The 70,538-nt window shown below is 37.1% G+C and overlaps 1 protein-coding gene and 1 pseudogene across 1 annotated transcript; both read right to left on the bottom strand.

Moving 5' to 3' along the window:
• Positions 1 to 20,253: 20,253 nt before the first annotated feature.
• On the bottom strand, positions 20,254 to 22,487 carry LOC134474363 (zinc finger protein 709-like; annotated as a pseudogene).
• LOC134474390 (zinc finger protein 431-like) lies at positions 22,482 to 32,383 on the bottom strand. The gene is made up of 3 exons (XM_063242219.1): positions 32,263 to 32,383; positions 32,003 to 32,063; positions 22,482 to 22,770 (listed from the first exon to the last, which is right to left on the bottom strand). The coding sequence occupies exons 1-3, from the start codon at positions 32,381 to 32,383 to the stop codon at positions 22,497 to 22,499; spliced, it is 456 nt and encodes a 151-aa protein (XP_063098289.1). The 3' UTR covers positions 22,482 to 22,496.
• Positions 32,384 to 70,538: the final 38,155 nt, after the last annotated feature.

Below are 70,538 nucleotides of genomic sequence, written 5' to 3'. Positions count from 1 at the left end.
GAAGACTGAGTCTGCTCAGATCTCTGTTTAGATCCGAAGTCAGAGAGATGGTCCAGTCAGAGGTGCAGGACACCATGGCACTTAGCAGGAACCATGGCTAAAAAAGGCCCAGTCCAGGCTGCCTCATCCATCAGTGAGTTCTAAGGAAAGTGTCACCCCCTCTACACTGTACAGGAGAGAGCTGGAATGGTTGCTGAGCTCCTCCCTAAGCCTGAGGCCCCCTGTCTCACTCAGGGGAGCTCTGTATGAGGTCAGTCTGTTACAGAGCTCAAATTGACTGAATGTTTTCCACCCAGGTGCAAATCTGAACTGTCACATGTGGACTCACCATAGCTATGGAGGAGGACAGGTGTTTACAGGGTGCAGGCCAGGAGATGGAGGCACAGCAGGCAGGTCAGTGTACAAAGCCATAATAAGAGACCAGGCACTCACCAGCTCCAGTTTCCTCCAGCAGTAACCACACCCTGCAAGAGTGTGCATTAAAAACTGAGTAACTGAAAGGAGTTACTCACAAAATTATATATTATGGAGATAGTTTGAAGCTAAAAAAGTAAATGGTAGCATCCATAAATAAAATGAGATGTGACCCTTAAAGGATATGTGATGTCCATTGATGTCCCCAAAGCACACGAATCAGAAGGAAACAGTCTGATGAACAGAGCAATAAGGAGCACAGGCAATGGATAAACATCACAGCTGCTTAATAACAACAACAAAGCTGGGAAACAATAAGTGCACTGGTGAATTTTATCCAGTATGTGATAAAGAATGAATACTGATTGTTTATCAATTCTTCCATCAAGTTGAAGAAAAAAACCACCACCAACTTCTTTTAAGTGACAAGTCATCCTGAGAATGAAGCCAGACAATAATGTGTTAAAAATAAAATAAATGAAAACATTCTGTTGGCTAATATTCCTAAGGAACACACACAAAAGTATTCAGCTAAATGTTTGCCACATTAACTCACTAGCATGTTCAAAATTAACCAAAACTATCAACACTGGGCTCAATCTCAGTGGTGCAAGAATGTTCCCTCTTGCACAAACTATTAGGTGTCGCTTACCACATTCACAGCATAAGGCACAGCTAACCCCTGAAGAGATTTGGGAAAACAGCTTTGAGAAGCTGAAAAGGTCACCATTTTTTCATGATAAAAATCATTCATAAACTATAAGTAGGAGGAATGGACCTCTGTACAGCATGACAAGCTCCATCCTTGACATGGTGCTCAGGGGCTGACAAGCTGCACGCTTAGCTTCTAGGGTCAGGAAGGGGACAAGGCTTGCAAATTTTTTCAACATACAGTACTTGAAGTCCTGGCCATAGAATTTAATCCGGAAAGAGAAAGCAAAGACTTCCAAATCAGAAAGGAAGAATTAATTGTTGTTGCAGTTCTCCTGAGGGTGCAGCATTGTATATAAGAAATTTAAACTCCATTGACAACCTTATAGAACAAATTCACAAATCACTTAAATTGCAGGATACATGAGCAACATGCCCTAATCAATTCATTACTATGTACTACAAACAAATTGTAGCCTCAAATACAAAGAACACAATTCATTTCACAAATAATCAAAAATAACTAATGATTAGGGAAATTGAAGCAAACTCACATCTTCTTGGAATGCAATAAGGAGAAGAGCACTAACAGAAGAAAAACTATACTGTGATGAGAGATAGGAAGAATTCATGTTATAATGTACATGCTACACAGAGCAACCAGGTGTTTCAGTGCCATTCCTGTCAAAGTATCAGTGCCATTTTCCTAGAAACATAAAAAAAAATGAAAATTCACAAAGAAGTACAAAGAGTCATCCTATAGCCATAGAAAGAACATTAAAAGTAGAGGCATCAAAATACTAGTTTCCAGGTACTATAAAGTAACAGTAGTCAAAAGGGGTTTAAACTGGAAGAAAAGGACCACAGACTAAAACAGCTTGCCCAGATGCACACCAAGTGACAAAATCACTAGGAATTTTATTTTGTTTCTTCTTTCCTTTCCTTTTCTTCCCTATTTTTTCATTTTCTTTTTATAGTCAGGGTCTCCCTGTGTCATTGTAGCCTGAGCTGAACTCAGAATATGTTGCAGGCTTGTCTGGAACTCCCAGGAACCCTGCTGCCTCAGCCACTTGAGTACAGGCATTACAGGCATTTTCAGCATTCCTTGCTCAGCCAATAAGTTTTTTTTTTTTATTTAAAGAGAAAAACAAAACTAAACAAAGCAAGACAGTAAAAGGCTAGAAGCAACACAGAATTTCATGAGAAAAACGTACAGTAAGAGTTCACCAGTTAATAGATCACATATTGTCAACTTACAAACAGCTGTCCAGATTACAAAATTAAAGCACACAAAGTGGAGATTAATACAGTGAGATTGCAGTCAGTTCTGTTCAGTGATCCAAGAAAAACTCAGCAATATGGTTCTCTTTCCTACACATTTAAATAAACCTGCAGTTATATCCTTGAGATCACTTTCCTTCCTCTCTTTTTTACACTAACAATCACACATTGTAGTTTCCACTACTTCCACAGTTTTTAAAACTTTTTCTTTGAAGAGGAAAAGAAAAAAATTTGAAAAAAAAGGCCAAAAAACAAAAAACAAAGCAAGATGGACAAAGAAAAACCCAATGTGACAAAGCAAAACAGAGTCATTTAGATTAGAAGGATGGACATAGCATAAAATGAAAAAAAGGGGGGGGGGATTACTGTGTGATCAACAATGGTTACCATTATGCTTCTTGTTATCCTAAAAAGAGTAGCCTATATCAGCTAGTATAAAAGAACTGAACAAAACTGTACATAAGACCAATAAAACCACATTGGAGAGCTTACAGGATTCCAAAGAAGATAATAGTCAAATAATAACGGGCATCATAGAATATCTGCTTGCCTTCCAAATGGTTCCCTATACCCTCAAACTTGATACTATTAAGCAAAACAGAATATAATAAAATCAGTCAGAACTAGATATGGAGAACACTACAGGGGTTCAAATCAGGTTAATAGGGAAACAAAAAATAAATTACTATTATCTATCGCACTATTTTTAATTTAATTTTCCCTTAGTTAAAATATACTAAGAAATAAATTAATTTTTAAAAAAAGGAAAGAAAAAGGGGGGGACTGAGATTTAAAAAAAGAACATATCAATATAACAACACTGGTTAGAATCGAAAAATTTAACCATCATTGTGTTTCACCTCCAGATAGCTTGACATTAATAGTAGTTACCATAGTGATTCTTTCCTTGAAATATTTGAGTCTAACTTCGTATACTATAGCATCAAATTTATCAAGACAGTGTGAGACCATTCAAGAGAATGAAATTGTTGCAGGGAATTTAGAACCAGCTAGCAAAACCAAACATCATTTTCTATATTATCTTTTTGTCTATAAAAAACTTGCTTATACTATTGCCTACATTAAGATATAATAAGGTACCACATGTTAGAACCAATGGAAACAAATGAACAAAAACTTTGGCTTCAAAAAAGGATGATATTAAATCAGCGCTAGCTATTATGCTCTTATTCTCTTCAAAATAGTCATTTGTAGTATCACAGACAATATAATTAAAACACCCAAATTAAAACCATTCCAAGTAATGAGTAGAAACATTATATGGCTTCAAACCAGTGTGACTGGGAATCATGATTACCATGTACTTTCATGTATTCTTATTGTTTCTTACACTAGGGAAACTATTTGGTATTTATACATGTGAGTTTGATTTATTTCACTTATAAGTATGGTCTCGAGCTGCATCCATTTATTTATAAATGTCTCAATGTGATCATTCTTTATAGCTTAGTAGTACTCCATTGTATAAAAATACCACAACTTTTTTATCCATTCCTTAGTTGATGGACACTTCGGTTGTTTCCAAGATCTGGCTATTACAAATTGTGCTCCTATAAACATGGGTGCACATATATCACTGTGGTGTGATGCTTTCAGTTCTTCTGGGAATATGCCTAGGAGTGGAATAGCTGGGTGCTTCCAGTCCCAGCTTTCTGAGAAATCTCCAGACTGAGCTCCACAATGGTTGCACCAGTCTACACTCCCACCAAAAAGTGCAGGAGAGTTCCTTTTTCTCCACAGCCTCTCCAGCATTTGTTATTGGTGGTTTTCTTGATCTTGGCCATTCTTTCAGGAGTGAGATGAAATCTCAGTGTGGTTTTAATTTGCATTTCTCGAATGACTAGTGATGCTGAACATTTTTTCATATATTTATTTGCCATTTGTATTTCTTCATCTGAAAATTGTTTATTCATCTCCGATGCCCATTTTTGGATGGGGTCTTTGAATTTTGGGGGTCTGATTTTTTTAATTCTTTGTATGTTTTAGACAGAAGTCATTTGTCTGAGGGACAGTTCACTAGGATTTTTCCCAGTTTCTGGGTTTTCTTTTTACTATGTTAGAGATTTCTTTTGATGTACAGAAACTTTTTAATAAGATGTGATCCCAGTTATTGACTCTGGGAAGTATTTTCCGTGTGGTTTGAGTCTTGTTCATGAATTCTCTACCTATCCCTATGTCTTCAAGGTTTTTACCCAATTTGTCTTCCATTATATTTAGTGTTTCTGTTTTAATATTTAGATCTTTGATCCATTTAGATTTTATTTTAGTATATGGTTACAAGCATGGGTCTAGTTTTAGTTTTTGGCATATGGAGAGTCAGTTTTTCCAGCACCATTTATTAAAGAGACTGTCATTCTTCCAGTGAACCGGTTTGGCCCCTTTAGCAAAGATGAGGTGGTTGAGTGTGTTTGTAGTTGTGGCTGTATCTTTTAATCTATTCCATTGGTCTTCGGCTCTCTTTTGATTCCAGTACCATGTTGATTTTACTACAGTTGCTTTGTAGTATAACTTCAAATCAGGGATTGTGATGCCTCCTTCCTTGCCTTTGCTGCTTAGAACTGTCCTTGCTATTCTAGGTCTCTTTTGGTTCCAGATGAATTTTAGGATTGATTTCTCGAGATCTATGAGGTATGTTGATGGTATTTTTATTGGGATTGCATTGAATCTGTATAACAGTTTTGGGAGAATGGCCATTTTCATAATATTTATTCTTCCTATCCATGAGCAAGGGATGTCTTTCCATTTCCTGAGATCATTTTCAATTTCATTTTTCAATGTATTGTAATTTCCCTGTATATGTCTTTCACTTCTTACGTGAGAGTAATTCCTAAATATTTCATTTTCTTGGTTGCTAGTGTGAAGGGTGTGGCTTCTCTTATTTCTCTCTCTGTGATTTTGTTGTTAGTATATAAGAATGCTATTGATTTTTGAGTATTGATTTTGTATCCAGCCACATTGCTGAATTTATTTATTATATCTAGGAGTCTTTCAATGGACTTTGAGGGTCTTCTATGTAGAGTATCATATCATCTGCAAATAGTGATAATTTAACTTCTTCTTTTCTGACCTTACACATTTTATTTTTCTTTCATGTCTAATTGTTCGGGCTAGTATTTCCAGTACTATATTAAATAGGAGCGGTGACAGGGGACATCCTTGTCTTGTGCCTGATTTAAAGTAAAGGACTTCAATTTTTGGCCATTTAGTATGATACTGGCTGTTGGTTTGTCATAGATGGCCTTTATTATGTTGAGTTAAAAACCATCTATTGCAATTTTCTGTAACGTTCTTATCATAAATGAATGTTGTACCTTAACAAAAGCTTTTTCTGCATCTATAGAAATGATCATGTGATTCTTACTTTTGACTCTATTGATATGGTGGATTACATTTATTGATTTATGTATATCGAACCATCCTTGCATACCTGGAATGAATCCCACTTGGTCATGGTGTATAATCTTCTTGATGACTTGCTGCATCCTATTTGCCAATATTTTATTGAGGATCTTTGCATCTGTGTTCATTAGGGAGATTGGTCTGTAGTTCTCTTTTTCAGTTGGGTCTTTCTCAGGTTTTGGTAGTAGAGTATTATTTGCTTCCAGGAATGACTTAGGAAGGATTGCTTCCCTTTCAATTTCATTGAAGAGTTTGAGGAGTGTCGGCATTAGGTCCTCTTTGTGTTTCTTGTAGAATTGTGCAGTGAATCCATCCGGGCATGGGCTCTTCTTTGTAGGTAATGACTTAATTACATTTTCGATTTCATGAATAGAAATTGGGTTATTCAGCAGTTTTACTTCTTCTTGACCTAGCTTTGGTACTTCATATGCTTCTAGAAATCTGTCTATTTCTTCTGTGTTATCTAACCTTTGAGATTAGAGGTATTTGATATAGGTTTTGATGATCTTCTGTATTTCTATAGGGTCTGTAGTGATTTCACCTTTTTCAATCCTTATTGCATGAATTTGAGCTTTTTCTTCCCTTTTTAAAATAAGGTTGGCTAGGGGCTTATCAATTTTATTTATTCTTTCAAAGAACCAACTCTTTGATTCATTGATTCTTTGTATTGTTTTCGTAGTTTCTATTGCATTGATTTCTGCTCTGATTTTTATAATTCCCTCTCTTCTTTTGGCTTTGGGCTTGACTTCCTCTTCTTTTTCTAGCTGTTTGAGGTGTAGCATCAAGTTATTTATTTGTATTTGTTCTGTTTCCTGATGTGGGAACTCAGTGCAATAAATTTCCCTCTGAAGACAGCTTTCATTGCATCCCACAGATTCTGGTAAGTTGTATTTGTGTTTTCATTTGTTTGTAGGTATTGTTTAATTTCCTCTGTGATCCACTGATTACTCAAGAGTGTGTTAGTCAGTTTTCATGTGTTTATGGGATTTTTGCAGTATCTTTTATCATTAATTACTAATTTCACAGCTCTATGATCTGGTAACATGCAGGGGATGATTTCAACTCTTTTGCATTTCTTTAAATATGTTCTATGAGTTAATATATGGTCTATTTTAGAGCATGACCCACATACTGGTGAGAAAAATGTGTATTCTGTTGTTGTTGGGCGGAATACTCTGTATATGTCTATCAATTCCATTTGTTCACAGGTGTGATTCAGTTCTTTTATCTCTTTGCTGATTTTCTGTCCTGTTGATCTGTCCATTGGTGTCAATGGTGTGTTAAAATCTCCTGTTATAATTGTATTACTGCTAATTTGGTTTTTCATTTCTGATACTACTTGTTTTATATACCTGGGTGCTTTGGAATTTGGAGCATATATATTTAAGATAGTTTTCTCTTCCTCTTGAAGTTTTCCTGTAACCAGTATGTAGTGACCTGCTTTGTCTCTTCTGATCATTATTGGTTTGAAGTTCACATTGTCTGCAAACAGAATAACTACCCCCACTTTTTTGGGGGTTCCTGTTGCATGAAGTATTGTTTTCCATCCTTTGAGTTTCAGTCTGTGAGTATCCTTTTGGGTTAGATGGGTTTCTTGTAGGCAGCATATGGTTGGATTTTGTTTCTTGATCTATTCTGCCAGTCCATTTCTTTTAATTAGTGCATTGAGAGCATTTACGTTAATGGTTATAAGTGTTATATATTGGCTTATTAGTGACATTAGTGCAGCAAAGTTTAAAAGTATACAGTTTTCTAGCATTTTAATTTATTGTTTCTAAGGAGGACATAGATTTTTTTCCACAACAAAAAGAAAGGTGATATCACAGATGAAGGCCAAACTGTGGACCCCAGTGCATGACCTCACTTCCTTGGCGATAGGTCCAAACAGGCCTCTGAAGGCTCAGGTCACTAGGCAGTTGGCTCAAGACAGTGAGCAGGGAGCAGGTTAGGCTGCTTTCCCAGAACACGAGACCCCAGCCTCAGGATCCCGCATAGGTAGACTATGTGGGAATGGCTGAAAAAATGGTTCTCTCATCCCAGAGCCTTCAGGGTGCTTGCGGGCAAATGCCAAATGACAAGAGCATTAAAGGACATGGCTCACTGTCCCCAGCCTTCTGGCACCCAGAGGCAGGAGAGAGACCAGGACAGGTGTTACTAGACTCAGCTACAAGCCACTCAGACTCACTGAGTCCAGCAGAGTAACATTAAGGCCTGACCACCACTGTGAATCCCCCTACACAATTCTTGCCCTAAGTCAAGTGTGACTGGGTCTGACATGTGCTGAGGGCAGATCTTTGTGGGCTGGTGCAGGTCCTGGGAGGATGCAAGCTTGGGCCACTGTCAGGTTCCCACCCAAGACCGGGCTGGCAGAGCAAAAGGGCAGCACCCCTGTCTAATCCACAGTCTCCAGATTCATCTTCTGTCTTCCTGGGTAGAAATATGGGACAGAGCTGTCTGTCTTACAGAAATATAATATTATCTGTGTTCACAAAAGAAAACCAATGGAGCCTCTAGCTTCTTGCCAGAAGCTGTGCTCTGCCTCAGCAGAGTGGCATATAGGACACCAGTCTAGAGGCAGTCACAAAGCTATGTGTTCCATGGCCTTGCAGCAGACTCTGGGACCCACAACAGGTGCTGGCTCAGGCACAAAGTGTGTGTTCAGAAAGGACTATAGAGACTCTCAGATGACAGAGCGTATCTTCGGGTCAGTGCTACACTGTACTTAACTGTCAGCATTTGCTTGAAACTGTAGGCAGGGTTATTGACCCTCTGATTATCCATGGAAATTTAAAAAATGTTTTCTAAGGAAAGTAGAAAAAGAAACAGTTATGTACAGCTATGTTTCATTGCAGTACACTGACAGCTCTGAACCAAGCAGACAATGTCATGAGGCTGGTGATATGCACATCACCACCTCAATAAGGCCAAAGGTTCTACAAATGCTGGAGGTAAACTATGGAAATTCTTTAACAACATAAACAGTTGAAATAAAATATCCTGAATATTCACTTAATATACCAAATATAAACTAGGCCTGGTGGCTCTTGTGTGGAGCCCAGTACTTGAGATACTAAGGAAGGAGAATTGTTTGAGACCACTCTGGGTTATAATGTGACCTCAAGCCAGCCTGAACTTCATAGGAACATGCATCTGTAAAAAAGATAAATACATCAAATCTAATGAACATAATAGTGTACTAGTGATGGACTTGTGACATTAGCATCACTATCATATTTATACTGACCTGTAGTCTACTGGAAAACCTAAGTCACAGCCGACTTTACAATAAAATATCACACAGTTTATCAAATGGAGTACACTAGTGAGTACTTGTTGTTCGTCATTGGGGTTTGGTGGGGATGGATCAGTGCTTGCTGCTGCTCTCCACAGAAAAATGAATATTGCTGCAGTAACAGGAATCTGCATGAGTCACTGCAATATGTCCTTAACTCTTTGGGGAAGAGAGCCACTAAAGGAAGCACTGCACTAATGAGAATTACTAATTTTAGTCTTTTGAATACTTTAAAAACTGACTTCAGCAGTAGTTGAACTACTTACCTACATTTCCACCAACAAGATTAAATAGTTCCTTTTCTCCTGCAGTCTCATGAATGTTCTTTAGATCTTATGGTGATTAGTTCTCTCTGCAATGAAATGATGTCCCTATTTGCATTTATCTATTGTGCAAAAATGCTCAATAGTTCTTCAAGTATTTCTTGGCAATTTGTACATATGCTGAAAAATGTGCGTTCCTTTCACGTTCCTATTGGTTTTACATGTTAGCTGTCAGGGAGTAATAGGCAAAATTTCTCTCATTCTGTAGTTTATCTCTTCATCCTTTTGGTTTGACTTTTTTGTGGCATCTATGCTTATGCAGGAAGATTAAAATCTTACAAAGTCCTTTTTGCTTGTTTTGTCACCCTATCTTATTTTCTACACAAAACAGCAGCAGTAGTATTTAAAAAATGTTTTTTAATACCTCTACATTCAGAACATGGAATGTCTGGCTCTTTCATGTTTCACTATGCTTTATTCCAATAGAGGCATATTTGAGACTGCTGCACAAATTACCAAAAAAGTACACTTCCTGAGTAAAAGAAAAATCACAATTTGCAGTAGTGATTCTTTTATCCTATTGTATATTCGTATCCTATATTCTTGACCTCAACGCACTTGTTTCCTTAAACTTCAAATGCAGGCATAAAAACAACTGTTTCACACTCTGCTAAATCATCTAGCAATTGCCTCCAAAGTCAGCTTCAAAGCCATGATCATCCCATCTCATTCTCTCTTGATGCTTGAACTAAAGAAATCATCTTTAGCCTAATCTTTATAGCTAACTCCTTACCAATGCAATTATTTAAATTCAAAATGATCAAAAATTGCATATTTTTGTTAGTTTTTATAAAATAACAAGGAATATAAAAGTGACAGTTCTACTGTATTCAATACAAGAATGAATGGGTTAAATTGACAACTGCCCAAATGATGCTCAGGATGGTCACTGCATAAACAAATGTTTCACACGTGATTCTCCAGAATAACTGCTACATGGCCAACCGATAAAAGGACAACTACTGATGTGCAATTGTGAGCATTAAAAATGTTGATGCTGGGGAAGAAAGGGAGGAGATCTAAAGCATTAAGCAACATCTGCAGAACTTGAAGATATATTTTGAGACATGGTCACTCTAATTGTGTAGGTTAGACTCAACTTCCTCTTCCACTAATTTAAGCCTGCTGAAGTGCTAGGATTACAAGCATGCATCAACAGGACCAGCAAGATTTCTTTTCATGGTAAAATGAGAAAGTGGATGTACTCAGGATTTATGTCTTATAGATTCTTATAGATTCTATTATTAGCTGTACTACAAACTCCAAATATTCCCATTGCTGGTAAGCAGAAATATGCTGCAGGGAATCTGGCCACATGCTGTAGTGCATAGAGGCTGACAATGTACTTCACAGTGTCTTTTACTTTGTGAAGTACATAAGGTTTTCAGGTACAAAATAGATATAGTTTTAGTGGTGATTACATAAGAGGTGAGTAATTTACTTTCCCAAGGATAATTGAGACTTGGGCAAGCTATCTTCACTGGATTAGGGGTATTTAATTCAATGTTCAGTTATGTTTTCATGACACCACAGTTTTTAACAACATAATTCCTAAGCAGATTTTGTATTCAACAACACTGCATTAAACACATTACAAATTACATGAATGTTAAAATGGAAGTGAAAACCACAGGCCACAGGAAACCAACTGGGACTTATGGCCCAGTGTATGTGTTTAAAGATAATCAGTACACACCACAAACATCATGCACTGGTCCTTATAAATAAAGTGATATGTCATTATATAAATTCACAATTCAGTAAAACAGAACACAATCTGAATCTAAAATTAGCAAATTTACTTTGTACTGTGTTGACAGCTCAAAATTTAGGTTTCCCTTCATGCCATTACTTCAGTATTTTAGGCAAAAACAGTAATAATTACAAAATATATAATGCATTCACAGCATCAAGGAATAAAATAAAGGCATTTGCATGATACATCCAATAACAAGATTTTCCCCCAAAACAACTCCATATTTAAGAAAAATTGATTTCAATGTATGGTTACTCATAAATCATGCCAAATTTTATAATTTCTGGAGATATTGATATATGTACTGTGATGTGCTATTGGAGACAAGTTATGATTCTGTCAGTATGACACAATTAAAAATTCACAGTAGTATGGTTTACATTTGGTACATGTGGGGAAACCTTATTAGCAAATAAAGATGTAATATAAACATAACAAGTAAAATTCTGATGGTTAGAAAAACAAAGGTTTACTTAAATGACCAATTTTGGCTCCACTGAGAAACAAAATCAGGCAACACAATTTACATGGTATGATATCCAGTGATGTTAGGAAATCAGCAGATGTCTTGTCACAACTTGGAAAACATAACATTCATTAAAGTACAAGTTATGTGAAAAGAACACAACTTTGTCAAAAACACATGCTCCAAGCCTCTACAAATGTATATCTTAATGCCAAATATTGCATCAACTTCAGAAGGATCATTTATGAAAGAGAAAATGAAGCATGTGCATCAAAAGACTAAAACAACACCATGTTAAAATAAAATTCCCCCCAAAAAAGAGACTAGACTAACATCACTCTGAACAGTGAATAATAGTATTGCTCAATTTTATATCATAATGCTACAGAATTAGCATTGGGTTTCTTAGTGTCACTTCTTCAGAGAGAGTCTGTTCATTACATTATGCATTATATTATGTGTTCCAATAAATAGGTTAGAAATTCTTCCCATGTGTGAATCTCTACATCTATGTCTATCCTTTCTGTTTTATGGGGGAAAACAGATCAAAATAAGACAACAAAACAAATTCCTAGAAAATCATGATATGAAAGAGACACATAAGACCACAATATTAGGTGATATACAGTACTTACTATGATTTCTCTTGTTATTTTCAATAGAATTGTCCACATCATCAGGGACTATATAATTAAGCATAACATTATATAACTATTTTTATAAAAACACAACTTTGAAGACATTGTAAGAAGGCAAAGCACTTAATAATCAAACCTGATGTAGAACCCGTGGTTTCCTGCTAGGACCAGCGAGTCAGGCCAAGGCACGAAATCCCATCCCATTCTGGAGGAACTCCCTTCCTCACCTGGGGTCCGGGTGGTTGCTCACTGGGACCAGTGAGTTGGGACCAGCGAGTCAGAACCAGGGACTCGGGCCAAGGCACAGAATTCTTTCCCAGTCTGGGGTAACTCTCTTCCTCACCTCGGGATGAGCCCGCAGATTCCTGCCTGGACCAGCGAGTGGGGCCGAGGAACAGATTCCAATTCCAGTCTGGGGGAACTCCCTACCTTGCCAGCAAGTTCTGCCGAGGCATGGAATCCCATCCCAATCTGGGTGAACTCGCTCCCTCACTTGGAACAACACTTGAAGCTTGAAAATACAGCAAAATGAGAAAATGAAAGATCAAAATGCAATTTCAAACATCCATCCAATCCCAAAAAAGCCTAGGAGCCATGTGCATAGAAGAAAACACATTCCACATAACTGAAATACCTGAAATAACAGTAACTGAAATGAAGAAGCAAATTTGGGAAGCATTAAAGAAACTCAAACTAGAAATAATTTCGTAGGTAAAAAAAGAAATGTTAAAAGAAATGAAGGAGATTCTGAACATATCTAAAGAAGACACTGTTAAAAAATTGGAGGAACTACACAAAAAGATAGAATCCCTGGATGAACTCCATAAGAAACAAACAGAATACATAAAGCAGATGCAAAGTGATATACAGGAAATCAAAAACTATATTGAAAGTTGTAAAAACTGCCTCAATGAATATGAAGATAGAATCTCAGACCTCGAAGACAAGATTGCAGCCAGTAAACAGGAAAGGAAAGATCTTTTAAAAATAACAAGAAATCAAGAAATAACTATTCAACACCTGCAACATGATGCAAAGCAGAACAACATAAGGTTGATAGGCATAAATGAAAAAGAAGGGGACAACATAAAGGATGTCAAGAGGATATTTAGAGAAGTAATAGCTGAAAATTTCCCAAACAAGAGATTGGAAACCAATATCAAGATCAACGAAGCATATAGAACTCCAAATAGCCATAACCAAAATAAAACTACACCCAGACAAATAATAATGACCGTCCCAGAAATTGAGCAAATGAATAGAATATTAAAAGCTGTCAGAGAGAAGAGACAGATCACCTAGAAAGGAAAATGTATCAGAATCACAGCAGACTTCTCAGCACAAACAATAAAGTCAAGAAGAGCATACAGCGAAGTATTTCAGATCCTAAAGGAAAATGATTTCCAACCTAGACTGATGTACCCTGCAAAACTGTCCTTCAAAATCAATGGAGAAATAAGATACTTCTATGACAAAGAAAAGCTGAAAAACTTCATGATCACCAAGCCAACGCTGCAAAGAATACAAAGACAACTTAGATACATTTAGGAGAAAACCACTAAACAAAACAGACAGTTAAAAAGAGCAGAAAGATAAAGATGCAACAGCAGAAAGATAACATGTCAACAATAAATCAATATATAACAGTTCTAACCATTAATGTAAATGGTCTCAATGGACCAATTAGAAGAAACCAACTGGCAGAATGGATTAAGAAACAAAATCCAACCATATGCTGTCTACAAGAAACCCATCTAAACCCAAAAGGATATTCACAGACTGAAAGTCAAAGGATGGAAACAATACTTCATGCAACAGGAACCAAAAAAAGGGGGGATAGCTATTCTGGTTGCAGACAATGTGAACTTCAAGCCAATAATGATCAGAAGGGATAAAGAAGGTCACTAAATACTGGTTAGGGGAAAGCTCCAAGAGGAAGAGAAAACTATCTTAAATTTATATGCACCAAACTCCAGAGCACCCAGTTATATAAAACAAGTACTAACAAAAATGAAAAATCAAATTAGCATTAATACAATTCTAACAGGAGATCTTAACACCCATTGACACCAATGGACACATCAACCAGACAGAAAATGACAAAGAAATAAAAGATCTGAATCGCACCTGTGAACAAATGGACTTAATACACCTATACAGAGTATTTCACCCAACAACAAGAGCATACACATTCTTCTCAGTATTACATGGGTCATTCTGTAAAATAAACCATATATTAATTCACAGAGCACATTTAAATAAATGCAAAGTGTTGAAATTATCCCTTGCATGCTATCAGACCATAGCACTATGACATTATAAATTCATGATAAAAGATACTGCAAAAATCCCACAAACACATGGAAACTGAATAACACTCTTGAGTAATCAGTGAGTCACAGAGGAGATTAACGAAGAAATTAAACAATACCTACATACAAATGGAAACACAAATACAATGTACCAGTATCTGTGTGATGCAATGAAAGCTGTCCTCTGAGGAAAACTTATTGCATGAGTTCCCACATTAGGAAAACAGAACGAATACAAATAAATAACCTGATGTTATACCTCAAACATCTAGGAAAAAAAAGAGCAAGTCAAGCCCAACGCCAAAGGAAGAGAAGAAATTATAAAAATCAGAGCAGAAATCAATGCAATAGAGACTAAAAAAACAATCCAAAAAACCAATGAATCAAAGACCTGGTTCTTTGAAAGAATAAATAAAATTGAAAAGCCCCTGGCCAACCTTATTTAAAAAATGGAAGAAAAAGTTCAAATCCATGAATAAGGAATAAAAGATGTGAAATTACTACAGACCCTATTGAAATACAGAAGATCATCAACACCTATTTTGAAAACCTCTACTCTCAAAGGTTTTATAACACAGAAGAAATAGACAGATTCCTAAAGCATATGAAGTACCAAAGCTAGGTCATGAAGATGTAAAACTACTGAATAATCCAAATTCTATTAATGAAACTGAAAACATAATAAAATCATTACCTGCAAAGGAGAGCCCAGGCCCAGACGGATTCACTGAAGAATTCTACAAAAAATACAAAGAAGACCTAATGCCAGCACTCCTCAAACTCTTCATTGAAATGGAAAGGGAAGCAATCCTTCATAAATTGTTCCTAGAAGCAAATATTACTCTAGTACCAAAACCAGGGGAGGACCCAACTGAAAAAGAGAACTACAGACCAATCTCCCTAATGAACATAGATGCAAAAATCCTCAATAAAATATTGGCAAATAGGATGCAGCAAATCAATGAGAAGATCATATACCATGAAAAAGTGGGATTCATCCCAGGCATGCAGAGATTGTTTAATATATGTAAATCAATAAATGTAATACACCATATCAATAGAGCCAAAAGTTATAGTCACATGATCATTACTATAGATGCAGAAAAACTTTTGATAGGGTCCAACATTCATTTATGATACGAGCCTTGCAGAAAATTGGAATAGATGGTCCTTACCTCAATATTATTAAGGCTGGCAATGACAAAACAACAGCCAGTACGATACTAAATGGTCAAAAACTGAAGGCCTTTACTTTAAAATCAGGCACAAGACAAGGATGTTCCTTATCACAGCTCCTATTTAATATAGTATTGGAAACACTGGGCAGAGCAATTAGAAAAGAGAGAGACATAAAAGGCATAAAGATACGAAAAGAAGAAGCTATATTATCATTATTTGCAGATGACATGATACTTTATATAGAAGATCCCTGAAGCTCCATTGAAAGACTCCTAGATATAATAAAAAAATTCAGTAATGTAGCTGTATACAGAATCAATACTCAAAAATCAATAGCATTCCTATACACTAACAACAAAGTCACAGAGACAGAAATAAGAGAGGCCACACCCTTCACACTAGCAACCAAAAAAATGAAATATTTAGGAATTACTCTCATGAAAGAAGTGAAAGACCTATACAGGGAAAATTATAACACAATGAAAAATGAAATTGAAGATGATCTCAGAAAATGGAAAGACATCCCTTGCTCATGGATAGGAAGAATAAATATTGAGAAAATGGCCATTCTCCCAAAACTGTTATACAGATTCAATGCAATCCCGATAAAAATACCATCAACATACCTCACAGAACTTGAGAAATCACCCCTAAAATTCATCTGGAATGAGAAGAAACCTAGAATAGCAAAGACATTTAGAGGCATCAAAAGCAAGGCAGGAGGCACCACAATCCCTGACTTGAAGCTATACTACAAAGCAACTGTAGTAAAATCAACATGGTACTGGAACCAAAACAGAGCCGAAGATCAGTGGAATAGATGAGAAGATACAACCACCACTACAAACACACTCAACTACATTATCTTTGATAAAGGGGCCAAACATGTTCACTGGAAGAATGACATTCTCTTTAATAAATGGTGGTGAAAAACTGGTGCTCCCTATGCCTATAACTAGACCCATGCCTAGCACCAAGTACTAAAATAAAATCTAAATGGATCAAAGATCTAAATATTAAAACAGAAACACTAAATCTATTGGAAGGCAAATTGGATAAAAACCTTGAAGACATAGGAGTAGGTAGAGAATTGATGAACAGGACTCAAACTGCATGGGAAATTCTTCCCAGAATCAATAATTGGGATCACTTCTTATTAAAAACTTTCTGCACATCATAAGAAATTTCCAGTATAATGAAAAGAAAACCCACAAACTGGGAAAAAGTCTTAGTGAACTGCCCCTCAGACAGAGGACTTCTGTCTAAAACATATAAAGAATTTTAAAAATGAGACCACCAAAATTCAAAGACCCAATCAAAAAATGAGCATCTGAGATGAATAAACCATTTTGAGATGAAGAAATACAAATGACAAAAAAATACATGAAAAAATGTTCACCATCAATGGTCATTAGAGAAATGCAAATTAAAACCACACTGAGATTTCATCTCACTCCTGAAATAATGGCCAAGATCAAGAAAACCACCAACAACAAATGTTGGAGATGCTGTTGGGACAAAGGAACTCTAATGCACTGTTGATGGGAGTGTAGACTGGTAAAACCATTGTGGAGGTCAGTCTAGACATTTCTCAGAAAGCTGGGACTGGAAGCACCTTTTGGCCCAGCCATTGTACTTGCAGGCATATTCACAGAAGAACTGAAAGCACCATTCCACAGCGATATATGTGCACCCATTTGTATAGCAGCACAGTTTGTAATAGCCAGATCTTGGAAACAACCTAAGTGTCCATCAACTGAGGAATGGATAAAAAAGTTATGGTGTTTTTATACAATGGAGTACTACTCAGCTATAAAGAATGATCACATTGACATATGAATAAATGGATGCAGACTGAGACCATACTCATAAGTGAAATAAATCAAACTTACATGTATAAATACCAAATATATTCCATAGTATAAGAAATGATAATACATAGAAGTATGTGGTAATCATGATACCCAATCATATTGGTGTGAATCCATATAACATTTTTACTCATTAAGTGCAATGGTTTTACCCTGGGTTTTTTGATTTTAGTATCCGTGATAGTGTAAATAGCTATTCTGAAGAAAATAACACATCATAAAAGCTAGTGCTGATTTAATATCATCTTCTTTAGAACTCCCATCAAGTTATTGTACATGTTTCCACTGATTTTAACATGTTGTATCTTAATATATTTTAGTGTGATAGTATAAAATTTTTACAGGCAAAGAGATAATATAGAAATCGTTGTTCATTTTCTGTTAATTGGCTCTAAATACCCTGTAATTCTTTCATTCTCTTGAATGGCTTCACACTGTCTTGATGTGATTGATTCTATAGTACACGAAGTTATACTCAAATAATTCAAGGAAAGAGGCACTATGGTGACTACTATTATGTTAGATTACCTGGTGGTGAAACAAAATGATGCTTTAATTGTTCAGTTCTGACCCGTGTTGTTCTATTACAATGTCTCTTTTTTCTCGATCTCAACCCTTTTAAAAAAATTATTCCATTTTTTCTTATTCTTTTTCAATTAAAGGAAAACTAAATTTAAAAATAGCAGGATATATTATAGTAACTTTTTTTGTTTTCCTATTACCCTGATTTGAACCCCAGTATGGCTCTCCCCATCTTGTTCTGCCTGATTTTACTATATTCTATTTTGTTTGATAGTATCAAATTTGAGGGTATAGGCAACCACTTTGTAGGCAATAAGATTTACTATGATGCCTATTATCGTTTGACTATTATCTTCTTTTGAAATTCTGTAAGGTCTCCAGTGTAGATTTTATTGGTCTTGTTCTGTACTGTTTTGATCAGTTCTATTATACCTGATGATATAGGGAACTCTTTTTAAAAATAGCAAGAGGAACAGTGGTAACCATTTTTAATCACCTGATATTCTATTTTTGCTTCAAGTACTTATGCCCATCCTTATGTTCTAACCAACTCTGTTTTGTTAACTCACTTGAGGTTTTATTCTCTTCAAAAAGAGTAATAAGAACTATGGGAGTAAAAAAAACCCAAAAGTGTAATTGTTATTATGAAGAAGAGAGGAAAGGAAGGTGGTCTAAGGGATATAAGTGCCTGTTTGAGTGTGTAGGAAGGAAAAACATATTACTGAGCTTTTGTTGGATCATTGAACAGAACTGTCTGCACTCTTGCTGTAGGAATGTTCACTTTATATGCTTTAATTTTATAATTTGGACAACTGTTTCTAAGAAGACAGTATGTAACCTATTAACTAGTGATTTCTTACTGTATTTTTTTCTTGAAATTCTGTATTATTTGTACCCTTTTACTGCTTTTTTTTAATGTTTTTTTCTCCTTAAATAAAAAAAATAAACCTGGAATTTATATCTTTTATTTATGTACTTTTTTGGTACTGGGGATCAAACTGACAACCTCACACTTGCCAGGCAGGGGCTTAAGCCACTGAGCTAAATCCCCAGCCCCCCAATATATATCTTTGACATCTTATCATCTTCAGAGTAGTTGCCTCTACTCTTGGACTTGATACCAGCAAGCATACCAAATGTGAATAAAATCAGTCAAGGCCAAATAACATTCAAACAAACCAGCTTCAAATAACATCAGTCATAGCAAGACAATGTAAGTAATACAGGGTTTCAGTTTTAGTTAATAGGAAATTAAGGACAATTACCATCATGCTATAACCTGCCACTTTTGCGTTATCTCTCTGTGCCCTCAAATCTAATATGAGTATACAGACCATAACAAAATATAATCAAACTAAACAGAGCAACAGAACTACTGTAGCTTTTAAATCCTGATACACTTTTAACAATGTGCTCTGCCTTCTTTATTTAGGCAATTCCTCACCTTTCTCCTCCTCAGGATACTATTATTCACTGTTCAGAGTGATATTAGTTTAGTCTCTTATGTTCAATTTCAGCATACATAAAAATAAAGATGTCTACTATGAAGAGAATGAGACACATTATGGTAATCATTATCAACTTCTCCAAAATCAGTCTTGAAAATCACAAAAGCCTACATCATCCTGTAATTATTTGATTAGTTCTATAATGTTCAGTATATATTCAATGCATGTGAATATGGGAACAACTATTCTGAAGAAAACTAGAGACAGTAAGATAGAAAATGAACATCTCAGTGGACTTGCTTTGAAACCTGTGTTTCCTTGTTTCCCTATGAACTGTTCTGGTTTGTCATGTTTAATCTTACCATCTTTAAGATAAAAAACAAGTTTGTAGAACATATAAGCATAATAATAAGTTCCTGTTGGATCACTGAGGTGAACCGTTTGCAGTGTCATTATTTGACTATCACTTTGTATGTTTTAATTTTGTAACTTGAACAATTACTTCTAAGATGACAATATGTAACTAATCAACTAGTGATTTCTTATTGTTTATTTTTTAGAACTTCTGTATTATTTCTACATTTTTTGGTTTTTTTCTTTAATAATTATTCACCAAAAATATAAAAATTAAGGTTTAAAGACAAATGTATTAAGTACATGGGCACTATCCATACTTGAAAGTGAAACGCCCATTTCAGTTTACCATGTTTAATTACAAGATGCCATGTTTGACATCTAACTTCTGTGTTGATTATTTCTTCAGGTCTACTTGGAATGTTAAAGTAAACTTAGATGTAAACTGTCTGAAGAGTGCTGCTTTTTCTATGTTTTTAACAAGAAATATGGATTGCCATATTTCTCACACTGTTAATACACATATGATCCAGTGAGCTCTTTCAGATATGTAACAATGATCATGTGTACTAAGAGTATTCCCATAACACATAGGATTTATCTCTTGTGTGAGCTTCTTCATGTATTTCACTTACAATCTGGCTGCTGAAAGTGTCTCCACTTGCTTACGTAGCCAGTAGTTCATCCCCAGTGTGAATTGTTTCATGTGTTTTGCAATGACTGTATGTGGTAAAAGCTTTGCCACATTGTTATATACATAGGGTTTCTCACCAGTGTGGAGTCATTAATGTATTTTACAAAATCCATATGTGGTGAAAGCTTTCCCACATTCTTCACATAAACAGGGTTTCTCAACAGTGTAAATTTTTTTATGTATTGGACAATGAACATTTCTGCGGAAACCTTTCCCACATTCCTTACATATATAAGTTTTCTGCCCAGTGTGAAGTTTTTCACACATTACGCAATATGTTCTTGTGCTCAAAAAATTTTCATGATGCTTATATACACTGGTTTTATCTTAAGTGTGAACTTTCATGTCGCTTACAGTGTCCATGTCGGGTAAAATCTTTCCCACATTGCTTACATACATATGGTTTCTCGCCAGTGTGAATTCTTTCATGTTGCTTACAATGTTCATGTCGGGTAAAACCTTTCCCACATTGCTTACATACATATGGGTTCTCGCCAGTGTGAATTCTTTCATGTTGCTTACAATGTTCATGTCAGGTAAAACCTTTCCCACATTGCTTACATACATAGGGTTTCTCTCCAGTATGAAGCCTTTCATGCTTTTTACAACCTGCCCGTGTGTTAAAAGCTTTCCCACATTGCTGACATACATATGGTTTCTCTCCAGTGTGAATTCTTTCATGTTTCTTACAATGTGCATTTTCGGTAAAACCTTTCCCACATTGCTTACATACATATGGTTTATCGCCAGAGTGAATTCTTTCATGTTGCTTACAATTTCCACATTGGGTAAAACCTTTCCCACATTGCTTACATACATAGGGTTTCTCTCCAGTATGAAGCCTTTCATGTTTTTTACAACCTGCCCGTGTGATAAAGCTTTCCCACATTGCTTACATAAATATGGTTTCTCTCCAGTGTGAATTCTTTCATGTTGCTTACAACTTCTATGTTGGGTAAAAGCTTTCCCACATTGCTTACATACATAGGGTTTCTCTCCAGTATGAAGCCTTTCATGTTTTTTACAACCTGCCCGTGTGTTAAAAGCTTTCCCACATTGCTGACATACATATGGTTTCTCTCCAGTGTGAATTCTTTCATGTTTCTTACAATGTGCATTTTCGGTAAAACCTTTCCCACATTGCTTACATACATATGGTTTATCGCCAGAGTGAATTCTTTCATGTTGCTTACAATTTCCACATTGGGTAAAACCTTTCCCACATTGCTTACATACATAGGGTTTCTCTCCAGTATGAAGCCTTTCATGTTTTTTACAACCTGCCCGTGTGATAAAAGCTTTCCCACATTGCTTACATACATATGGTTTCTCTCCAGTGTGAATTCTTTCATGTTGCTTACAACTTCTATGTTGGGTAAAAGCTTTCCCACATTGCTTACATACATAGGGTTTCTCTCCAGTATGAAGCCTTTCATGTTTTTTACAACCTGCCCGTGTGTTAAAAGCTTTCCCACATTGCTGACATACATATGGTTTCTCTCCAGTGTGAATTCTTTCATGTTTCTTACAATGTGCATTTTCGGTAAAACCTTTCCCACATTGCTTACATACATATGGTTTATCGCCAGTGTGAATTCTTTCATGTTGCTTACAATTTCCACGTTTGGTAAAACCTTTCCCACATTGCTTACATACATAGGGTTTCTCTCCAGTGTGAAAGCTTTCATGATTTTTACAACCTGCTCATGTGATAAAAGCTTTCCCACATTGCTTACATACATATGGTTTCTCTCCAGTGTGAATTCTTTCATGTTGCTTACAACTTCTATGTTGGGTAAAAGCTTTCCCACATTGCTTACATACATATGGTTTCTCGCCAGTGTGAATTCTTTCATGTTGCTTACAATGTTCATGTCAGGTAAAACCTTTCCCACATTGCTTACATACATAGGGTTTCTCTCCAGTGTGAATTCTTTCATGTTGCTTACAATGTCCAGATTTTGTGAACCCTTTTCCACATTGCTGACATGCATAGGATTTCTCTCCACTGCAATATTTTTCATGGATCTGAACTTTGTGGTGTGTTTCTGCTTCTTTCACATTCACATTACCTTCTGCAGTACAAAGGAATACTTCTTTACACTGATTCCAAGATGTATGTCCATAGGATTTCCCTAGCTTGTCATTTCTGTAAAAAAAAAATCACATATAGGATTAATAACCATATTACAAAGTTTTTATTGAAGAGTTGAACAAAACTGTTTGCAGTCTCGCTGTTTGAATCCCCACTTCATATGTTTCAGTTTGTGTTTCATTAACTATTTCTATGAGCAGCATATGTAATCATTGTCTTTAGATTTCTTACTGTTTATTTTCACTTTGAAAGTGGTATTATTTCTACTTATTTTGTTTTTTTTAGTCTTTCCTTACATTAAAGAAAAAAAAGAAAGATTCACAGTGAAATGGGTCTCAGTTTAATGACTGCATTGATGTCAAGTTCTGTTTTTAATGCCTGCTAAGAAATTCTGACCATGAAGCAACAGAATGGCCTTGTAAGATATGTTGAAAACAACCATTCCCAAAAGACTGGCATACATTTAGAAATCTTAAAAATTGGTACTTTGAAATGCAGAATCTTTAGCTTCACTTTGGGCATGGGCACATATGTGTATCACATACAGATTATTCTGATATGTTTCCCCATTCCAATCTCCCTTCTGTCCTTAACCTGTAGTTCCCTTTTCCATATTGTCAGTCTTACTTTTCCCTATCAACTTTCTTTCATTACATTCCACAATTTATATTTTGGTGTCTCATCTAAAAGAAACCCTGTGACCTTTTATGTTTTATAGCTGAGCTATTTCACTGAATTGATGGGTGAAAGACCCATCTATTTCTTATGGCAAATGACATTACATTATTTATTTTTTGACATTATATAACACATTTTTTTCTTTTCTGGGCTGGGAATGAACAACAGGTATTAGCATAAAATCTGTAGCTTTTTAAAAATCTATTTTAAGAGATTTTTGCTGATCATTAAGCTGTGAAGTTTAAACTTGAAATTGCCATTCTGCAAAATCTGATTCCTATTGTGCTGGGTTTACAAGAATGCACAATCACAGAGAGTCTATTAATATTTTCCTTCTCCACAAATCCAGTGATAGATAGATAAGCTTCAAGGCCTGATCTGTTATAACTTAATCTGCTTTGTATGTGAGTAAGCATGTATCAGTATTTTATGCAGATTTGAGATTTTAAAAATATCCAGGACAAGTGTGAGGGGATCAATTTCTAGAGACAACTGCATACTGATATTCAAAATGAGTGCAATAACATTCCACCAGGCTACTAAGAATGTTAATCAGAATGGCTGATTCTCTACAGAATGTCTTGGAAACATGAGCACTCAGTTTTCTTTCAAATTCTATTGCAAACTTAGCAATTGTTTGATAATGAATGTGTTATATTCACATGTAGACATGGGTAGAAAAACTGAAGGCAACTCAAAGTGTATTATTTTCGTATTCATCTATATGCAATGTCATACATTTTCATGATTTAATTCGCTCATATATACACTAGCTTATACATCTTCAGAGAATATTACTGACATTAAATTGAATGGTGTCTCTTTCTTTGGTTGTCATTTTTCTGCTACTCACTAATTACTGAGGAACATTCCTCTCCTTGTGAGTGCGAATTACCTTAAGTAGCTCCAGTAAATTTTGCCTTCTTTTTCAGCTTCCTGGATATCCCCGAGTCCTCCTGAATTGTAGACATAGAAATACCAGGACTCTTTAGAGTAATACATACAAATTAATAGGTTTTGTTTAGATTTATGATATAATGTGTCCAGGTCTGAGCTATTTTTAAAAATATTTTCATATTCTTTTTCATGAAACATCACTAATGAGCAAGAAACAATATTCTGACAGCATGAGGGGCAAAAAGATTTTATCCTTACCTATCAGAGTCATGTTCCTAAAGATTTCGCCCATCACATCTCTGTAGAGCTTCTTTTGGGATGGACTCAGCAAAGTCCACTCCTCACTGCTGAAGTTCACGACCACATCCTCAAAGGTCACCACCTCCTAAAGGATCATACATATATTTCTCAATGGAATGTTGAGACCCCAGGTTTGGGATATCTTAAATTTTCTCCTAGAAATCTGAATCAAAAGCAAAGTGTGGTGGTGCATATCTATAATCCCAGCACTCAAAAGGCTGAGACAGGATGGCATCAGTGTGGTCAGGGCAATTCTAGGCTCCATAGGGTGTTCAAATCCACCTGATATACATACAGAAAGCTTGTCTCAATAAAACAAAACTAAACTAAACAAATACAACCAAACAAAACAGCTGAATGAAGACTGATTTCTTCGAATTTTAATCCATGTCTTGGTCATTAATTTTGTGTATATACACATTTCTGAAGACAGCAAATTTGATGCTAGATTGCAACTCACTGCTAATGTAACAGCCAAATAGGAACACTGATTCTTGTGCTGAATCATGGCAAGATTCCCCTTGCACTGTCTCTAAAGCAGAGCTCACAGTGAGAAGCCTGCAGGACCAGCAACCACAAAGCACAGAGGCAGATAAATATCCCATCAATTGACTGGAAAGTCAAGCAAGCACCTCCCCTCCCCGGTCAGCAGTGGTGGTTTGGCAAATTGCAGCCCTTCCAGGGGGAAAACCAGCAGCAGCTCCTGAGATCCATGCCAACCTGGAATTTAGGACACTGGGAAGCCAGTCAAGCACCACTTCTCCCTGGTAAGTGGTGGCAGTCTGTCAGACTGCAGCCCTTCCAGGGGGAGAACCAGCAGCAGCTCCTGAGATCCATGCTATGTTGAAACTTAGAATGCTGTGAAACCAAACAACCAGCCTGTCTCGCTAGTAAGCAATAGTGAACCTACTGATGCACCACCTAGAATCAAACATCCCACTTCCCTATCCCTCTTCTCCTGTCACCCCCCACCATTAGCAAATGGGAACCAGAAATCTGAGCATCTCCTGGGAAGTTGACCATAGCAAATAAGGGGGACTTCCTTCTACTATTTCTTTTAAGGAAAATGTTTTTATTATTGTTTCACTCTATTCTGATTAATGGTACTGCTCCATTCAATATTCTGTTTGGATAAGTTCTATAACATTCTGTATTTAATGTCACTTTGATATATGTGATTAAAGAACAACTATTACAAAGATAACAAAATATACTGTGATACCTATTACTGTTATCCCAGTAACCCGTTGTGAAGTTGGGTACCAATTTCACTGTGTGATCTTAGTTGGCCTTATGCTGCCTTGTTCTGTTGTATTTTACCAATTTCAATATTCAAAAAAAATCTTATCAATCACTTTGATAGACTACAGATGATGTCTCTTCAAATCTCATTTAAGCCAATGAGTACTTTGTTCTTAATATACTTAAGCAGAATTTTGAAACATTAATTTGCTTTCATAGAACAAAACATAAATAACATCAAATATGGTACATAAATAATAACTCAAGTGTTAGTGGAAAATGGCTGTATTTTTAAAATATGTATATAAAATGAAACCAGGCCCAAGCTGTAAATTATACCTCACTGTCACCAAGTGATCACTTTCAATTCAAATATAAGAAATATATCTTGGGAGGCTGGTGAAGGAGTTCTTCCTTGAATTTGGGGCTATCCTAAGTTACAGAGCTGTCTAAAATAGACAATCCCTGACTGAGACACCGAACAAAGTGAAACTTAAAAAGAGACTGCATAAGATATCTTTGGTTTGTTTTAAAACATTATAGGCACACAATACAGAAAAATTCCAACAACACACAACACTTTCTGAGGAACAATGTGGATATCTTCCATACTACACAGAAAACACTTTCATAGTTGGGTATTTAGCTCAGTGGCATGAACGCCTGCCTGGAAAGCATAGTTCACCAGGTGTTTGGGAAGCCTTTCTCCACTGAGGCACACTACTACAAATCCCTGAATTCTCAGGACCTTTGTCACTACCTGTCCTGAGGATGGAAATATGAGAACATACTATAATTTAAGGAGATCACTATAAATACAAAAAAGCCAAGTTTAAGTTGAGCCATTGTGGCCATGAGGCCACATATTACAGACATTAATAAATTCCAGACATTCCAGATCTGCTACTCTGAGGAAAGTGAGCAGAGACCAAGTTCATTACTGCTCTACAAGCTACAAATCATCATGGTCAGGGTCTTCCCAAGCTCCTTCCAATGCCTAAGATGGTGGAGTTATCAGGCTAGCAATGAATTTGAAAGATGATACTTGAGTCTGCTGCTCTCATAGTGAAGCCAGGGGTTTGGGGACCCCCAAATCACCCTTGCCAATAGCAAGAGGCAAAAGGGACAGTGAATGACCCATGGGCAATGCTGCAGGACCTCAGAAGCTGAAGCTAACTAAATACCTGGGGCTCCAGACACCGGAACTACTCCTAAATACTTGTAACTGGTTTCACCCAATCCACCCTATTTCTGGGCTTCCATCCACAACCTCACTATTCCATGGTTCCAGGATCTCTCAGGTTCTTTGCTAATCAAGCCACAGGACATCGAATGTACTAAATGAGATCCAGCAAGCATTTTGCTACCACTATTGTACTCAGAACAGATAAATCATGCTGAGACAACAGAAGAGACAGAAGTCACATCCAGCAATGGCCCGCCTGATTGGACAGTTCATATAGCCTGCCCCTTCATCACTGATTGCGTCCTGCTCTACTGCTCTCCATCTGAGTCAAGAATAAACAGGGAAAGGAACCCCTCCCTGAAAGCGAGGGTCCCAAATGATAGACTGTATTGCAGAGACTTCTGGAGCTGTCATTCTTCTACAGTGGTGAACTCAGCTCGACAGAGCAGTGTTTGTACTGAAGAGCTTTACCTCAGGCTTTTAATTTTCAAATCCGTTTTATTTCAAGGAAAAAAGAGCGCATCAAGTAAAATTGAATTTCAAAACATGTCAATCAGGGAGCAAAACTGGTATATACATTGCACATTGTCATCCCCAGATCATTCACCCAGACCACAAGACATCTCTAATCAGTTTTCCAAACAGTCTGTTACAGGCACCTGAGTTACTTAAATACTCTTGGCATGAACCAGGGCTAGGTCCTCCAAGGAGCCCATGCAGGAGACCAGATACCTTACAACTATGGGGAAGACTGACACCTCATGCTATGGGCCAAGGCTCAAGACAATGATAAGCAAATTCTTCCATATCCTAAGGATAGATATTCTAAATAGTTCCCTAGCACTCTGAGGAAGTCAGGAGTCACCATTCAAAGAAATGTATCCTTATCCTAAAGAGTGACATTCTAAATAGTTCCTATCATACTGAGGAACTCAGAAGTCACCCTCCCAAACCCCTAAGGGAAGAGTCACAGCTGCCTAAGAATGCCTGCTTTCTATGTGACTCCCTTCCCCCTTTGTTCCCAATTTAATCAGCTTTACCTGAACTTAATAATCCTATTGGGTACCATAGCTCTTTCCCATCTTATACCCATTTACATTGTGAGTTTCTAGTTTTCCCCACCTTAAACTCATTTCACCACATGATTTTACTCTATAAAGTTCCCTGGAAAGGACAATGTTTGGCAACCTGCTCAGGACTCCTTCGCTCTCTGAGGCAGCTTTCTTTCTCTCAATAAGTACATTCTTATCTTAACCTCTGTTGTTCCTAAAATTCATTCTTTGACTTTACAGAAAAAAAAAACCCTCACATTAAACATAGTAGACTGGGAGATTCATTCTGCTATAGCAATATCGATATAAACATTTTTCTTGCTTGAAGTCAGAGAAATCAGTTAAAGTTTGTATCACACAATGTTGATCTCACCTTGCCAGGTATAATTGCATTGAAGGCCTTTATCCCTGCCTTTAAGTGCTGCTTCTTTTTCTGAAAGTCAACTAATCTGTAATTTTGGCTATGGAATCTAAAATGCATTAAGGAAATGACTCAAAATTTCTTATGAATGGTTTATCACCAGCTGTGGAGGCAGTCAGAGAGCAAAAATTCTTTGTTTTGATTTCTTCATTCAAACCAAAGGATGTATTTGAAAGAGTTTTACCCTAGAAACAATTACAGGACCTCATGGTGGTTGTTCAAGGTGGAAGAATGTGAAATCAGGGGTGCTTACTCATATGGTCACTTCCTCTTTTCCCCTTGAATACAACTTCCTCTTTCCTCCCCAGGGTCCTAAAGAAAATTCCCATCAGCTCCTGGCATGACATAAATGTCCCTTCCAAGCACCACATGCAGTCAAAAGTCACATATACGCCATATCCCCCTAGTCAGTTGGAAAAAAAAAAGCTGAAGTTTAAGTTGAGCCATTGTGGCTATGAGGCCCTGCATAGCCTCATAGTCTTGGTGGCTGTGGGCTCCTCTCCATATTCTTTAAGTAAAGGACCACGTTTACATTTCTTATATTCTGCTTCTCTATTGTGCTAATTTATCTCCTCAGTAACCTCAGTAATCTAACCCATTTTAAACCTATCTCACTACATGATTTTATTCTATAAAGTCCTTAGAAAAGACAGAGTCCTTTGCTACTAGCTCAGCACCCCTTCTGTTTCTCTCAGACAGAAACTTTCTGATAGGATTTTTGGTGTAGTAAAGAAGAGAATATTAATTCAAAATGGCCTTTATTCTAAGATGATAGAACCCCAGGACCACTGGGCATCTGGCTTTTTCTTCTGGAAATGTGTGGGAGGCATACATATAGTTTTTGACTTGGGTGGTGCTTAAAGGTGGCATTGGTGATATGCAAGTAGCTGATTGAGATTCTTTTCTGGCCACAGTAGGTTGAATAGGAGAGAGGAAAGTGACTTCAAGGTAAAGTCCACTGATTCCACTTCCCACTTTGAAAATATCCTATTTAGAGAAAAATACTTTCACTTTCTTTCTCTCAATAAATATACTCTGCTCTTCAACTCTGTTGTTCCTAAAATTCATTCTTTCATTTTAGAGAACACAAACTTATACCAGACATATAAGGTCAGGAGTTTCATTCCACTATATCATGGTGTGGCTGCCTGTATTTCTAACTAACTCAGCTGCCTGTAACTTTAAGAATTGTTTACCAATTTGACTTGGAGTAATTGTAGCAAATAAAATGTTCTTAATGGATATAGGGAAGTATACCATTAAATTGAAAAAAATGATTATCACAGTTTTTTGACCCAGCATTAGCCAACATTTTTAACTTTCAAGTATGTGGGAAAACAAAAAATAAAAACAACTCAGAAAATAGCAATCTTATAGGGGACATTACATCATTCACTGTAATTGCCATGTTATCTTCAGGTATTTCTTAGACCACAAAAGAAACATAGAGCCTATTAAATAACACGTATCAGTTTCAATAAATGTGCTCATAGCCCTGCATCTTGAAAACTGTGAATTTTTTTTTGTATGAGGGTTTGCACTCATAACTTTTGGCTCTCCAGGCAGCTGCTTGTGTCACTGAGCTCAATCCCCAGCCCCAACAACTTTAGATACTAAATATAACTATTAACAAGGTTTAATTTGCCATTGACCTATTTAGTTATAGACTTTGTAAACCTACATTTTCACGAATGAAATTATTTTCTTTCTTTGCAATTTATATTACATTTTTTTTTAGGTATGACGTATCAAAGTTACAACCTAGCACTTCCCAGGAAGGCGTTTCTGCCTGCTGAGCTAAAGCCCTGGCCTGTATTAATGAATATTTTTAAATGTATAAACATCATCTTATCCATTCAAATAGTATTGTGATTTCAGCAAAGGATGTCAATATAGACAGAAATTGATATACAATCAGAGAGGAAATGGAACCTCAAGGAGTCAATGCAAAAAACTAAATACAACAATCACTGCTACAGGCACAGCTTTAGAAAGGCAGACCTGAAGGTGAAGATGCAGTGACCATGTCTACATGCTCCTGAACAGAAAAACAACAGCTTGAAATGTACTACAGTTACCACCACCTCCTCCAGGAAGTCCAGATATGCATCAATTACCATACTCAATGACCAGAACAACTGGCCTATTGTTCCCACAAAATGCCTTGGCTCTTTCCACATACCTTTTCTCGCTGACTTGTTCCCCTGATTAATAATATTAGTTAAGCAGCTATAAGCTTATAGGTTGATTGTAGTTTGAGACCCTCACTGTACTCACATTGTGACTTTCCTGCCTAAAAAATTCTGACCAGGAAGTAACAGAATGGCCTTATAAGACATTTTGAAAACAACCATTCCCAAAAGACTGGTACACACTTGGAAATCTTAAAATTTGGTACCTTTTGAAATGCAGAATCTTTAGCTTCACTTTGGGCATGGGTACATATGTGTATCATATATAGAACATTCTGGTATGTTTCCCCATCACAATCTCCCTTCTGTCCTTAACATGTAGGTCCCTTTTCCATATGGTCAGTCTTACTTTTCTCTATTAACTCTCTTTCATTTCATTCCACAATTTATATTTTGGTTTCTCATCTAAAAGAAACCCTATGACATTTTAGGTTTTATATCTGAGCTATTTCACTGAATTGATGGGAGAAAGAACCACCAATTTCTTATTGCAAATGACATTATATTATTTATTTTTTGACATTATATAACACAATTTTTTTTCTTTTCCATGCTTGGAATGAAGAACAGCTATTAGCATGAAATCTATAGCTTTTTAAATCTGATTTAAGAGATTTTCACTGATCATTAAGCTGTGAAGTTTGAACTTGACTTTGCCATTCTGCAAAATCTGATTCCTAGTGTGCTGGATTTACAAGAATGCACAATCACAGAGAGTCTATTAACATTTTCCTTCTCCACAAATCCAGTGATAGATAGCTAAGCTTCTTCAAGGCCTGATCTATTATAACTCGATCTGATTTGTATATGAGCAAGCATGTATCAGTATTTTATGTGCATTTTGAATTTTTAAAAATACATCCAGGACAAGTATGAGGGGATCAATTTCTAGAGACAAATGCACACTGATATTCAGAATGAGTGCACTTAACATTTCACCAGCCTTCTAAGAATTTTACTCAGAATGGCTGATTCTTTAGAGCATGGCTTGGAAACATAAGCACTCTGTTTTATTTCAAATTCTATTGCAATCATAGACATTTTTAGATAATGAATGTGTTGTATTCACATGTATATATGGGTAGAAAAACTAAAGGGAGAATGTCATAACTCAAAGTGTATGCCTTTCATACACATCTATATGCAATGTCATACATTTTCATGATTTAATTCCCTCATCATACATACCCTAGCTTATACGACTTCGGAGAATATTACTGACAATAAATTGAATGGTGCCTCATTTGTTTGGTTGTCATTTTTCTACTGACTCACTAATTACTCATGAACATTCCTTCTCCTTGTGAGTGCGAATTACCTTAAGTATCTCCAATAAATTTTGCATTCTTTTTCAGCTTCTTGGATATCCCCAAGTCCTCCTGAATTGTAGACATAGAAATACCAGCGCTCATTAGAATAATACATACAAATTATTAGATTTTGTTTAGAGTTATGATATAATGTGTCCAGGTCTGAGCTATTTTTAAAAATATTTTCACATTGTTTTTAATGAAACAGCACTAATGAGTGACATAAAACATTCTGACAGCATGAGTGACAAAAGTATTTTGTCCTTACCAATTGCAGTCATGTTCCTAAAGGTTTCGCCCATCACATCTCTGTAGAGGTTCTTTTGGGATGGACTCAGTAAACTCCACTCTTCATTGCTGAACTTCACCACCACATCCTCAAAGGTCATCACCTCCTAAAGGATCATATATATATTTCTCACACAAATGTTGAGACACCAGGTTTGTGATATCTTAAATTCTCTCCTACAAATCTGAATTAAAAGCAACGTGTGGTGGAGCATATCTATAATCCCAGCACTCAAAAGCCTGAGACAGGATGGCTTCCATGAGTTCGGGCAATTCTAGGCTCCATAGGGTGTTCAAATCCAGCTGATATACGTACAGAAAGCTTGTCTCAATAAAACAAAAAAAAAAACTAAACTAATAAAACCAAACAAAACAGCTGAATGAAGACTGATTTCTTCAAATTTAAATCCATGTTTTGCTCATTAATTTTGTATATATACACATTTTTGAAGACAGCAAGTTTGATGATAGATTGCAACTCACTGCTAATGTAACAGTTAAATAAGAGCACTGATTCTTGTGCTGAGTCATGGCAAGATTCCCTGTATACTGTCTCTAAAGCAGAGCTCACAGTGAGAAGCCTGCAGGACCAGCACCCACAAAGCACAGAGGCAGATAAATATCCCATCAATCAACTGGGAAGCCAAGCAAGGACCTCCTTTCCCTGATAAGTGGTGGCAATGTGGCAGACTATGGCCCATCCAGGGGCAAACCATCAGCAGTTCCTGAGATCCATACCGTGCTGGAATTTAGGACACTTGGAAGGCAAGCAAGCACCACTTCTCCCTGATAAGCGGAAGCAGTCTGGCAGAATGCGGCCCTTCCAGAGGGAGAACCAGCAGCAGCTCCTGAGAGCCACACCATGTGGGAACTTAGGATGCTGTGAAACCAAAGAAGCAGCCTGTTTCCCTACTAAGCAATAGTGAACCTACTGATGGAAGGTCTAAAATATAACATCCCCTTTGCCTACCCCTCTTCTCCTGTCACCCCCTGTTAGCAAAGGGAACCAGAAATCTGAGCTTCTCCTGGGAAGCAGACCATAACAAAGCAGACCATAACAAATAAGGGGGACTTCCTTGTACTATCTCTTTGAAGGCAAATATTTTTTTATTACTGTTTTGCTCTATTCTGATTAATGGTATTGCTCTATTCAATATTCTGTTTTGATAAGTACTATAATGTTCTGTATTTCATCTCATTTTAATATACGTGTTTAAAAGAACAACTATTATAAAGATAATAAAATATGCTGTGATACATATTACTGTTATCCCAGTAACCTGTCGTGAAGTAGTGTACCAATTTCACTGTATGATCTTATTCGGCCTTTTTATGCCTTGTTCTGTTGTAATTTACCACTTTCAAAATTTAAAAAAAGAAATAAAAAATCTCATCAATCACTTTGATAGGCTACAGATAATGTCTCTTCAAATCTCATTTAGGCCAGTGAGTATTTTGTTCTTAATATACTTCAGCAGCATTTTGAAACATGAATTTGGTTTCATAGAACAAAACATAAATAACATCCAATATGGTACACAAATAATAACTCAAATGTTAGTGGAAAATACTGTTTTTAAAAAATAAGTATATAAAATGGAACCAGGCCCAAGCTGTAATTTACAGCTCACTGTCACCAAGCGATCACTTTCAATTCAGATATAAGAAATATATCTTGGGAGGCTGGTGAAGGAGTTCTTCCTTAAATTTTGGGCTATCCTAAGTTACAGAGCTGTATAAAATAGAGAAACCCTGACTGTGACACCCCACAGACAAAGTGAAACTTGAAAAGAGAATTCATAAGACACCTTTGGTTTGTTTTTAAGAATTATAGCCATACAATATGGAAAAATTCCAACAATATTGACACTTTCTGAGAAACAATGTGGATATCTGCCATACAACAAAGAAAACACTTGCATAGTTGGGTATTTAGCTCAGTGGCATGAACGCCTGCCTGGAAAGCATAGGTCAGGAGTTTGATCCTTGGTACAAAAAAATCCACATTTTACCTTCATGACACTGGGGCATAATTAGAGATAATCCAAGTTAGATCTCAAGTATGGAACAGAAAATTCATGGGTTGGCAAGGATGTGAAATACTGATTGTTGCCAGAGCTGGTGTTGATCACCTCAAGGAAGCAATCAGAACCCAACTTTAACTTCATACTTACTCTAAGAACTACCTGAATTTCAGTGAAGACCCTCTCTGTTGTATGTCCTGCTATTGGCTTCCTGCATCCTGTCAGTCACTTGCACATCCTTTCCATGCTCCTCTGATCCATCCTCAGCAGGAAACCCTTCATGCCAAACAATTGATATCACTGCAAAATTTCTATTTAGAGCATCTCCTTTACACCACTTAGTAAAGTCCATTGCAGAGCATTTCCATATTTAAACTGTCTATGAACAACCAAACTACTAAATCAGGTCTTAATTCAGATGACACCCCTATTCCTTTCCGTTTAGAACGGTGTGATGTGTATATGTCCCTGCAAATGCCTAAATTTTGGCATTTTTGATGATAATTTAACAGGTAGCCCTTTGTGGAATTCGTCATTAACAAATTTTTACCCTGTCCTTGATAACACTTTCATATTTGCTTCATTGTTCTCAAACTTCAAAACTCTATGGCTGTGCTCACAAACCTAGTCTGTGAGCAGGGGTGCCACATAAACAATTAAGTATGTTCAGAAATTATTTTGCACTGTTCTGTATACTACACAGGAGTTTACCAGGTGTTTGGGAAGCCTTCCTCTACTGAGGCACATTACTGCACATCTCTGAATTCTCAGGACTTTGCCACTACCTGTCATGATGATGGAAATATGAGAACATACTATAAATATAGGAGACCACTATAAATACAAAAAAGCCAAAGTTTAATTTGAGCCATTGTGACTATAAGGCCCTGCATTACAGGCATTAATGAACTTTGGACATTCCAGATCAGCTACTCTGGGGAAAGAGAGCACAGACCTAGCTCATTACTGCTCTACAAGCTACAAAAAGCATCATAGTCAGGGTCTTCCCAAGCTCTTTCCAATGCCTAAGATTGTGGAGTTACCTGGCCAGCAGTGAATTTCAAAGATGATACTTGAATCTGCTGCTGTCATAGTGGAGCCAGGGTTCTGGGGACCCCAAATCACTCTTGCCAACAGCAAGAGGCAAAAGGGACAGTGAATGACCCATGGCCAATGCTTGAGGACCTCAGGAGCTGAAGCTAACTAAATACCTGAGGCTCCAGACACCAGAACTACTCCTAAATACTTGTAACTGGTTTCACCCAATCCACCCTATCTCTGGGCTCCCATCCACAACCTCACCATTCCATGGCTCCAAGATCTCTCAGCTTCTTTGCTAATCAGGCCACAGGACATCAAAAGTACTAAATGAGATCCAAAAAGCATTTTGCTACCAGTATTGTACTCAGAACAGGTAAATCATGATGAGACATCAGAAGAGACAGAAGTCACAGCCAGCAATAGCCGTCGGATTGGACAGTTCATATAGTCTGCCCCTTCATCACTGATTGACTCCTGCTCTACTGCCCTCCTTCTGAGTCAAGAATAAACAGGGAAAGGAACCCCTCCCTGCAACAGAGAATCCAAAATGATAGACTGTAGTGCAGAAGCTTCTTGAGCTGCCATTCTTCTACAGTGGTGAACTCAGCTCAACAGAGGACTGTTTGTACTGAAGAGCTTTACCTCAGGCTTTTAATTTTCAAATCCATTTGATTTCAAGGAAAAAAGAACACATCAACTAAAATTAAACATCAAAACATGTTAATCAGGGGGCAACACTGGTATATACATTGCACAGTGTCATCCCCATGTCATTCACATAGAGCACAAGACATCTGTAATCAATTTTCCAAATAGTACTGTTACAGGGAACCTGAGTTATTTAAATAGTATTCGCAGGAGACAGGGCTAGGTCCCCCAAGGAGCCCATGCAGGAGACCAGATACCTTGCAACTATGGGGAAGACTGACACCTCATGCTATGGGCCAAGGCTGAAGACAAATGAAAAGCAAATACATCCATATCCTAAGGATTGATATTCTAAATAGTTCCCTAGCACTCTGAGGAAGTCAGAAGTCACCATTGAAAGGAATGTTTCCTGTTAAAGACTGACTTTCTACATAGTTCCTGTCATCCTGATGACCTCAGTAGTCACCCTCCCAAACCCCTAAGGGAAGTCACAGCTGCCTAAGAATGCCTGCTTTCTATGTGACTCCCTTCCCTCTTTGTTCCCAATTTAATCAACTTTACCTGAACTTATAATCTTATTGGCTACCTTAGCTCTGTCCCATCTTATGCCCATCTGCATTGTGAGTTCCTAGTTTTCCCCTCCTTAAACTAATTTCACCACATGATTTTACTCTATAAAGATCCCTAGAAAGGACAGTATTTGGCAACCTGCTCAGGACCCCTTCTCTGTCTCAGGCAGCTTTCTTTCTCTCAATAAGTATATTCTTCTGTTAATTTCTGTTGTTCCTAAAATTCAGTCTTTGACTTTACAGAACAAAAACCTCATATCAGACATAGCATACCTGGAGATTGATTTTGCTATAGCAATATCAGTATAAACTTTTCTCTTTCTGGAAGTCAGAGAAATCAGTTGTAGTTTATATTACACAATATTGAACTCACCTTGCCAGGGATACTTGCATTGAAGGCCTTTATCCCTGCCTTTAAGTGCTGCTTCTTTTTTTGAAAGTGAACTGATCTGTAATTTTGGTTATGGTATCGACAATGCATTAAGGAATTGAATCAAAATATTTCTTATGAATGGCTTATCTCCAGCCATGGAGGAAGACAGATAGCAAAAATTCTTTGTTTTGATTTCTTCATTCAATCCAAAGGATGTACTTGAAAGAGTTTTGCCCTAGAAAAATTACCAGACCTCATAGTGGTAGTTCAAGGTGGAAGAAGGTGAACTCAGGGATGCTTACTCACATGGCCACTTCCTCTTTTCTCCTTGATTACAACATCCTCTTTCTTTCCCAGGGGCCTAAAGAAAATTCCCATTAGCTCCTAGCATGACATCAATGTCCCCTCCAAGCACCACATCCAGTCAAAAGTCACATATACCCCGTAACCCCATAGTCAGTCAGAAAAAAATAAAAGCCAAGCCCTTAGTGGCTGTGGGCTTGTCTCCACATTCTTTAAATAAAAGGCCACTTTTACATTCTTATATTCAGCTTTTCTATTGTGCTAAGCTACCTCCTGAGTAATATCAGTAATCTAACCCACTTTAAACCATTTTCACCACATGATTTTATTCTATAAAGTCCCTATAAAAGCAAAGTCCTTTGCTATCTGCTCAGAATCCCTCCTGTTTCTCTCAGACAGAAGCTTTCTGATAGGATTTTTGGTGTAGTAAAGAAGAGAATATAAAGTCAAAATGGCCTTTATTCTAAATATATGGAGAGAACCCCATGACCAATGGGGGTCTCACTTTTTCTTTTGGAAGTGTGTGGGTGGCATACATATAGTTTTTGACTTGGGTGGTGCTTAAAGGTGGCATTGCTGATATGCAAGTAGCTGATTGAGATTCTTTTCTGGCCACAGGTAAGTTGAATAGGGAAAAGGAAAGTGACTTCCAGGTAAAAGTCCCCTGGTTCCACCTCCCACTCCCAAAATATCCTATTTAGAGCAAAATACTTTCACTTTCTCTCTATCACTAAATATATTCTGCTCTTCAACTCTGTTGTTCCTAAAATTCATTCTTGCACTTTAGAGAACACAAACTCATACCAGACAAAGAAGGTCAGGAATTGCATTCCACTTTATCACGGTATGGTTGCCTGTATTTCTAACTAACTCAGCTGTCTGTAACTTTAAGAATTGTTTACCAATTTGACTTGGAGTAATTGTAGCAAATAAATGTTCTTAATGGATATAGGGAAATATATCATTAAATTGAAAAAATGTTTATCACAGTTTTTCTAGCTAGCATCAGCCAACATTTTCAACTTTCAAATATGTGGGAAAACAAAAACTAAAAACAACTCAGAAAATAGCTATCCTTTAGGGGACAGTACATCATTCATTGTAATTGCCATGTTATCTGCAGGTATTTCATAGACCAAAAAAGAAACATTGAGCCTCTTAATTAACAAGCATAAGTTTCAATAAATGTGCTCATAGCACTGCATTGTTGACAACTGTGAATTTTTTTTTTGTATGAGAGATTGAACTCATGACCTTGTACTCTCCAGGCAGCTCCTTGTATCACTGAGCTCAATCCCCAGCCCAAACAACTTTAGATACTAAATATGACTATTAACAATGTTTAATTTGCCATTGACATATTTAATTATAAATTTTGTAAACCTACATTTTCACGAATGAAATTATTTTCTTTCCTTGCAGTTTAAATTACATTTTTTTTTTAGGTACCAAGGATCAAAGTTACAACCTAGCCCTTTCCAGGCAGGCATTTCTGTCTGCTGAGCTAAATCCCTGGCCTGTATTAATATTTTTAAATGTATAAACATCAGTTAATTCACTCAAATACTATTGTGATTTTAGCACAGGATGTCAATGTAGAAAGAAATTGATACACAATGGGAGAGGAACTGGAACTTCAAAGAGTCAATGCAAAAAACTAAATACAACAATCACTGCTACAGGCACAGCTGAAGAAAGCCAGAACTGAAGATGAAGATGCAGTGACCAGGTCTACATGCTCCTGCAGAGAAAACAACAGCTTGAAATGTACTACAGTTACCACAACCTCCTCAAGGAAGTTCAGATAGGCATCAATTACCATACTCAATGAGCAGAACAACTGGACTGTTGTTCCCACAAAATGCCTTGGCTCTTTCCACATAACTTTTCTGGCTTATTTGTTCCCCTGATGAACAATATTAATTAACCAGCTATAAGCTTATAGGTTGATTGTAGTCTGAGACACACACTGTACCCACATTGTGACTTTCCTGTATAAATGACCCCTGACAATAGGTCTGTGGCCAAAACACTGAAGGCCACTCCTGAAAATCCAGGGATATTCTTGTCTCATTTTTTTCTAAGAAAATTTTTTATCTTCTTTTGGTTTGTAACTTCCTCACTTCTCAATGTTGTGAGCCATTAAATTTGGTGCAGTTGCCATCAAACATGGCAGAATTATATTTCTCTTATTTCAATCTAAATATGAAATGTCTGTTAAAGGCCATGTTCCAAAGCCTGGATTTCAAGCTGCTTGTTTGCCTTGAGCTTAACATTTCCATGAGCTTTTATAAGTCCTCCATTTAGTGAACTGCAAATGTATTGGAGGAAGGAGGTCACTGTTGTGCTGTAGCACTATAGGTGTCATTCCTAAATCTGTGTTTGTCACTGCCTCCTGCATACCACTACATGGCCTTTCTTCTTCTGCATCATCATTCAATAATTCCCATTTTGCATAAGTCAACTTTCACTCAGCTCTATTATTGATCTTTTTAAATAGTCTTTCTATCACCTTGGTTGTTTATTATTTTCATTTTAGTTTTTGCTTTAAAGACATAGTCTCACTTTGGAGTTCTGGCCAGCCTTGCACTCACTATGTAGGTTAGGCTGTCTTTGAATACATGGCCATTCTCCTGTTCCAGCCTCTTCATTGCTGGGGAAAAGAGGTGGGCATCATAGCACATGGCATTTGTCTTATTATCCTCTCCTTTAAACTACTATTCTTTCATTTCAGTGGCACTGTCATTTAATCTTGGTGTTTGCTTGTGTCAGTAAAGTTTTCTGAAGCTTGCGTTGAGTTTGTGAACAACAATACAGGAATCCAAGCAACCCAATTGAGAAATGTGGAATTTCATTAGATGGTCTCAGGACTACTTGTACACAGAACCCCCACACCTATTTCAAGATCTAAACAAGAGGCTTTGAACTGGAAAGTTACAGATGTTTTAAAAGATAGAATCACAAAAAGATCCTGTTGGAAATCATTTAGCTAGAATCTTATAATATTTTTTGGATGACAACTGTATTCTGCTTCTTCTGTTGAGCAGGTCAGTTTATTTCTTTGGGTATAGCTCATTTTGCTTTTCTCCTGGGACTTCTACCCTGAGTGATTTTCCATTTTTCAGGGTAAAATACAGGGCACTAGTTAAACGCAATGCTCAAGATGGCATCTATTATGACAAGGTACAACACAGCTAAAATTACAAGCCTCAATATATTCTAGGGTAAAAACACACATATCTATAATCCCAGCACTCAAGAGCCTGACACAGGAGTGCTGCTTTGAGGTTAGGGCAATTCTGCACTCCATAAGGGGTTCAAATCTAGCTGACATCCATAGAGAAAACCTGTCTCAGTAAAACAAAACTAAACTAAACAAATAAAACCAAAGAAAACAGCTGAATGGAGACTGATTTCTTCAAATCTTAATTCCATATCTTGGGGATTCATTTTTTGTATATACACATTTTTGAGACAGCAAATTTGATACTATATTGCAACTCACAGCTAATGTAACAGCCAAATAGGAGCACAGATTCTTGTGCTGAGTCACTGCAAGAGTCTCTGTGCACTGTCTCTAGTGCAGAGCTTATAATGAGAACCTATAGGCCCAGCATCCATAAAGCACAGAGGCAGACAAACATCTCATCAATCACTCTGATGTACTACCAATGATATCTCTTCAAATCTCAATTAGGCCCCTAAGTCCTTTGTTCTTAATATACTTAAGCAGCATTTTGATATTTGAATTTGGTTTCACAGAACAAAACATAAATAACATCAAATATGGTACATAAATAATAACTCAAATGTTCACGGAAAACTGCTGTATGTAAAAAACATATAAACAATGAAACCAAGTGCAAGCTTCCAATTATACCTCAGTGTCAACAAGTGATCACTTTCCACTCAGATAGAAGAAATATATCTTGGGAGGCTGATGCAGGAGAACTTCCTTGAGTTTGGGGCTAGCCTAAGTTACAGAGCTGTCTGAAATAGATAAACCCTGACTGAGATACCCCACAGACAATGTGAAACTTGAAAAGTGACTGCATAAGACACTTTTGGTTTGCTTTAAAAAATTTAGCCATGCAATATAGAAAAATTCCACAATGTTCAACATTTTCTGAGAAAAAAGGTTGATATCATCCATAATATACAGAAAACACTTTCAGAGCTGGGTATTTAACTAGCAGCATGAAAACCTAACTTGCAAGCTTGAGATCATGAGTTCCATCCTTGGTACAAAAAAAATTAAAATTTCATCTTCATTATACTGGGTCATAATTTGAGATAATCAAAACTAGATCTCAAGTGAAGAACACAGAATTCATGGGTTGACAGGGATGTGGAATACTGATTGTTAGCAGAGCTGGTGTTATTCACCTCAAGGAAGAAATCATAATTCAATTTGAACTGCATGCTTACCCTAAGAACTACCTGACTTTCAGTCAAGACCCTCTCTGTTGTATGTCCTGCTATTTGCACACAGTGTCCTGCTGGTCACTTCCACATCCTTTCCATGTTCGTCTGATCCACCCTAAGCAGAAAACCCTTCATGCCTAAACTATTGATATCCCTGCACAATTTCAATTTAGGGCATCTCCTTTACAGGAATTAGTAAAGTCCATTACAGAGCATTTCCATATTTAAACAATGTATATGATCAACCAAGCTATTAAATTAGCTCTTAACTCAGAGATAACACCCATATTCCTTTCCATTCAGAAGGATATCACGCATATATGTTCATGCAAATGACTAAATTTAGGCATTTTTCAGTGAGAATTTAACAGGCACCCCTTTCTGAAATTTGTCCTTAGCAAGCACACTTTACCCTGCCCTTGATGACACTTTTATATCTGCTTTTTTTTCTCAAAATTCAAACCTCTATGGCTGTTCTCACAAACATAGTCTATGAGCACATGTGTCACATGAAGTATGTTCAGAAATTCTTTGCACTATTATTTATCATACACAGGAGTTCACCAGGTGTTTGGAAAGCCTTCCTGCACTGAAGCACATCACTATACATCTCTGAATTCTCTTGATTTGCCAACACCTGTCATGAGGTTGGAAATGCAAGAACATACCAGAAATTTAGGCAATCCCTATAAATACAAAAAAGTACAGGTTTAAGGAGTGCCTTTGTGGATATGAGGCCCTGCATTACATACATTTATAAACTTTAGAACATCAAGATTGCTTATCCCTGGAATGAGAGCAGAGACCAAGCTCAGTAATGCTGCCCCAGCTACAAAATGCATCAGAGTCAGGGGCTTCCCAAGCTGCTTCCTCTGCTCCTTATGATGGAGGTGCCAGGACAGTAGAAAATTTCAAAGATGATACTCCAGTCTGGTGCTATCATAGTTAATTCAGGGTTCTGGGGACACAGAATCATCCTTGTTCCCAACAGGAGAAAAAGGGAAAGTGGACGACCCAAGGCCAATGCTAGAAGAGCTCAGGAGCTGAAGCTAACTAAATACCTGAGTCTACACACACCAGAACTGCTTCTAACCACTTGTAACTGGTTTCTCCCAATTCCACCCTATTTATGGGCTCCCATCCAAGGCCTCACCATTCCGTGGCTAGAAGGTCTCCCAGATTCTTTGCTAATCAGGCCACAGGACTTCGAAACCAGTAAATGAGATCCAGCAAGCATTCTGCTCCCAGTTTTGTAGTCCAAACAGGTAAAAAATGTGTACACACCGGAAAAGACCCAAGAGACCTCCTGCCACAGCTCACCTGATTGGACATTTCATATAGCCCGCCTCTTCATCACTGATTGACTGCTGCACTACTGTCTTCTTTCTGAGTCCAAAATAAACAGGGAAAGGAACTCCTTCCTGCAAGAGAGGATCCCAAATGTTAGAAAGTAGTCAGAGATTTCTGAAGCTGGTTGTCTTCAACAGTGTTGATCTCAACTACACAGAGGAATATGTGTACCAAAGTGCCTTACCTCAGGATTTTCATTTCCAAATCCATTTCATTTCAAGGATAAAAAGAAAAAATAAAACTAAATTTCAAAACGTATGAATTGTGGGGCAACACTGGTATATACGTTGCACACTGTCATCCCAGATCATTCACCCAGAGCACAAGACATCTGTATTCAATTTTCCTAAAAGTACTGTTAGGTGGAGCTGAGTTAGTTAATTATGATTAGCAATGAGACAGGGCTGGGTCCTCTGAGGAGCCCATCCAGAAACCCAGATACCTTGCAACTATGGAGAAGATGGACAACTCCTGCTATGGGCTAAGCCTCAAGACAGAATATCAATAACTTCATCCATATCCTAAGGACTGATATTCTAAATAGTTCCTTAGCACAATGAGGAAGTCAGGAGTCACCATTCAAAGAAATGTATCCTCATAAAGACGGACATTTTAAATAGTTCCTATTATCCTGATGACCTCAGTAGTCATCCTCCCCAACCCCTAAGGGAAGATTCACTGCTGCCTAACAATGCCTGCTTCCTGTGTGACTCCCTTCCCCTTTTGCTATCAATTTAATCATCTTTACCTGAACTATTTATCTTATTGGCTACCATAGCTCTGCCCCATCTTATGCCCATCTGCATTGTGAGTTCCCAGTTTTCCCACCCTTCAACCCATCTCACCACATGATTTTACTTTATAAAAGTCCTTGGAAAAGACAGTCTTTGCCCACCCAGTCAGGACACATTTGCTCTCTTTCTCACACAGCTTTCTTTCTTCCAATAATTATATTATCTTGACTTCTGTTTTTTCTAAAATTCATTTTTTTACTTCAGAGAACACAAACTCATACCACACACAGTAGACCTGGAGTTTCATTACCCTATAGCAATAACAGTGTAAATTTTTCTCTTTCTTGAAGTCAGAGAAATCAGTAAATGATTGTATTCTTAAATGTTGATCTCACCTCTTAAGGGACATTTGCATTTAAAAGCTTTATCCCTGCCTTTTAGTTCTGCTTTTGTTTTCTGAATGTGAACTGATCTGTAGTTTTGTTTATGCTATCTACAGTGCATTAAGGAAATGACTGGAAATTTTCCTTATGAATTGTTTACCACTAACCATGGGAGAAGACACATAGCAAAAATTCTTTATTTTCATTTCTTAATTTAAACTGAAGGATGTCCTTTAAAGAGTTTTGCCCTAGAATAAATTACAGAACATCATGGTGGTAGTTCAGTGTGAAAGGTCAAATCAGGGATGCTTACCCATATGGCTACTTCCTCGCTTTTCCCTGAATACAACTTCCTCATTCCTTTCCCAGGGGCCAAAAAAAATTCCAATCAGCTCCTTACATGATATCAATGTCAGTGCCAGCACCACCAAATTTCAGATAAACCCTATAATCCCATAATCCATCAGAAAATAAGGCAAACCCTTGTTGGCTTTAGGCTCCTCTCCACATTCTTTAAATAGAAAGGACACTGCTACTTTTTCTTATATTCTGTGAAGGGGTTTTGGCCCAGACAGGACTCTGTAGCTGGGAAAGCCTCAACCAGAAGCAGGAAGACCCTATCTCCCCCACCCCTAGGAATTTAGCTGTGAAGCCATCTTCCTGCACCTGGAAATTTACCTATGGTGCCCAATCTATGACCAGTGGGCTACCTGTGCATCACTAATGCTCTCCTTAGGTTCCAACCAAAACCGAGGCTGCTTACACACCCCCATCCCACGTATCCACCAGAAAGATCACCTGACTCCAGTAGTGGGGGGGGGTGCCAGACGTCTCTCTCTATGTTCTCAGAATAAAGGCCTCTTTTTGTTTTATACTTCTCATCTTTTGGAAATAATCCTATCATTGGGTTTCTCTATTGGGCCACAAAATTCTAACAGTACTGGTTCTTGTCTATGTATGAAGCTAATTTACCTCCTCAGTAATTCACATGCTCTATGCCGTGAGTATCCAATTGAAATTAATGCAGTGGGGTTTTGCTTCACTGTATCAGTGTCAATGCAGTGAATTTAATCCTAAAATAAAAATAAATCTTCATACAAGTTTCAAAATAGAATTATTCATCAAAATATATATAGCCAAGGTCCAAGAGGCCTACAGACAGCTTTCAATAATATAATAGAAGCCTTCTAGAAACTGAAAGAATACACAGTTTATCTAATTAAAAGTTGTTCAATCAGCCAATAATGTAGAAATTTTTTCTGAACAATTATAGGTGAACCTTCTCTTTTGTAAGATATAAACTAATGCCATGGCAAAGTCTATCTCTTGCTAAATAATACAATCAAAGCAAGTATTTTACACTTATAATGACTGTTGTATATAATTTTAGATATTGCCACCACTATAATCACTGTGAATTGTATTAATCACTTGAAACTGCAGGAAAAGAAATAAATTTCAGACATTATAAAAGTATAGTCATGTTAATTTGGCTCATGTTAATGGTTGAGGGGAATGAAACTCCTTACCTACTATATATCTGGTATAAGTTTGTGTTCCCTAAAATTGAAGAATGAATTTTAGGAATGATGGAGTTTAAGAGTGGGATATATTTATTGGGAGAAGGAAAGCTTCTGTCTGAGAGACAGGAAAGTTCTGAGTGGTTTGCTAAAGACTCTGTCTTTTTGAGAAACTTGTATAGAGTTAAACCATGGGGTTAGATGGGTCCAGGGGAGGGGAAAAATGGGAATCTGAAAGTTAAGCATAAGGCGGGATAGAAATGTGGTCAACCAATAAGGCTAATTGCTCAGGTAAAATTGATTAAATTGGGAGCAAATTGGGAGAGCAAGTCATAGTAAGTGGGCAGGTTTAAGAGCAGAGACTCTTCTTTTAGAGGGTTGGAATGGGGGCTCTTGAGTTCCTCAGGGTGATCAGAGAACTATTTGGACTGTTGCTCCTTAGCACTTGGTTGTATTTAATTTACCTTTTGTTTTGAGATTTGGCCCACAGCAGGAGGTGATTGTCTCTTCCAGTCCTGCAAGCAATGTGAACTTATTTTCTGGCTCCTTTGAGGGGCAAGCCTTGTTTTTACAGGCAGCTGAGTTAGTTAGAAATATATAGTCAGGGAGACAGGATCAGGTCCTAGATGTAGCCAGCTCAGAAGCCCACATACCTTGCAGCTATGTGAAGACAGATACCTCCTATTATGGGACAGGCCTCAAGAGAAAATACCAAGCAAATGCATCCATGTTCTAATAATTGATTTTCTAAATAGTTCCCTGTCACCCTGCTGAAGTCAGGAGTCATCCTTGCAATCCCATAGAGGAGAGTTACTGCTTTGTAAAATGCCTGATTTCTATGACCTCGCTTCCCCATTTGTCTGCAGTGTAAATGATTTTGCCCGAACTATTAATTATACTGGCTAAACGTAGCTCTGTCCAAAGTTATGCCCATCTGCCTTGTGAGTTCCCAATTTCCCCCACATTAAACCCATCTCACCCCATGATTTTATTCTATAAAGTCCTTAGAAGATACAAAGTCCTTGGCAAGCCACTTATGACCCCTCCTGTTCTCTCAGACAGAAGCTTTCTGATAGGGTTTTCACTGTGGTAAAGGAGAGAATATAAAGCAAAAATGGCCTTTATTCTAAGAAGGTGGATCACATGACCACTAGATGTCTGCCTTTTTCTGCTGGATACATGGTGAGGGGACTTATATCTACTTTTTAAAAAAATTTTATTTAAGGAGAAAAAAAGCAGAGAAAGTGTACAAGTTATATAGATTTACAGAAAAAAAACAGTAGGAAATCACTAGTTAATGGATTACATATTGTCATGTTAGAAATAATTGTTCAAGTCACAAAATTAAAGCTTGTAAAGTGGACATTCCAACAATGATACTGCAAACAATTCTGTTCAATGATCCAATAAAACTCTGTGATATCATTTTCTATCTTATACACTTAAATATACATGCAGTTATATAGTTTAGAGCACTTTCTTTTCCTCTCTTTTGTATAATGACTATTACACCTTTTGGGTTTCATTGCTCCCACGGTTCTAATTACTTTTTTGGAAGAGAGTAAAACCAAATGTGACATAACAGAACAGAATCGGTCAAATCAAAAGGGTGGACATAATAGATAATGTAAAAACATAATACAAGGTAATCAACAATGGTTACCATAATGCCTCCTGCTATCTCTAATAGAATTTCCTATATCATTAGTTATAATAAAATTGAACCAAACAGTAAAGAACAAAACCGACAAAATCAAAACATTGGAGACATTGTAGGTCTTCAAAAGTAGATAAAAGTCAATGAGAATGGGCATTATAATGAATCTCATTATCTTCACAGCTGATGCCTAAACTTTCGAACCTGATACTATCCAGTAAAACAGAATAGGGCAATATCAGTCAAAAACAAGATGTTGAGAGTAATACAGGGCTTTAAATCGAGATAATGGAAAGTCAAAGTGGGTTACTGTAATATATCCTGCTATTTTTATTTATTTTTCCCTTAATTAAAAGGATAAAAATAAAAAAGTAAATAATGGAGTGGAGCTTGAGATAAAAGAGGGCATAACAGCAAAGCAGCACAGATCAAAACAACCATTTAAGCAGAATAGTGTTTCACCATCAGATAATCCTGACATAAAAGTAGTTACCATATTGTCTCTTTCCTTGAAATCCTTGAGTACAACTTCGTATACTGTAGTTTGACTGTGGTGGTGCTTAAAGGTGTCATTGCTGATGTGCCAGTAGCTGATTGGGACTCTTTTCCTGCCACAAGTAAGTTGCCTAAGGGAGAGGTAAGTGACCTCAGGGTAAATGTCACCTGGCCTGCTTCCCACTGTGGTAATATCCTATCTAGAGCAAAAACCTTTCATTTTTTTCTCTCAGTAGTATATTCTGCTCTTTACCTCCTTTGTTCCTAAAATTCATTCTTCTATTTTATAGAACACAAACTCCTACCAGACATAGTAGGTCAGGAGTTTCATTCCATTATATAACTATCTGACTGCCTATATTTCTGACTAACACAGCCTACTGTAACATTAAGAATTATTTATTTATTTCACTTAGCATAATTGTAGCAAATAAAATGTACTTAGTGGATGTAGTGAAATATCCAATAAAATTGAAAAAAAATATTATCACAGTTTCTCTATCATCACCAGTCATTTTCATCTTTCAACCATATGGGGAAAAATAAGAGCAGCTCTTAGCAAATAGCAGTGGTATAGTGCACAGTGTATTATTCACTGTAGTTACCATGTTATTTGTAGGTGTATGACCGGTGTCGCAAAGCAGACTCTAAGGGCTCCGTCCTCATGTAAGAACAAAGGGGTCTTTATTATTCCATGCACACGGGGTCCTCTAAACAGGTGGAAATGGAGAACCTCGAGTTGGGGCAAGGCTGGTGCTTTTAAGGGGGAAAAAAACGCAATGTAAGTGTTTTTTTGTACAGAAGCCAATCACAGCAGTTAGAGCGGGATAGTTGGCAGTCTGTCCATTTGTGGTTGGTTAGCTCATCAGGGATGACCAGCGGGTCAGAGTTAATTAACTGTCTTGTTCTGCACAACTTATCTTTAGGACACCTGGTTTCTGTATGGTTCGAGTTTGACATGTTTCACAACCCTGATTAGCATAATCGGCAGGCTCTATCTCTGAGATCCCTGGCACAGCACAGCCTGAGCATATCACAGCTGCAGATGTTTTCTTTGATCTTCCTGCAGGGCTGAGTTAGGACTGAGTCATGAGGCCCAGTGCTGTTTCTAGCTGAGAAACAGCATCTTGTTTTTAACCTTTAAATTTCCGGTCCTTCATAGGTACTTCATAGACAACAAAAGAAACATTGAGCTTTTTAATGAACAACTATCAATTTCAATAGTTGTGCTCATAGCAATACAGGGTTGATAACTGTAGATTTTTCTTTGGTACCAGGGATTGAACTCCTGACCTTGTGCTTGCCAGGCAGGTGCTTTGACCACTGAGCTCAATATGCAGCCTAACATCTTTAGATTCCAAATATGATTATTACCAATGTTTAATTTGCCATTGACATATTTAATTAAAAATCTTGTTAATCTACATCTTCAATGAAATTATTTTCTTTCATTGCAGTTTAAAACACTTTTTTTTTAGGTACCAGGGATGAAACTCACAACCCAGCACTTCTCAGGCAGGTGCTTCTGCTGGCTGAGTTAAATCCCAGGCACACATCAAATAATATTTCATTAAACGTTTAAATGTTACTTTATCCATTCAAATAGTATTGTTATTTTACTAGAGGAGGTCAAAGTAGAGAGGAATTGATATACAGTCAGAGGGAAAATGGAAACTCAAAGGAGTCAGTGTAAAAACCTAAACACAACCATCCCTGCTAGAGGTACAACTGAAGAAAGCCAGAAGGTGAAGATGCAGTGACCATGTCTACATGCCTCCTGGAGAGAAAAACAACAGCTTGAAATGTACTACAGTTACCACCACCTCATCCAGGAAGTCCAGAGAGGCATCAGTTACCATACTCATTGACAACTGGATTATTGTTCCCACAAAATGCCTTGGAACTTTCAACATACTTTTTCTGGGTGACTTCTTGCAAGGGTTGAATAATATTAGTTAAGCCACCACAAATTTATAGGTTGATTGTAGTTAGAGACCCACAATGTACCCGCATTGTAACTTTCCTGTAAAATGACCCCTGACAATAAGTCTGTGCCTTAAACACTGAAGAACATTCCTGAAAATCCAGGGCTATTCTTCTCTCTTTTCCCAGAAAAATTTCTGAACTTCTTTTGATTTGTGACTTCATTCCTCAATGTTGTGAATCAACCAACTTGGTGCATTTGACATCAAACAGGGCAGCATTATATTTGTCCTATTTCAATTTGAACATGAAATATCTGCTAAAGGCCATGTTCCAAAGCCTTTATGTGAAGTTACTTGCTTGCTGTGAGTTTAAGATTTCCATGAGCTTTTGGACCTCTTCATTCTAGCAAATTGCACATTTATTGGAGGAAGGAGGTCACTGTTGTGCTGTGGCACCAGAGGCACCATTTCTAACTCTGTATTTGTCACTGCTGCCCAGATGCTACTACATGGCCAGCTTTGTTCCACAACATCATTCCATAATTGCCAATTTAGGTCAGCTTTCATTCAGCTCTATTGTTTCTGTTTTCCTTTAATAGTCTTTCTCTCTCTGTTGTTTTTTACATTTTTCATTTTTATTTTTGTTTTTAAAGACATAGTCTCACCTTGTAGTTTGGCTGGCCTTTCACTCTCACTGTGTAGGTTAGATTGTCTTGCACACATGACCATTCTCCTGTTTCTGCCTCTTTAATGCTGTGGAAAAGATTGGGCATCATAACACATGGTGTTTGTGATTTTTTCCCTCGTTTTCACTATTATTGTTTCATTTCAGGGGCACTGACATTTAATCCTGATGTTTGCTTGTGTCAGTAAATCTTTCTACATCTTGAGGTGAGTTTGTGAACAACAGTATAGGAATTCAAGCATCCAAAGTATAAATTTGGAATTTAAATAGCTGCACCACTTATATAGAGACCACCCTCCCCATTTCAGAATCAAAACAAGTGGGCCTGAACTGGAAAGTTAAGCATTTTTAAAAGACAGAATCACAAAAGACATCCTTTTTGGAAACAATCTAGCTAGAATCTTAAATGAATTTTTATTTGACACCTGTATCCTGCTTCTTTTTTTAGCAGGTTACTTTTTTTCTTTGGGTACAGCTCCTTTTGCTTTTCTCATGGAACTTATATCATGAGTGATTTTTAGTTTTCCTGGGTCAAATACAGAGCACGAGATAAATGCAGGGCACAAGATGGCATCTTTTGTGCCAAGCTACAAAACTGCTGAGCTACAGTGCCAAGCCTCAATATTTTCAAGGGTACAAAGTACATAGTTTGAATATTTCAAAATTTGTGATATTCATTCTTATAATAAAGAATTATCTATAGTCAGGACAAGCTAAGCCCACCAGGTCTCTCAGTGCTTTCCACTGGTCTTTTCCTCATCATCATTAAATAAAATACTATCTGAGCTCTTAATACTAACGCTCACATTTGATTCATATTCCTACCTGTGACATCTCCTGTTTCTGCTGGTAGTCTGGTCTGGCATCACCAGCCCATAAGAGATAGAAACATATCTTGTGATTCCCTACACCCCAATGATATTATGTGTTAAATTAAACAGTTTTCCTTAAAGGGAATAGCAGTTGATGAATACATGTGTATCTCATGACTGTTTCTTCATGTTTCAAAAAACACCAGTAATTCTTTCAAGTGTTAGGTTCACACCTGTAATCCCAGGACTTAAGAGGCTGAAGTAGGACAATCAGTTTGAATTTACTGGACTAAGAAATGAGTCCACAGTCAGCCTGAACTGCATAGGGAAATCCTGCCTCAAACAGAGAAAAATATCATATTATTTTTGATATCCTTGGGAAGAAGAACTCAACAGTTTGAAACTCTTAGGATCATACATATTAGGTTTCATCTGGTGAGTATAAGAGACCAGTAAAACTACTTTCAAGGTTATGGAGAAAACTCAAAAAATCTTGTTGCAAACTGTCATATAGATGTAATGCATTGCCCACCAAAATACCATTAGGATAGCTCACAATTGTAGAGAAAATGTTTCTGAAATTCATTTGGAAACAGAAATGTCCTAGATCGCCAAATAATTGCTGGGCAACAAAGGCAAGTCTGGAAGCATCACAATTCCTGACCTGCTATAATACTAGGAAGCTACTATCAGAAAATCAGCATTGTTCTGGCAGAAAAACAGACCTGAGGATCATCCAAAAAGACTAGGAAAAGCAAATAGAACTACAAATACATTCTGCTACCTTGTCTTTGACAAAAGAGCCAAATAGTTTCAGTGGAAGACAAATAGCCTCTTCCATAAATTGTGCTGAAGAAAATGACTTTCCTCATACTTAAGACTTAAACTGGACACGTCTATCACCATGAAATAAATATAAGTCAAAGTAAATGAAAGATCTAAATATTAAAACAGAAACACTAATGAGACTTCGTGAACAAAATACACATTTTAAAGAATCAACCACTGGGACCCCATCTTATTAAAAATATTTGTACATCAAAAGAAATTACTGACAGAGTGAAAACACAATGCACAGAATGGGCAAGGGATATTTTTCTATTTTCTGATAATCTCTTTAATATCCTTTTCTAATGTACTATAAATTTCCATATGTAAGTCCTTTACTTTCTTTGTTAGGTTCTTTCCAAGTATTTCATTTTCTTGGAGGCTATTGCAAAGGGTCTGGTTTGTGTAACTTCTCTCTTGGTGAGTTTGTTGATTGTATACAGAAATGCTATTGATTTTTGATTGTCAACTTTGTCTCCAGGTACATTATTGAATTTGGTTATTAATTCTAGGACAGTTTTGGTGGAGTTTTTGGCATCTTCTATTTAGAATGTCATATCATCTGTAAACAATGATAATTTAACTAATTTCTATTATATACTTATTCTTATTTCTCTCTTTGTCTAAATGTTTCCAGAGCTATATTGAATAGGAGTGGTCATAGTAGTCATCCATGTCCTTTTCATAACTGTAGAATGAAAGTTTTCAGTTATTCTACATTTAGTATGATGCTGGATTTTCATTGTCATTGTCTGATTTTTGTTGTTGTTGTTGTTTTCTTTTTATCAGTACTGGTGATCCTACTCATGACCACACAATTGCAAGGCAGGTGTTTATTTCACTGAGCTAAATCCCCAACCCTGTCATTTTTTGATTTTATCAGCTTGAGATAAAGGTCATCTGTTGTTATTTAGTGTAGGGTTTTTATCACAAATCAGTGCTTGACTTTATCAAAAGCTTATTGTGCATTTATTGAGATGATCACCATGTGACTTTTGCTTTGCCTGAGTTGATATGACATTTAAATTTGTTGATTTGCATGTACTGAAACATCCCTGCCTTCCTGGGATGAATCCAAGTTGTTCAGGTTTTAAAATCTTCTTGATGATTTGCTACATTCACTTTGCTAGTATCTTGTTAAGGATTTTGCATCTATGTTTATTAGGAAAACTGTCCTATAGTTTTCTTTTTCTGGTTGGGTCTTTCTCTTGTGTTAGTATCAGGGTAATACTTGCCTCCAGGAATGTGTTAGGGAGAACAGCTTTTCTTTCAAAATCATTAAACAGCAGTGGCCTTAAATTTTTTTCTACATTTATTATAGAATTCAGCAGTAAATCCATCAGGAACTAGACATTTTTATGTTGGTCATTTGCTTTTCTGTTGACATTGTTTTTCTTTTTTTTAATGTGCTCGTGAGACAGGCTCTCATTATTCAGGTCAGGCTGGCCTTGAGCTCACTTTGTAGCCTTGTTTAGTCTCAAACACAACAATCCTTGTACCTCAGCCTCCAAAGTTCTGGGATTAGAGCAGTGCACCACCATGCCCAGCAGCTGATACATTTTTAATTAGATCTTCATTCTCATTAACTAATACTTTGTTTTCTAGAATTTTTTATCTTCTTGAATCAGATTTGGCATTTCATATGTATCAAGGAATCAGTGCATTTCTATATTTTCTAACCTATGAAAGTATAAGCTTTTCAAGTAGATATTGATGCTCTTCTGAATTTTCACAGGATCTGTAGTTATTTTATTCTTCTGATTCATCAATGCATGGTTTTCAGTCTTTATTTTTTTCTTTTATGATATGATTGTCTGAGGGTTTATGAATTTTGTTTATTCTTTCAGTGGACCACCTCTTTGATTCATTAATTCTTTGAATTGTTTTCTTTGCATGAATTTCTTGCCTGGTCTTATAATTTCCTCCCTTGTGTGGGATTTGTGTTTGTCTTGCCATTCTTCTTCTGGAAGATTGAGATGCATCATTTCATTATTTGTTTGTGTTCTTTCTATTTCCTGATGTGAGATTTGACTACTATAAATTTCCCTATTTGGACTGCTTTTATTGAATCCCATAAGGTACAGATTTTGCATCTATATTCTTGTTAGGTTGTAGGTATTTTTAAGTTTCTTCCTTTATTTCACCTGTCACCCATTGGTTGTTTAGGAGTGTTTTATTTAATTTCCATATACTTATGAAGTTTTTGTAACTTCTTTTACCATTATTTCCCAATTTAAATACATGCTTAAGAATACTAGCCTTAGGCTGAAAACTCAATCAAGTAATACAAGGATTAAGATGTTTTTATATCTCTATTGCTATTAACTCCGCATGTCCTCTAAGCCAGTCAGATGGTTGGTGGTGGGAGGAGGTGATTGTGGTGCTCCTCTCCCAGCCAATGCAGTGGTTAGCTCACAGGAAGTGTAAGTTATTTTCTTGTTTTTCTTCTGAGAACAAGAACAGCTTCCACAGAATCACAACATGGACACATTGGCTAGTTTCCCCTACTATTCCCCACATGACTTCCACCAGCTCACAGGAAGGGCAGATTAGCTGTCTATTTTTCTCTCAGGCCTGGAATGGCACAGGATTGTTAATTTTGTCATCAGCATGACTTAGTGGAGACATATCATAAAACATGCATATTTATATGTGTGTGGTACAGAAAATAATTCATATGTAGGTCATTGATTGGAGTGGAAATGTGTTGAGGAAAGTTGTGTCATGTAAGAGTATATGGCATTGGTGAACCAAAAAAATACAATGGAATAGAACAGCGTCTGTATACTTAAATTGTCTTAAACAGGTTTGATACCTGGTCCTGTCATCATCCAACAATACCATATTTCAGTGCTGAGTCTTTAAAACAAATACATTTTATGATTCATGTTTGGGTCTTTTCCTAGAAACCAAGACACCAAAATGGTGTACCAAAAAGGCTCTAAGAAATGAGAAACACAGCATGTTCTTCAGGGTTGCAGGATGAGAGAGATCCTTGGCAGATTTCATCACTCTGCTAGCCAGCTGGCCAACTCAGGCTGGCAGGAGTTGAGTGGACAGTGGAGGAAACCTGATCAGGATCTTGGGAGAGGTTTAAGACCCCCTCAGAGCAACAGATGATGGTAACTGTAGAGAACTATCCCACAGAAAGTGTCTAGGTGGCCACAGCTGTGGCCTATCATGCCCCCTGAGGCATCTCTTCATTCTCAGTTCAATCATGCCTGTGCCACATCACAGCCCTGTTTGAGTATTCAGCTTCAATGGCTCCAACATATTCCTCATTTTTGTTTGGTTGATACACAGATGGGTCACCAGCAGAAGATGGAGAGGCTGTGTTAGCGCTCCCACCACTGCACAGTCCATATGTTCATAATGGTAGTCAGTTACCAGCATAGCCAGCAATTGTAAGAGGATGTGGGTGATCCGAGATTCATGCACAGACAATATTTTACGTTGCACTGTACCTCCAGAGGCCAGACTTTTCTGCAGAAGGTTCAAGACCAAGCTAACATAAGGACTGCACTAAGGACAATTGGTTCATTACTTCCTATCAAGGCCAGTTAGGTCTACTCAAGAACAATCTTATAACCACGCATAGCTCCTCATATATCTTCTGTCAGTGTCAGCTACCTGCAAGAGTTAGGGTCATTGCTTAATCACATTGATTTCTGGGAAAGCTTAGGAGATTTTTCTGGTGACTCATGACTCTCTTTAGGCACACCTTGTATGAAAGTTCACATTCCCCTGTGGTCTCATCATCTTCCTGATCAGAATACTAGGTACTCACTGAGTATCTTTTGATAGGGCAAGCAGGGCAAGCAGAATTTCTTTTACATCTTGGGTTTCCTCTAAGCTTTAAGCGCTGGGGCCAAAATATTGGCTATCCATTTAGCCCATCTGTGTCTCTCATTTTTGGTCTCTAAACCTTAGCTGTTGGACATCCAGAAGAAAAGATTGATAACAACACAGTATATTAGAGGAAGTAAGCTTATTTGAGAGTATAATGAGCTTGTTCAATGATTACTTGTCCAGTGGCATTACAGGGGATACAAATTACATGAGAAACGTTCCATGTGGAACAAAAGGAAGCCAAAGCCTGTGAGGTATACGCTGGACCATTGACAGTTTTAAGGAAGGAAGATACACCCATGACTGCAAATGTAGTCAGGAGATGTTGAACTACATGTTGAGCAGATGCACCGTGCAGTGGTGAAGCCCAAATAAAACCATAAATTTTATCAACAGAAACATGAAGAAATGAAAAAGAAATCAAGAAACAGTGTGTGACATATTTACCACGGGTCATTGGAACAGAGGCCATGAGAGTTGATAGCATTACAGGGAAAATGGTGAGGCATGGCAACACAATGGAAACCTGTGGAAATAAAAGTTTTAGCTTCAGAAATTGGAGTGTGAAACAATTTATTCAAGAAACAAGCTTATTGTTGAAAAAAGGCATGGCTTTGTTTAGTGTTATCAAAAAGAGGGTAGACTACAGAGTAAGCCCAAGGCCAGACTGAACTGCATAGGGAGAACCTGGCTCAAAAAGGCCAAAAAAAAAAAGAGTGGGGGCTGTAGAGTATATGCAATCCTTGATCAGAAATAGCATTATCTTGTAAAAAGCCAGGTAGGTGTAAATGACTACATATATGTAAAGGAAAAAGAGCAGCATTGTGAGGGCAAAGAAGAATCTGTAAATGTAAAAAAAGACACTAAGTGTGAGTCCATTGCCACAGAAGAGATAAAAACAGAAGATAACTTAGATGAAAACAGAAGAAAACTAGCTCACTTCTTAAAATCCGTGCCCCAGTGCTGGAACACCTGTTCACCTCCAGCACTCCATGCCCTCAGGACATTTCCCAGATGTTCTGTGCACCTTGAGCACTCCTGTATGGGCATTTTTGCTTTCTGTTTACATGTATGAACAATCACAAGCTCAGCAACTTTCAGCACCTTCTTACAAGCTGACTGGACAAACAGGCAACTGATATGTGGACAGACTGACAAATATAAAATCAGAGTAAACTTGAGCATATCATTAATCAAGCCAAATTATAATACCATCTTACAAATTTAGAATTTACAACTACAAATAAACCTGTTGGATTTGTTATACACCGACTAGCAAAGATCTGGTATAAAAGGATCTAAGGCTTGATTCAGGGAGAGGTGAAATATTGGAATTATGTTGAGTAGCCTGTGGTACCAACTCATTCCATGCAGAGAAAACACAACAAGCAGAAATCCACACAAGGCAATAACATAGAAGCATCCCATCTTACCCAGTTCAGTAGGGGCACCTGACCCTGCCTATGTGGCTCTTCGGGTGTTTTATATAACATAAAATGCTTTGTTAGAGGTATACCCTCGTGAAAATGTATTTGAATCATAGAAGAAGAAAGCCTTGGAGGGAAAGACAAGTAACTGAAAGTAAATAGCACCATGGACAGAATAGTAAAACTTGTGCAGGAAGAGCATTTTTCTCCTTTAATTGTTTCAAGAGAAGAGATTTGAGTGAATAAGGGGCTTGTTCAATGATAGTGTGGCCACTGGGATTAGAGGGGATACAAGTGACATAACAAATTTGCTATGTGGAACAACAGGAAACAAAAGGCTGTGAGGTGTAGGCTGGACCATTGTCAGTTTAAGAAAGGAAGATACACCCTTGACAGCTAATGCAGCCAGGAGATGTTGAGTTACATGCTGGGCAGATTCACCAAGCAGTGTTGAAGCACAAATAAAAACAGAAAATGTATCAACAAAAACTTGAAGAAATGAAAAAGTTTTAAGGAGGAACACTGTGTGTAGCATGTTACCATGAGTCATTAGAGCAGAGGCCATGAGAGTTGACAGCATCACAGGGAAAAGGGGAGGCATGGCAGCACAATGGAAACCAGTGGAAATAAAAGCTCTAGCTGCAAAAGGTGGAATGTGAAAGAATTTGTGCAAGGAACATGCTGATTGGTCAAAAAAGGCAAGGCTTTCTTTAGTGTTATCAAATGAGGGTAGATTACAAATTAATCTCAAGAGCAGCCTGAGCTGCATATAGAGACACTGTGTCAAAAAGACTTTGCCCAAAAAAAGAGGTAACAGAATATTCAGTGCTTGATAATAAGTAATAGCATTATCATATCAAAAAACAGGTAGGGCTTAATGACTACCTATATGTCAAAGAAAAAGAGGGCCATGGGGAAGGCAAAGAGGAGCCTGTAGATGCAAAAATGAGACATTAAGTGTGAGTCTATTGCTACAGGAGAGATAACAAGAGAAGATCAGGGTGGAATAGCATTATGTACACAAAAAGAGGCAGTAACTAAGTTAAGGACTTGGTATGAAAAAAATTTGCAAAGCAAGGATAACACAGAGAGCTCACTGCATTGACAAGAGGTTTGTGGTAGTAAACACAGGTGTTTCAAAGTATTATAAAAACATATGTTACAGCTTCATGATGGAGGGTCCCATCAGTGAAGACAGTGAGGGCACTATTTAAAGTGGTGCTAATCAAAAAAGTTTGAAGAGAAAAGGGAAGAAGGGTAAATAGAGACAAAAAGTGATCATGGGTCATATCAATAAAAATGGAACCAACATAGACAGCCAAAGTCACTTGCAGAGGATTTTTTTGTCCCAGGGATCAAACTCATGACTTTGCATTGTAAGGCAGGCACTCATGCCACTGAGCTAAATTCCCAGGCCTGCGTCTTGCCTAGTAAACAGCAGAGGACAGCAAAAAGGAAAAGTCAGCTTTGGTAAGTGGTAAGACAGTATTGATTAAATCAATTCCAAGGTCTATAGGTGTTCCACTACATCCTCAAGAGGTGAGAGGGTATAGCATTGGCAATGGGAAATAAAGTATTGCCAGGTGAGTGCAGTAAAACAAAACCATCATCTCCAGTGTGTAACAAACCTGAAAAGGAAAGGTTGTCAATAGTTACAGAGAGGCTTCAGCATTCATCTACCAGGGGAATAGCAGTAGCCACTGCAGTAGAACCAAATGCTTGATTTCCATGAATAACATCACAAGTTTTAGAGGAGACAAGGCAAGACAATTAGTTGGGCTACAGATTCAAAAAAATTAGTTGAATGAGTAAGACAGATCACAATTGAAACAACAATATGCCCATATAACCAGCATCAGTGAGGCCAAGTATAACAAAAGTGCCTCTTTTTTGATGCAGGTGAACAGGAAAGAACTGGCCAGCTTTCCCAGGAGGTAAAGGATCATGAAAAGTAGTAGGAAGCTTCTAAAACATACCAGGGAATTCCAAGCTAGTGTCAGGTATCATAGAAACATTTTTAAAGCATTTTTGGAGCCTTGGTTTGCATTTTTGTATGTTAATTGCCTTAACAAAATAGAGGATACTGGGACTGTGGATTTTGCTCAGCAGCATAAGCACCTGCCTTGCAAGCAGGAAGTCGTGAGTTCAATCCCTGGTATTGATAAAAAGGCAAAAGACAAAAAAATAAAAATAAAAACATAGAGGCTACTGTCTTGTTGTCCACCTGGCATTCAATAAGTTTATTTAAACTTCTATAAAGGCAAGGCAAGGTTTAGTGTCCTCCTGTTTGATAGTACTAAAAACCTTGTGTGTCCACTGCTTCAGGGATTCTTTTTCAAGCTTTTAAAGCAATTTGAGGATAATAGCCTGAGGGTGGCAATGAACTTTTTGACAAATGTTTGAAAAATCTCTCTCCCCTCATAATTCAGCAGCTCCTATAGAAATATAGCAATCAAAATTAATAAGAGCTTACATGTCCTCAGCACCAGTATGTTCTTAAGCCACACCTGATGTTGGGCTGGAGTGATAACAGTATGCACTGAGACTTTCCAATCCAAAGGTGTCATTTCACAACCATGAACGATACCTTCAATAGTGTAAATTACAAAAGTACTTTTAAATCCATATTCCATGACAGCCATTTTAAACTCTTGATCTTTCTTGTTTTTGTTTTTTTGAAACATGGGATTGAACTCACAAACTTGAGTGTGTCAGGCAGCTACTTAGGCCACTGAAATTATCCCCTGCTCCTTTTAACTCTTTAAATAGGGTACTGCAAACTTTCAAAGTGGGGCTGTTTCCTATTGATACAAAACAGGTCAAGCAATTAATTTGCCATGTTGTTTACCTTCTTGTGCCATCTTTTCCTGGGAGGTCCAAGAGGTGAAGAGTTGCCTAGATGTTTTACAGGGTTTGCATATTTTGGAGGTAGCAGCAAGAGGAGGTGGAGAAGCAGCACAAGTGAGGCATCCAGGAAAACTGGGAAGTCAACCGTGTGTTGTTCCATGTGCCTGCGTGCCAAATGTCACAGCATCCACAAAAAGATACCAAGTGTGCAAGACAGAGATCAGAGCTCAAGGTTCCTCAATGCAGCAGTTTATGTATGTTTCTCCCAATCTGCCACAGTGACCACACCAACCTCAGAATAACAAGGAGAATGATCATGAATTTCCCACAAGAGGTGCACCAAACTATCCTTGGAAGTAACATGGCCCGCCGTCCTAAGGAAATGCACTTCTGCATTTTGTTTCTGTTGCACTTCAGACACAGAATTCTCCATGATTTAATGGGTGAAGTGATTTTTTTCAAATAAAAGAAAGGATTTTCCAAAGAAAGTGAAACAGACATGCTTTGGGGGCTGTATTCCACTCCAGAAATTCAGCAAAAGTAAGTTACACTCTTCATCAGATATCTCCACTCTAGAGCCCCTGTTGAGGCACCAAGATTTCGGGTTCCATTCCTGGATCCCCAGCTCCTCAAACAGGTTTATGGCAAAGGCCCAAAACAATGAAACAAGTGACACAATCTTTAGGGCTGCAGGAGAAGTAAAATTCTTGGCCGAGCTCATAAGTCTGCTAGCCACCTGGCTGAATGATGCTGGGTAGCAAGTATTTAATGAGAACCAGAAAGGAGTTTAGTGGACAATGGAGGAAACCTGAGCAGGATCTTGGGAGGGGTTCAAGGATCCCTCAGAGCAACAAACGATGGTAATTTAGGTGAACTATCTTGCCCTTTCTGTCCCCCTGTGATGTCTCCTCATTCTCAGTTCAGTCATGCCCATGCCATGCCACACGCTTGCCCTATCTCATCACATTTATGCTTAGTCACCATGCTCAACAGGAGAGAATTTGTCAGTCTGAGCCATGAGATGCTGAGGACAGAGTAACACTTTTTTTGATCAATACTATTTCTCAGTGTGCATAATACTTTTAGACCAAGTGAGTATGAAACTCACAGTGGTGATAATAAGGAAAAATTAAAAATGTAAGATGCTATAAGAAAATGAGAAAAAGCAGTGTGAAACTCACTAGCGCAAATGAAGAGTAAAATTGCATTTTACCTAGAGTTGCTTGAATAACACAAATAGGTTACCCAGACAATGTAAAAATAGCATTGATGGCAGAAACAGTAGTTTGAAGCAGAGGCGAGGGTCTGCTGACCATAGAGACATGGCATTGTTACACACTGTATAAATGTAAACTAAAAAGTAGAAGAGAGGCTCTGAGCAACTTATCCCTTATCCCTCTTGTGTTTGTTTGTAAAAGTTAGTAACATGTTGCAGAACCACTTAGGTTCAAGGTTGATTCTAGATGGAATAAGGGGAGCCTATAGTTGAATTTCCATGAGTTCAGATAGGTCTATAGAGTTGTAATAATTGATTATTGGGAACTCAGATTGTGCATCCTACATTTTTTTCCACATCAATAAAACCAGTAAAAGATATGGGAGACTTCAAATTATATTTTTTTCAGAACAGAACAATTTAAGCAACACAGTATTTCACCACAATACAACCTGATATATCAGTAGCTACCATAATTTCCCTTTCCTTGAAATAGTTGAGTATACCTTCATATACAATAATAACAAACATAACAAAATGGTATAAAATAATTAAAGAGAATGAAATTATTACAGGACATTCAAAACCAAATAACAGAAAATGGAAAATTGTTACCATATTATTTCTATATTTATAAAATACTTGTTTATACTATCACACATAATAAAATCCAATTAGATAAATCATGATGTAACCAATGGAAACAGAAGAACAAAACATGGTAGCACTTCAAAGCAAGATGATATTAAATTAGCATTGGTTATTATAATGTCTTATGTTCTTAAATATAGCTGTTCATACCATCACAAATAATAAAATCCAACAACCCAGGATAAAATAATTACAACTAATCAATGGAACATTATAAGTGTCCAAGGCAATGTAATGGGGAATCATGATTACCATAAACTCTTATGTACTCTTATCGGTTCTTACGCTAGGGAGAGTATACAGTATTTGTTCATGTGAGTTTGATTTATTTGACGTATGTGTAGGGTTTCAAGTTGCATCCACTTATTTATAAATATCTCAATGTGATCATTCTTTATAGCTGAGTAATACTCCATTGAATTAAAATACCACAGATTTTTATCCATTCCTCAGTTTACAAACACTTAGACCGTTTCCAAGATCCAGCTGCTATAAAATTTGTGCTGCTATAAAAATGGATGTACATATATCACTGAGGTATGATGCTTTCAGTTCTTCTGGGAATATGCCTAGAAGTGGAATAGCTGGATCAAGTATGACTTCCTGTCTCAGTTTTTTGAGAAATCTCCATACTGACCCAAAATGGTTTCACCAGTTTAAACTCCCATGAACAGTGCAGGAGAGTTTCATCTTCCCCACAGCCTCTCCAGCATTTGTTGTTGGTAATTTTCTTGATCCTGGCCATTCTTTCTGGAGTGAGATGGAATCACAGTGTGGTTTTAATTTGTGTTTCTCTAATGAGTAATCATGATGAACATTTTTTCATGTATTTATTTGCCAATTGTATTTCTTCATCTGAGAATTGTGTATTCATCTCAAATGCTATTTTTGGATTAGATCTTTGAATTTTGGGAGTCTTATTTTTTTTAATTCTTTATATGTTTTAGACAGAAACCCTTTGTCTGAGGGATGGTTCACTAAGATTTTTTCCCAGTTTGTGGTTTCTTTTTTTTTTTTTTTTTTTCACTATGCTGGAGATTTCTTTTGACATGCACAAACTTTTTAATAAGATGTGATCCCAGTTGTTGATTCTGGGAAATATTACCCATGTGGTTTGATTACTGTTCATGAATTCTCTACCAACTCCTATATCTTCAAGAATTGTACCCTATTTATCTTCCAACAGATTTAGTGTTTCTGTTATACTATTCATATCTTGGATCCACTTACATTTTAGTGTAGTACATGGTGATAGGCATGGGTCTATTTTTAGTTTTTGGCCTATGGTGAGCCAGTTTTTCAAGCACAATTGATTAAAGAGACTGTGGTTCTTCCAGTGAACATGTTTGGCCCCTTTATCAAATATAAGATGGTTGAGTTTGTTTGTAGTTGTGGTCGTATTTTCTAATTTTTTCCCATTGATCTTCAGAAATGTTTTTATTCCAAAACCATGTTGATTTTATTATAATTGCTTAGCAGCATAAGTTCTACTCAGGGATTGTGATGCCTCTTGCCTTTACTTTGCTGTTTAGAATTATCTTTGCTCTGGCTAACGGACATAACAGCAAGTGTGTTTAGGGGTGTTAAATAGCTGACTATATTAATGTTTTTGGATCATTGAACACAGCTGTTTGCAGTCTCTCTGTTTGAATGTCTACTTTATATTTTTTGATACTGTGATTTGAGCAACTATTTCCAAGATGATAATATGTAATCTATTAACAGGTGATTTCTTACTGTTATGTTTTTTTTTTGTAGTTCTGTATTATGTGTAACCTTACACTGCTTTGTTTTTGTGTGTGTGTGTGTGTTTTTCTCTTTTTCCTCTTAAATAAAAAAAAATGAATTATCTTTGCTATTCTAGGTTTCTTGTGGTTCCAGAATAATTTTAAGATTGATTTCTCTAGATCTGTGAGGTATGTTGATGCTATGTTCTTTGGGATTGCAGTGAATCTCTATAACAGTTTTGAGAGAAAGGCCATTTTCAAAATATATATTCTTAACATGCATTGAACAGCAATGTCTTTCCATTTTCTGAGATTCTCTTCGATGTATTTTTCTGGGTAATAATTTTCCTTATATAGATTTTTTTTTTACTTCTTTCATGAGATTAATTCCGAGGTATTTCATTTTTTGGAGTGGTAGTGTGAAGGGTGTGGCTTCTCCTATTTCTCTTTCAATAATTTTCTTGTTAGTGTATAGGAATGCTATTGATTTTTGAGTCTTGAGTTTGTATCCAGCTACTTCGCTGAATTTATTATATCTAGGAGACTTCCAATGGAATTTTGAGGGTCTTCTATGTAGAGTATCATGTCATCTGCAAACAATAATAATTTATATTCCTCTTTTCCTGTCTTGACCCTTTAATTTCTGTCTATTATCTCACTGCTCTGGCTCATATTTCCAGTACTATTTTGAATAGGGTCAGTAATGAGGGCCATCCTTGTGTTGTGCCTTATTTTAAGGTAAAGGCCTTCAGCTTTTGACCATTTAATATGATGCTGGCTGTTGGTTTGTCATAGATGACCTTTATTATATTGAGGTAAAGATCATCTATTCCAATTTTCTGTAAATTTCTTTTCATGAATGGACATTGCACCTTATGAAAAGCTTCTTCTGCATCAATAGAACTGCTCATGTGATTCAAACCTTTGGTTTTGCTGATATAGTGGATTACATTGATTGATTTACATATGGTGAAACATCCCAGCAGGCCGTGATGAATCACACTTGGTTGTGGTGTATCATCTTGATGATTTGCAGCATCCTGTTTGCCAATATTTTATTGAGGATTTTTGCCTCTGTGTTCATTAGGGAAGTTGGCATGTAGTTCTCTTTTTTTCTTGGATCTTTCTCAGGTTTTGCAACTAGAATAATATTTGCTTCCAGGAATGTTTAAGGAAGAATTGCTTTCCTTTCGATTTCATTGAAATGTTTGAGGAGTGCTGGCATTAAACTTCTTTGTATTTTTTATAGAATTCCACAGTGAATCCAGCTGGGCCTGGCCTCTTCTTTGTACCTAAGGAGAATAATTATATTTTCAATTTCATTAACAGAGATTGAGTTATTCAGTAGTTTTACATCTTTTTGATCAAGCTTTGGTACTTCATATGTTTCTAGCAATCTCTCCATTGCTTCTGTGTTATTAAACCAATGAAAATAGACATTTTTAAAATAGGTGTTGATGATCTTCTGTATTTCACAAGAGTCTGTTGTGATTTTGTCATTTGCATTCCTTATTTCATGAATTTGAGCTTTTCCTTTCCTTTTTTAAATAGGGTAGGTGAGGTGCTTATCAATTTTATTTATTCTTTCACAGAACCAACTATTTCATTCATTGATTCTTTGGATTGTGGTCTTAGTCTGTATAGCATTAATTTCTGCTCTGATTTTTATAATTTCCTCCCTTCTTTTGACTTTGGGCTTCACTTGCTCTTGTCTTTCTAGATATTTGAGGTGTACCATCAGGTTGTTTATTTGTATTCATTATGTTGTGAGAAGTCAGTGCAATAAATTTTCCTCTGAGGACTGCTTTATTTTTTGCATCCCACACATTCCAGTAAGTTGTATCTGTATTTTTGTTTGTTTTTAGGTATTGTTTAATTTGTTCTTTAATTTCCACTGTGACACACGGATTGCTCAAGAGTTTGTTATTCAATTTCCATGTGTTTGTGTGATTTTTGCAGTTTCTTTTATCATTAGTTATTAGATTTATGGCACTATGATCTTATAATATGCATGAGATAACTTCAACATTTTGCATTTATTTAAAAATGTTCTGTGGCTTAGTATATGATCTGTTTTAGAGAATATCCCATATAATGCTGAGAAGAATATGTATTCTGATATTGTTGTGAGGAACACTGTATATGTCCATCAGATCCATTAGTTTACAGGTGTGATTCAATTCTGTCATTTCTTTGCTGACTTATGTCTGGTTGATCTGTCTCTTGGTGTCCATGGTGTGTTACATTCTCCTGTTAGAACTGTGTTATTACATATTTGATTTTTCATTTCTATGTATACTTGCTTTGGATAACTTTGTGTTCTGGAATTTGGTGCATATATATTTAAGATAGTTATCTCTTCCTCTTGAATTTTTCCCCAAACCAGTATGCAGTGTCTTCTTTATGTCTTAGAATCATTCCTGATTTGAAATTCACATTGTCTGGAAACAAAATAGCTACCCTTGTTTTTTTTTTTTTTCACTTTCTGTTGCATGATGCATTGTTTTCCATCCTTTGATTTTCTGTCTCTGAGTTTCATTTTGGGTTAGATGGGTTTCTTATAGACAGCATGTGATTAGTCATTGTTTCTTGATCCATTGTACCAGTCTGTTTCTTTTAATTGGTGAATTGAGCCCACTCACATTAATGTTTATAACTGTTATATATTGATTTACTGTTGACATGTTATCTTTCCATACTGGTTAATTGTCTGACTTGCTTAGTAGTTTTATTCTATATCTAAAGTGTCTTTCAGTATTACTTGCAGGCTTGGCTTGGTGATCATAAATTTCTTTAGATGTTCTTTGTCATGAAAGTTAAAGATGCAACAGCAGGATGTAACATGTCAATAGACTTGCATGTTAATTGTCAATATAAAATGACTGCATCTGTGAATGGATCCTTTTTGGCAATTAAGGTACACAGAGGCCAGACAGCATAGGCTACATGGCTAGGTTCAGGTGACAGGAAGCACCATGGAGGTTCCTAACCCATGTGCTTCTTGATCATGCAACACAGAATGTAATGGCTTAATATCCGTAGAGAATCTCTTAACAGTCTTCAAAACCAAGCTATTGATATAGCTGGGTTTCTCCACCTGAGAAAAGACGCATGGGACATTAGCTAACTAAAGAACTTTGCAATGTCTGCAAAATGTCACCTCTTACCCTTTCCCATCTGTTGTAGTCAGGGTTTGCAAGGAAAGAGATTTAATATGGAACTTACAATTGATAAGATTATATTAAAATATTTACTCCCAAAAAGTCAGATTTAGAGAGGTGTAGATCTGTCCACATACTAGATACCTAAAGAATCCAGCTGAGAATCTGAATCCTATTACAATATACTTCTTAAATCCTCCTGAACACCTAGAGCCCATGGCAAGGACCACAACAATTTTACCTGGAGACCTAGAGGAACCACCAATGTCTCATGCAAGTCTCTACAAGGTTGTGTACTAGCAAGAGTCAAAGTTCAGTGTTGGAAGCTACAAAGTCTGTGCACTTGGGCACAGCATGTGTGCCATCAGACTGAATGATCAGTACTAGAGCCAAGATAAAAAGCTCAAGTTGAGGGCCAGAGATCTGCAAAAGAAAACAGTAGCGATGCACAGTATTAATGATGTCCTGAGATCCTACTCCTCCTCCGATGATGATGATGTCTGTGTTCATATCTGGAAAACTGTGATACCAGCTTCTCCACGAGAATCAACAGCCCAGCACATTCCCCTCCATTTCTCCTTTGACATTGTTTGCAAAACCATTCAATGGATGCTCTATGTCCAAAACCTTGGTGCCTCAGTTCACTGGGTGATCCAAGTTGACATTACTAAGTGGGCCACATCACCAAAGCAGATCTTTAGGTACTTAAATTTCAAAACAGAGCTTATAGGGTGCTGAGGATTGATCTCAGTGGCATAAGCATCTGCTTAGCAAGGTCAAGTTCATGAGTCTGATCCTCTGTACAAAAAAAAGGACATTATATAACTCCATATCTTAAAGTAGTCCTCTGGTCTACCTCACATAAACAACAGTGAGAAAACCTGAGGATCACTCAGATGTAATAATCAGGAACAAATACCTCCAGAGAGTTGTCTCCTCATTTGCCTTGACAAACCTCTCATGGGAACTATGTGGTCTCTTTCGTGTGTGTGTGTGTGTGTGTGTGTGTGTGTGTGTGTGTGTGTGTGCTACACTCTGCTTAACTGTGGGCATTTGCATCAAACTGTAGACAAGGTTATTGATTGTATAAGGCAATTTTAAAATCTTTTTGAAGGAAAGTAGAAAAACAAGCAGTTATATACATTTGTACACAGAAGTCTCACTGCAGTACACTGAAAGCACTGAACCCAGGAGAGAATGTCATGAGGCTGTTCGTATGCACATCACCACCTCAATAAGGTCACAGTGGTTATAGATGCTAGAGGTAAAAAGTGGAAATACTTTAACAACGAAAACAGTTGAAAAAAATACTGAATATGCATTTAACATACCAAATCTAAACTGGGCCTGATGGCATGTGTGTGTGTAAGCCACATACTTGAGAGGTTGAGGCAGATGAATTGTTTGAGAACCCTCTGGGTTATAAAGTGATCTTAAAGCCAACCTGAACTTCATAGCAAGATGTTGCCTCCAAAAGAAAAACAGAGACATGACCCTTAATGGGAATGTGGTCTCCTTTGGTGTCACTGACAGACACACATAAGGAACAAACACACTGATGAACAGAGCAAAAATGAATATAGGAAATGGGTCAACAATCAAAACTCATTAATAACAACAACAAAAACCATGATAAGATAAATGACTCAGTGAATTTTTTCAAGTGTATAGTAAAGAATAAATAGTAATCACTTTTGGATTCTTCCTAGAAATTGAAGGGAAAGAACAAACACCAACTTCTTTTAGATGACAAAGTTACCCTGATAATGAAGCCAGACAATAATGTATTGAAAAATAAAATAAAAATAATTGAAAACACCCTACTGACCAATATTCCAAATGAACATAAGCAAGATTATTCAGCTAAATGCTTGTCAGCTAAATTTGCAAGCACATGCAAAATTTAAGCACCATGATCAACACTCGGCTCAATCTCAGTGATGCAACTACCATCCCACTATAAAAACCATTGAGCATCACTTGCCACTTTCACAGAATGAGACAGAGCTAATCCTTCAATAGATTGGGAAAAATAGCTTTGAGAAATTCCAAAGTTCAACATTTTGTCATGGTAAGAACTACTCACACATCATGTATAGGAAGAATGGACCTCAGCACAGCAAAGATCATACATGAGAAGCCCATCCCTGACATCATGTTCAGAGGCTGACCAGTTGCAAGATTTTCTTCTCAGATCAGGAACCAGACAAAACTTGCAGCAACTTTCAACACAGTACTGCAAGTTTTGGCCCTAGAATTTACTCAAGAATAAGAAATGAAAGGCTTCCAAACCAGAAAGAATTAAGCACTGTTTCTGTTTCCTGAGGACACAACCTTTCATATAAGAAACTTACATATCCACTGAAAACGTTTTAGAACAAATTCAAAAATCACATAAGGTGCAGGGTACAAGATTCACATGTCCTAAACAATTCATATCTATGTGCTTCAAACAAACTGCAGCCTCCAATACAAAGAAATCAATTCATTTCACAATTCACCAAAAAGAACTAATTCTTAGGAAAAATTTAACCAAACTCACATGTTCGTTAAAATTTGTAGAAATTGATGCAAGCAGTACAATAGCACTAACAGAATAAAACACATACCATGATGGTGGATGGGAAGAATTCATGTTGTTATAATTACATGCTACCCCAGATCAACCAGCCCTTTCAAAGCATTCCTGTCAAAATACCACTGATATTTTCCTAGAAATCGAAAACGCAATATGAAAATTCACAAAGAAGTACAAAGTGTCATCCTCTAGCCATGTAAAGTACATTAAACATAGAAGCACAAAATACCTGGTTTCCAAATATATTATAAAGTGACAGCAGTCAAAAGGGTCTTATACTGAAAGAATAGGACCGCAGATTAAAGTGACTAGCCCAGAGACAAACCGACTCATAGAGTCACCAGGAATTTGGATTTGATTCTTCATTCCATTCCTGTCCTTTCCTATATTTTCCTTTGCTTTTTCTTTTCAGGTTCTGCCTCTGTTGATCTGCCCTGAGCTGAAATCAGAGTGTGTTGCATGCTTGTTTGGAACTCCTGGTAATCTTGCTGCCTCAGTGGCCTGAATGCTGACATTGCAGGAATTTTCACCATGCCTTGCTTAGCCAGTGAGTTTTTAATAACACCATAATGAAACCACGTCTCTTGGTGTGTCTTGTAATCCTATCACTCTGGAAGGCTGAGGCAGGAACATCTTAAATTCAAGGATAGACTCACCAACTTAGCAACTTATTGAGAAACTCCTCAAAAAAGGAAGACTTTTGGGGCTGGGGTTTTAGCTCAGTGGCATAAGCACTTGCCTTGCAAGCAGGCCTTCATGAGTTTGGTCCCTGTTACTGATAAAAACAAAAAAGACCAAAAGGAAGACTTTTAAAAGTGTAATGTAATGGAGCTAAATGCAAAAGCTCTGTATTCAGTCTCTAGAAACTGAATGGAAAACCTAAACCATACCCAAAACAAAACCTTGAAAAGTAGAAGGGAAGGCAACAATTTTTTATCCTGGCCTGGCCTTCTGGAGGGCAGTGGGCCCCACGTAGCTTTAATCTTCGCATCTTTCTTGGGATTTGACACCAATCATCAATTTCCATG

Source organism: Cavia porcellus, unplaced genomic scaffold (genome assembly GCF_034190915.1).
Source record: "Cavia porcellus strain 051 isolate PalLab524CR breed Dunkin Hartley unplaced genomic scaffold, mCavPor4.1 scaffold_32, whole genome shotgun sequence".
Classification (NCBI taxonomy): domain Eukaryota; kingdom Metazoa; phylum Chordata; class Mammalia; order Rodentia; family Caviidae; genus Cavia; species Cavia porcellus.
Note: the sequence above shows the minus strand (reverse complement) of the source record. Positions and strands in the feature narration are given on the sequence as shown.

Coding starts and splice junctions, on each gene's coding strand:
- LOC134474390 (XM_063242219.1), bottom strand. CDS start 32,383: ATGACCTTTGAGGATGTGGTGGTGAAGTTCAGCAATGAAGAGTGGAGT. Junction 32,064..32,262: donor TAGGAACATGACTGCAATTG/GTAAGGACAAAA, acceptor TCTACAATTCAG/GAGGACTTGGGGATATCCAA. Junction 22,771..32,002: donor ATTTATTGGAGATACTTAAG/GTAATTCGCACT, acceptor TTTTTTTTACAG/AAATGACAAGCTAGGGAAAT.